General features: G+C 32.1%; 2 protein-coding genes and 1 long non-coding RNA gene across 3 annotated transcripts; 1 reads left to right on the top strand and 2 right to left on the bottom strand.

Moving 5' to 3' along the window:
• The first annotated feature begins 11,924 nt into the window (after nt 1-11,924).
• On the top strand, nt 11,925-17,995 carry LOC132741570 (uncharacterized). The gene is made up of 5 exons (XR_009627293.1): nt 11,925-11,983; nt 14,278-14,352; nt 15,807-16,041; nt 16,681-16,835; nt 17,321-17,995. It is a non-coding gene; the product is annotated as an uncharacterized LOC132741570 (long non-coding RNA).
• A 118-nt stretch (nt 17,996-18,113) lies between these two features.
• On the bottom strand, nt 18,114-19,369 carry LOC132741577 (zinc finger protein 862-like). The gene is made up of 4 exons (XM_060729778.1): nt 19,259-19,369; nt 18,975-19,112; nt 18,571-18,763; nt 18,114-18,401 (listed from the first exon to the last, which is right to left on the bottom strand). Exons 1-4 carry the CDS (start codon nt 19,367-19,369, stop codon nt 18,220-18,222), a joined length of 624 nt encoding a protein of 207 aa, XP_060585761.1. The 3' UTR covers nt 18,114-18,219.
• On the bottom strand, nt 19,263-30,729 carry LOC132741578 (zinc finger protein 862-like). The gene is made up of 4 exons (XM_060729779.1): nt 30,550-30,729; nt 20,060-20,212; nt 19,613-19,866; nt 19,263-19,444 (listed from the first exon to the last, which is right to left on the bottom strand). The coding sequence occupies exons 1-4, from the start codon at nt 30,727-30,729 to the stop codon at nt 19,417-19,419; spliced, it is 615 nt and encodes a 204-aa protein (XP_060585762.1). The 3' UTR covers nt 19,263-19,416.
• Nucleotides 30,730-72,089: the final 41,360 nt, after the last annotated feature.

Raw genomic sequence — 72,089 nt, forward strand, 5'->3', positions numbered from 1 at the left:
TAATCACAACAATCGAAAACATTATGCTTTCGCTGGTGAGTACCGATACAAATATTTTAAACAAGATTGGTGCCGAAAATACAGCAGTATAAGTGAAGGAAACCGCTTTGTATAATATTCGTCTAAAACATAAACTATAGAAATATAAGAAATTCAAGGTTTCTATCGGCGGAGACACAAACAATATCATCCACTCGTCACGAACAGAACCATCATCAAGCAATCACGACCAGCAGTTAGATTACTTTGTAGACAGAACCAGCGTGCGGTCAAATTCGTTTCATCACAAGTCGCCATCACTTTATCTGCCGACTTGGAAATGTCTTAACACATCAGACATTTCGGGACTTATTTGAATCATCAGTGCACACCTACCCCAGCTTACTGACGTGCAGACATTTAGTTACCTGAAGTCTTTGCTGGATGGAGATGCAACAAGAACGATTGACGGGTTCGCGCTAACGAATGCAAACTACAGTTAACCATTGTATTTATTAAAACAGCGCTACGGACAGAAACAAAAAAATCACCTCCGCAAATATGCAGACATTGATGCAGTTACCAACGTCTGCAGACAATATTCGAAGATCACGTCAATTATACGATATGCTTGAGACAAACATCCGGGGTTCAGGATCACTAGGTGAACTACATATGGCAAGCTATTAATCATTATAATCTTTGAGAGACTAACGCCGGAAACCAGACATCATTTGGTTAGGATGCATGGTTCCAGAAGTTGGACGTTTCCAGATTAACGCAAATCACTTAACAGAGAGATTTAAATTATGGATGCAGGAGAATCAAGAACACTAAGCAGGAAAATATTATACCAACAGCATCATTTAATACCGCTGCCCGACAAAGAGAAAACCAGAAGTCATCATAGCAGACTGAATATTCACAGAAAAGTTTTCTGTGATGAAATCCACTTTGGAGACTTTAAGATAGTAGGTGATTAGAAATCTTGCATTCATAAATCAAAAACATGTATGTTTTAATTGTGTAAGTAAAAGTCAACAAGTGTCTAGATGTCCGTCCAAATCTCATTGTCACCAGTGTTATAGTAAACAACTTACTAGTGCATGCAGTCATTCCCAATCGACTATTCCACAGAACTACATAAATCAGCCCGCTACAAGAAGTCATGAAACACAATTCTAATGTAAACGAAAAATATAGAAATTGACAGTAACAATATAATATATATAGAAGAAGACAGTATGAAACCCAACAAACATATATTAATAAACACACACCCCTGATATATAATATATAACTAAATAGAAATATATACATTGCGAGACAAATATAAAATATAGTAATAGACAAAAGAAGCCCAAAGATCTTTTATCACCCAAAAGTAAGCCGATAAATTGAACTGTAGGTAGATGGGAAAGATATTGTACATTTTTCAGGGTCCAACATTTTAATATGTCAATTGTAAATATTGTAACAGACGGCGCAATTTAAATCCCCATCCGAGTATTGATTGTCCCCGTGGTAGCTAAGCCTGTTTAGCCGGTATTATAGGACGATGGCCACTTGCAAAGTACATCAAAACCCATGTGTTGTTTGATCACGTAGATGCATGTGATATAGAGCCAAGACATGCTGGTGTATTGATGCTGTCGGAAAACAAACTCGAGCTACTTGTTGTTAGTCTGTTGTCCTCCCGATAATGTCAAAGCTGATGTCTGTGAATGGTTTCCGACGATACGTAGAGGTGGTTATGAATGAAAAGAATGCACAAAACTTGCCTACCGATAAGCATGAAGGCATTTTTCAGTCGTGAGCGAGGTGTTGGATAAAGATCATGGAAACCAAAAAGAAGTTATGGATCATTTATTATTGATGCTATTAACAATATACAATCATGGAATGATGAGAAAATACCATGTCCAGACAGAAACAGTCACTGCTTGCAGATGCGCCAGTATTGTTAAGGAATGGTTCATGCTGAATATTGATCAAAATAAAGTTCCAAAGAGAAAAATTATCAAAAAAAGAATATATAGCACTCTTGCAATGTCAATTGGAAACGGTTGGAAACTGATTGGATTGCAACTTGGTCTTGATAACATAATTTTAGATCATACTTTGTATGAATGAAAAATGATGCTTGCACGCGCATATATAACATGTTTTTGAAATGGATAACATGGAGGGTGACCAAGCTACACTAGACGTTATTGTACAAGCAATAGAAAAATGCAACCCCGGAACAAGTACATGTTAAATTGGATGTTTTAAAAAATATTATCAACGGCTTCTGAACCTATAAATTCGCAAAATTTATGTGTAAAAACAACCAAACAAACCACTAAAATTCAAAATGATATGTTTGTATCAATAACAAAATTTTATTGAATTTTCATAAGTGATTTCATACTACGTCATAATTTTTATATAACTATTTGTATGAAAATATCGGTGAAAATGATTACATTCACGTTACTTTTAAACATGCATTCAATTCACGTTTTAATATGTTGATTAATTTTTTTTCTTGTTTTTTTTTTTTTTTGCTGTGTTCAGTAAAATTTTGCAAAAAGCAAAAATTTTCCTAAAAACTCAAATATATTTGTTTTCAATGTTTTGACGTTATACCGGTGTAAGAATTGTGTTTAACAATGTAAATATAATTTTGTCTGAGAAAAAGACTTACTATATTTTTGAGTTGCAATTCTATATTTTGACTTGAATATTTTTAACATTTGTCGTTTTGTTTGGCATTACATCAGCGGCCGGTCCATCTTATTGGCTCCCTTTTAAACTCAACGGTTATTACTAACGCATCGGTAATAATCGATAACTTACCCTCATTACTTAATCAGCCACGAATGTGAGATTTGAAATCATGCATTATTCGAGAAATTGGTAATTGCAGGTTGGATATTCAGGAAGATCTGTCGACAACCAACTTACAATTACTTAAAAGCTATGTTCCTTATATCTTGGATATGATATATAGCTGGACAAGCAATCCACCATCTAGATAAGTGGTTTTATATCGGCTCCTATTTGGGTCAATGGAATTGACCACCAAATGATTGAAAGGGGTAACGTTTCAATCCTTTATTGATACAGTTATTATACATATGTATAAGTAAGATTTGATAACATCACCTTGAAACAATTTTACATAAATGTAGTGGAGAACTTTTAAAAGAAAAAAATATCGCAGATAGACAAGAACAGTTTCTGAATAAACTAAATATTCACAATGTTCATAAAGTAAGCCAGACAGTCGGGACACTTTTCTGTCCTGTCCGGCTGTCCATGCTAGCCGGAATCCGGTTCCGGCCTATATAGATAAACCTGTGCAAAATAGTTGGTTAATTCAAAAATGTAGTTTCAAATTATTTATCATCTCGACGTCGACATCCGGCTAGGCAGAATACGGCTAATATATACGACTTATCAGGAGTGTAAGTGGTGTATGGACTTTAAATGGCCATAGCAAATCGTACCCCACATTTCAAGCTGGTCATTGTAAAGGTCCGGGCTTTATTCTGCAAAACATAATAAGTGGTGGTGGCTAGTGGGTTTGGCCTTGTGTGCTTGTATGGGCCGGTTCGTCGGGAATATTCTGGTATTTTGCCGTCACTGAGTTGAAAATCGAGCCGTTTATGGTCATTTCAGTTCACTTCTTGCCAATTACTGCTGGTCCCCGTAAAACAGCGCTCAAAAATACAATGTATATGTTCGTGAAATTAAATAGACAGCAGGTGCAGCCTGAAAACATTATTGGCTGTCCTTGCTTCTCAAGCTGAACCTGCTTTTCAGGGGTAATACAGAAAAACTTGTACAAAAGACCATTGGTTTGTCCATAATCTACTTCAAAATTACTTATCACCTCGATATCCGGATATTCTGGCTAGGCAGAATAAACGAAATCACGACCACTTAATATTAAAAAAAATCCGACGACAAATTCAAGAATTTGTGTGCCGTGCATTGTGTCACCGTGAGACCGCTGGTGTAGCCCGTCGAGAATACTGGTATTTTGCCAACGTGAACCGAAAATCGTAAATAATACTGATCTTGGCCTTTAAAGATACATCTGAAGGTCTGATGGTCATTAAGACTGTACGGACATCATTTTAACCAGGCATAATTTTATTTATTTTCAAAATATGTCTTGATCTGTTCACTGTCTTGATCAAACCACGTCGTCTTATTTTTATTCGCATACTTTTTTATGTAATAAAATGATTTTATTCTCAGACAAATAGCATTCTGTAATTAACAAAATAAATCATTTTACATTTGATTCTTTATCATCTATCAGCTGTATCAAAGCACCCATGTTATCCATTTCAAGTTATACACTGTAGATATTCATTACAATTGGTTTTAATGAAAATTAAAAAAAAATGAATATAATTACTTCCTTCTTCAACCTATCTGTAGCTAACTATAGGGTTAAATCAATTGTGTTCACTTATTCTGGTTGACAAACTCATCACTCAAAAATCACCGATTGACTGTTAGCGCTGTATGAACCACAAGTAAATGGAAATGCAAATAACCCCACGCACACGCCCCAAGGACATCTCGACACTTAAATAATCTTAATTTATTTCACTTTTGAAAAGTCCCTATAATCGCTCTGACACATTCTTTATATTGTTCACCTACTCGTTTGGCAAATGATATTGTATCAGAAATAAGATGATCCTAATCACTTTAACCAGAAAGTATATACGTAGTTGGTAATTCTAACTATGCATGTTTTCCCCTAAAAAGTACTTTTCCGAAATAAACATAACGCATATATGTGCTAAAAATTCAAGGACGTTTGCTGTCAATTTTTTTAAAGGTTCATAAAACAAACTTGGTTGATATGAATCGAACGGGTGTCTTTATTTTTAAAAGAAGGTTCTTCTTAAATCGTACATATTTATTTCCTTTACGAAATATGTGCGCTTTAATAACCATGGTGATGCAACATCGGATTATGTCGAAATGTTCATACAACATTCAAATATTAACAACTGTTGAATTAAATTGAACGGTTATTTAAGGATGAACAAGAATTTGTAACAGGGTTACCAACGTCCCCCGCCTCCGGGAAGTTTTATATGAAGCATAAAATTGTGCTCTTTCAGGATTTTCAGTCCAAAATTATTATCAATGCTAGATCTGAAAATGCAATAATAATTTCTTTAAAGAACAAAAATGAAACACGGAAGTTAAAAATCTATCATGTTAAGCTTTGACCTCTAAATGTGACCTTGACCTTGGAGGTAGGATTGCAGGTGTTGTGCATGCCATATTAACTTATTATTGTTACTATGTGTGCCAAGTATTTTCAAAATCCCTTGAACCATGAAAAAGTTATAGATCGGACACAAAATATACCTATTATAGACTATATTAATCTTGGACCTCTAAGTGTGACCTTAGAGGTAGGGCAGGTTTTGCGCCTGACATATCGTCTTATTATTGTGATTATTTCTGCAAAAAAATTTAAAATCCCTTGATCTATGAAAAAAGTATGGGCTGGACACAAAATATACCCTATAACAGACTATGTAAATATTTGACATCTAATGTGACCTTGACCTTGGAGGAAGGGACACATGTGTTACGCATGACATATCATCTTATCCTTGTGACTATTTGTGCCAAGTGTATTCAAAATTATTCCTTTAACTATGAAGAAGTTACATACGGGACACAAAATATACCATATAACAGTATCTGTTAACCTTTTACCTCTAAGTGTGACCTTGACCTTGGAGGTAGGTGTGCAGGTGTTGTATTTGACATATCTTCTTTTATTGTGACAATTTGAGCCAAGTTATTTCAAAACCTGAAGAAGTTCTTGATCGGACACAAAGTATACCCTAAAACAGACTATGTTATTTTTTTACCTCTAAGAGTGACCTTGAACTTGGAGGTAGGGATGCAGGTGATACGTATGGCACATTCTCTTATTATAGTGACTATTTGTGCCAAGTTTTTACAAAATCCTTTGATCTGTGAAAAAAATTATGGACCGGACACAAAATATACAGATTATGTTGATCTTTGAACTCCAAGTGTGACCTTGACCTTGGAGATAGGTGACTGGTAGTTGCGCATGACACATTGTCTCATTATTGTGAATAATTGTGGCAAGTATTTACCAAATCCCTTCAATGATAAGAAAGTTATGGACCGGACACGACATATACCCTCAAATAGACAATGTTTAGCTTGAATGAGCAAGGGCGACCTTGACCCTGGAGGTACGGGTCTGGTTGATTTGCATGACACATCGTTTTATTATAACAAACATGTATGCCAAGTTATTACAGATTCCTTTGATAAATGACAAAGTTATGGACCGGACACGAAAGTGTGACGGACAGACGGACGAAACCTATTTCTATATCCCCCTTTTTTCTTCGAAGAAGCGGGGGACAAAAAGCGGGTAAACATCTATAGATATTTGAATGACATAAATTGAAATTTGCCGTCATTTGGTCGTTAAATAATTAAACAAATAAGTTTTAGCAATTAAATTGCGAAATATGAAGCCCGTTAAAAAGCCCGTTTAAAACATAGAAATTCCATCTTTCGACAAAGCTGGAACATTTCTTTATCTACTTGTGAGGTGGTTCAATTAACGGAGGGCAATGAATCTATGAGCAAGTCTCCTGGTTTCAGGTGGCGCAAGCAATTCAAAGACGGCGAATACATGATCACAGACAGAAAAGAGCTAGGGAGAATGCGGCAAATTGCCAAGACGTTTTAAACGTCAATTGCACAAGAACTACAGAAAGATTGACAGCATGAAAGGTTTGCGAACTGTTCGACATGTATAATTTCTGCAGCGGGTCTTCCCATTCCGTTTTGACGAAACAATTGAATTAAAATAATATTTTATTTTACCCATCAGGATATGTGACTATATACAATAAATAAATGTAGTTAATGTTTGTATTACATATTCCAAACATATTGTAATTTGATACTATAAATAACAAATTTCATTAACTATATAAGACTGTCCGTTAACTATCGAGATAAATCAAAAATCCCGATAAAGTGCGGAAAGTGGCCGGCTATCGGACATGTTTGGGGAGAATTGAGCGGAAAGGTGAGCGTTTTTAATGTTTTAAGAAACGAATCGTGAATTTTCACTGCCATGATAACGGATAGCAGATTTCAGAAATATCAATCGGAACACATCATAATGATCTCGGACTAAATACAGATTGAAGTATTTTGTAGCGTGGCTAAAGATGTAAACAAGAACAGATGATAAAATACTTGTAAAATGTATGACGTATATATATTTGAACTTCTAAGGATAGAAAGAATGTCTGACAATCATAAAAAACATAATGAAATAAACGCTCGCTCATACAATCATGTACAATTAAAACCGAACTCGACACAGGGATACTTTTTGTACGGAAGGGCCTAGAAGATTGAACAAATATTTCAATTTTACGACAGTTAACGGAACAATGACTACTTTGTGGTAACTATTAGTTACCAGATAATAACCCGAAGTTTCCACGCCAATCGTCATTTCATATAAAGTCTAATAACGTAAATATGCATCAAAAGTAGAAGTAGCTGCAAAATTGTGGTACACTGTTCACTCGCTCATATAACAACGGTGTTCCGTTACGGCCAGCGCGGTTTCGCTAAGGGCGAAATCGCGAAAACACGATGCATTGACGCGAAAACACGATGTTATAAGCGAAAACACGATAAGAGATCGCGAAAACACAATGCGAAAAATATCGCGTTATCGTGCAATTAATATCGTGTTTGCGTTTTATCGCCCTCGATCTCCCATCGTTTTTTTGGACACAAACACTATCTTATTTATAAATTCAAGTGTTTAATGTAGTTGTAAAGTTTAAAGGTCGTTGATAAAAAGAAGTAAAAAGAAGGCATGCACGTCTACTGGTGTGACGGACACGCGTTCGGCAAATTAACGACAATTAAGTGTCAACAACTGGTGTCAACTACCTGATTAAGCCTGTCGGTTCTTTGCCCTATAACATGATATGCATTTTGCGGACAATATAAATATATAGAGAAAACGCGGACGATATAGGTATAGAGGAAAAAAGCGGGCGTTATAGATTTAGAGTGTGTAGAATGATATGTGAAGTAACTGACATTGATAAAATTATAAAAGAATACATAATGATAGTGTAGTGTAATAATTTTTTCGAGCAATAAAAACGAAGATAAAGAATGAACTTCATTGCAATTTTATTCAAGAAATATAACACATTCGGTACATGAATTTATTTTACACATAAAATAATAATAATTATCAAAGTAACAACTTTATATATGTATATATCTATAAAGAATATAACATTCATATATTTAACCGAATCCCTTAAGGTACTTAAGACAACCATATTAAGTGAGAAAATGTAATACACGTTTTAAGAAAAACGATGACAATATATACAAAGCGGAAAAAGCTGGCCAAAATAGATAACATTTAATTCATAATAAGTATATTTTTAAATATAATAACTATAATGAGATTGATATATTTTAAATTAAAATGATAAAATCAAAAATTATATTTTCAGACTGCAAATAAAATTGGTCATAATTGAAGTATTGTAAAATATATTAACAAATAGTTCGTTTTCCCTCTAACAACATAAACCACAATCAAAATCATTATCAATGGATGACACATCAATGGGAGTATTAATATAGGGTTAACGCACGTTTTTTCGTGTTATAACGTTTGCAGAGTCCCGAGGAACGGTTGGTGCCCGAGCCCGGTAGGGCGAGGGCTCCAACAGTTCCGAGGGACTCTGCAGACTTTATAACACGAAATAAACGTGCGTTGACGCTATTATAGCATAAAATTTTAAAACAGATTCATGATGTATATTATATATAAAACACAAACATTAAATCCTTGTGCTTGAACGGTATTTATCCAACTCTACATGTTTTACGTATGCGTTTTATTTTTTCCGGGGCCAACAACTTGAGAACCGAACGAAATTTCAAATTTTAATTGATTTAACAAAGTTTAACTTTGGAGATATAATAACTTAAGAAAAACATAACATTACTCTACCCAAGACAAAACAGGTGCCTCAGAAATTCCTAGAATGATTACAGATTGGCGGTAGGAAAAAGATCAGTGACATCAGATTCAATTTCAGAATCGGTTTTTTTTAAGCACGCAAGTTTAAAAAAAATCAGGCATAAAACATTATTCTCTCAAAGAAACATACAGAACATTTATCAATATAAACGTCAATAAAACAACGTTTTCTTATATTCATTTTGTGCTTTCCATTTTTGTAAGTTAATCGGGGGATTTTAAACTGAATGACAGATTCTATTTGTTTACACTGACAACTGTCCGTTTTAAGAAAGGGCGCGGCGATGTCTATACGCCGTATTGCCGGCATAATTACTTGAATGCTGCTCGCCGTTACCTTATGCGACTGAGGCCCTCGAATTAATAATTCCAATATAACAAGAGCGCATGACTCTGGCAAACAGGCCAAATCGTCATTTTTTGTTTGTTTACTGGGCCCTCTATGTATTGTGCATAGGTAAAACCGGGCTATAACAAGAGCGCGTGACTATGTTAACGCATGGTTTTGGCCCCGTTATAACATGGGCAAAATAGGGAAAAATAGCCGATTTTATGCTATAATAGATCTACAATTTTTATGGATCCATCTACAACATTGTGTGTTATACCAGAATAGGGATTATATAATTTGCTTTCCTAAAGTATCCATTGTCCGGAATATTGTATTATTGTGTCATAAATATTGTCATGAAAGTAATTAAGAAATGCTTCACTCCAAGATTGTTTAAGTTCGTGGTATTTCGTATCAAATATTTGGCGCGATTGTGAGTGTAATAAATCTCAAACATGCATGTCATATACTTTTTTATTATCGCTGGTTCCGCCGTGTTTGTTAACCCAAAATTTGATATCACTAAATATGTGGTTCCAGCAAACAAGAATTTTGCTTTTTGGCAGACATTTTTCAAATGCATTGAGAATACGCTGTTCTCTGTCCATAATTATGTTCACTGGCTTTTCTTTTAGTTTTAGATTTTTGTCCTTAAGTATTTCAATAAAACTTTCATGACATTTTTGGAATTTCCTCTCCTGCAACATAAATGCTATTAGTACAGTTGGTCTTTCCTTGAACATAGGGTGCTGACACACTAGCGTAGAAACGTAGAAATCGCCTAAATTGAATGTAGTGTCATAGTTAAGCTCCACGTTTTGATCGTTCAACTGTAACAATCTATTTAATTCATCTAACATTTCACTACTAATAATATAACCTCAAGATCCGAGGTAGTCTTTATGCTTAATAAATAATTTTCCAGTTGTTCAACTAAAATGTAGACTGTACAATGAATCATGACTTTAAATTATTCTCAGTTCTAATTTTTGCTTGAATATTTCTTATCTGTTTATCGTCCGCTTTCTCACTATATGTCTATATATTGTCCGCGTTTTCTGTAGCCACTTTATTGGGTCGCTGCGCTTGCGCAAAGCGAGTCAAAGTTATAAGCTACATCTGACCTACATCTGAAGCTTATGGAGAACCGAATTTCGGCTGAAATATACATGCAGTAAATAGTTCCGTATGGTCTGTAACAAGTTAGAAAATCCGTACCTTCATTCATTACAGGAGGGTTATCATACATTATGAAATGTATCATGATATCGAAAATTACAGTAAATTTGTGCTGTGTACAGAAAAAATATCAATGCGCGATTGAATCACGTGACAGGTCATTGAGGTCAGCCATGTTGATGCCGGCTCGCCACGGCGAGCCGGTATTACGGTAGGATTTTACTGAGAAACAACCTAAAACTCCGAAGCTATCCAAAAATTTAATCGAAGCTTGGCTTCCAGCTTTCTACAAATATTTATCTATCAGGGCTAGGATCCAAAATTATTTAGCCAATCAAATTTAATCTTACATAGCGTCAAAAAACCTTCAATTTTCACGCCATATTTAAAAATCAGCAAGTATTGTTTTGAGCGCAAAGATATAATGATGATTAAAATGTTTGTCTTTATGAATTCTTTTCAATAAATCATATTTACACTGACTTCTGATTTAGCGATTTCACCTGTTTTCTCTGTAGTAAGTTTTCGTTTGGTTAATTAACATAAGTGTACATCTGGTTCTGTGCATTTTTTATTTTTCCTTTTTTCCGGTCATTTTATCCTTTCCGATATTTAGTGTATGTATTTACTGGCCGGGATCCGGGATCCGGGATCGTATAAGATATGGAGGAAAAACCTAATGAACTATATTTGTGTTGATTGTTGTCGTAATGAAAGGCCATTAAACGTTAATTTTTTTATTGTGTATAATGAACGTTAAATTAATTTAACTTAGAATATAGATATATTTAGAGCTATTAATTAACAAACTTAAAATGCGGAAATCACAATACTAATAATAATATGCCTAATTAATTGGAAAAATCAAAGACTATTTTCTTGAATTGGTCAATTGGATCCCTATATGTTTTAAAACGATCCCAGCTTTTCTGAAAACTATATACTTGAACTGGCCAATCCGTGAGATCTATTTACATTTTAATACGATCCCGGCTTTTCTGAAAACTATATTCTTGAACTGGTCAATTCACGGGATCCCTTTATGTTTTAATAGGATCCCGGCTTATCTGAAAAACATCTTCTTAGACTGGTCAATTTTCGGGATCCCTATATTTTTTAATAGGATCCCGGCTTTTCTGGCCTGAACTTATATACACTGGCCATCGGGCACCGGGCCAGTGTTGACTTCACTTTTATTTTGATGTTCGCTGAAGTCTCTTCAGCTAACAGAACTGTCATTTTTACATTTAAACACACCTCTTGAAAAAAATTACGAAGCGAGTCGCTACTAGCTTTTTTTAAAAGCTAACCTTGTTTTCGACTTACGTCAGTTCGTTAATTGATACAGACATCTAGGATATTTTGAAGAAATTGTAAGTTCTTTAGTAATTTTTCAGTTTCCTCGATTAAATAGAAAATACTTTATGAAACTGAGCCACCCGTGTGATCAATTTTTGAAGATTTGTTCATAAAATTTGTTGGTAACAGGGTAACGATTCGTCACCGTGACGATTCGTCCCAATTTAGTGACGATTCGCCCCACCTAAAATTAACATTTTTAGAATTCATTTGGACTGAAAAATATTTATGTTTTAGGTTTTTTTGCATTTGTTTGGTATATCCTTTATATTTAATAGATAACAGGTAAAAATATAGATAACAGGTAAAGGTTTTACAGAACTAACTGTAAAGTTATAAATTATTTAATTAATCTGGATTCTTATTTGTATATTATAACAGTGTATAATATTTAATAATAATAAATAAACTAGATAATAGATTGATGTTATAGATAAATATGATAATATTGTTTTTATTCACTCAATCATAGATATTCGTTTCTAAGCAGATTGTCATACATTTTTTCATACTGTCACCCATCCAATATTATGTCAGCGTCTCTCTGACAAATTAAATTAGTTTAATAGACTAATAATTCTATGAATACTATTGACCATGGTATTTGTAGCATGACATTATATAATGGCAGATTGGTGTACCAAAAATTATTGTTTGTTTACAATGCATATCATAGAGGAAAAATAGAATCCCTTAAGAACACCCAAAATGACACAATTGAAAATGTTGCAGGCTCGGTTTGTTTGAGGATAAACAGTCCTGGAAAATGCAAGTTACTGTCCTCGCCCCTAGCACATAGTATTACTGGCTTAAAGGCCCATAGTATGCCCCAGAAATGATTTTAATTTATTTTTCAAAAGCCTGTTATTTTTGGTGGCCTGTTATAACTTCTTAAAATATACTCAATGGGCAATTATCTGAACCAACTTTTGACTCAGCTGTTGCTTTTGAGCAAACAGTATAGTTAAAGTGATTTAGTATTTTGTACGGAAGTCAAAAAACTACTTTGTTTACATGCAAACAGTAAGGCCTTACATGTTGTAATTCTGTCCTAGAGGAGGTGTCTGATTATTCTTTAATGCTTCGTTTGGGTCCTCCTGGGCTCCTTGCCGCTGACTTTTGTTGCTGGGTCGGGTGGGGGCTGTGTTCATTGAACGCCGCCTTTCCTTGATGATCTTGTTTATCATATATTATATTCGGTTCTCACACTGACACTAACTGAGTTCAAATACTTTGCCAAATTCAGTTTTTATAGTCTTATTATTGAAACAATCTAAACCAAAGTTTTTGAAAAACAAAGAAAAAAATACACAGAATCTTGATGAACAGTATCCTGTTTGTTCAGTTCCCCAATTCTTTTTTTCATTAAGGGAACACACATTGTATTCCTTGGGAATCAAACGCCACTTTTCATGGAATGGCACTAACATGTCACATTGGAGGTTCCATGATCACTGCCATAAAAATACACCTGCTAATGTTTCTAATTTCAAAATTTTACCATTACATGTTTAAATGTTGAATACTGCTTAACCTGGTGCTATTGGGTGTGAACAGCAGCATGCACTTTCCAGTACATGTACTTTCCATGAACTGGCTCAATCAAACTGAGTCTGCAGCATTTTCCATATTGCTATTTGGACTTTCTTTTTAGAATTACTGTTTCTCTTTATGTACATTATTACCTAGTATTAAGCTTTAAATGAGCGAATTAAGAGACCACTAAGGACAAACACATATGCAAACAGCTGGATTTTATTTATTTTGCTCAAGTATTGTCACTCAGTCATATTTGCCTGTATATAAAGAAAGATTCTACAACTAGATTTTTTTAGAAGGTAAGTCCTGATCCAGAAGTGTTCTCCCACAAACAAGTGCATGGTTCCCCATTCTGCTCTATGCTAGTGCATACAAAATAGGACGATAGTACGTAGACTGTGTATCATATAAAACCTTATTTACATGATGATTAGGGGATTTTCTAATAATATGAAAAAATTGTTGATATAAGAAAAATATATATTAAATTGATAACATGGGATTAGACTGATTAATTTCACAAATAATCATTGTATTTTTTATTAGCATGAATGATATTTTCTGAATGGTTATGGTCAACATTGTACTTGCTTTTGATTTGTTCCAATAGTTTGATGCAGTGACCTGTTTTGAGTTGGTATATATACATGTACATGATGTAGCTGATTTGACTATTAAGCCAAATGATTTAGATACCTATAAGTTGGGAATGCTTTATTGTTGATATGAAAATCATATTAATGTTAAATAAGAAATGCATTTATTTCAGGTGTGTGATATAACACTGTTGTGTGAGGGTTTTAAAGTGACATGGTCAAGACATACTATGATAGTATTGTTCAGTGTAAGTTCTCTTTAAATGTTTGTTTATAATAAAAACCCACATTTATTTTATTGAGCTCTGGAAAATTTTGATACACATATTTGACTTAGTAGTCAAAATTGAAAACAACATTACCCTCATGGAAGTATTTCCTGTACAAAAGCAGTATACCAGCTTTTTTGCAATAAATGCTGTTGTTTTTTTCCTTGTGTCCAGAATGATATGCACATACTGATAAGAAATATATTTAGAAATACATTGAAAATTGTATATTTGTGCTATTCTTATTCTATTCTTCCCGATACATGTATGAATCAAAAGCTCGGCAACACTGTTCATTTTTTGGACATATTTTACACTGTTCAAGTAATCATTTTGGGAAAACAGAGCGAGTGCATGATCTGAAATTTTTGCATATAGGTTTTTTTGCTGAGATCTACATCAAAAAGAATATCATATAATCAATCTTATAAAATTATTTCCAATCCGGTCATGTCAAAAGCCTCAGTCGTGTCCCTTTAAGTAATTCATATATGACATTGACCTTGAGATGACTGACCATCAAGGTCAAATACTGAATTTAACTTATTGTCATACCGTTAAATTTATTTGTTTTGTGTTCGCATATATATTTATAAGAAGAATTCCTTGAAAAATATTTACCTCATTTTGACTGTAAAAGTACATAAATTATAACAACCTAAGAATTCAGCCATCAGAGGCCATTAATGCTAAAGGTAGTAATAAGAGTATGATTCTGAAGTTTACAATATTTATGATTTCTCTTTGGTTACAGAGAGAAATAGTTTTCCTTTTTGTATTTTATTATATATTGAAAAATGTATAATTTGCTGTCAAGTTGTGTGTAACTAAATGTGTAACTCTAAGTACATTTTACATTATTTTCTGTTTCTGTTAGAATAAGAGTATAGGTAAAAGAATCTCTGGTAAAATTTATTGAAAATCTTAAAAGCACATATAATGTGTCAGAGGTAAATAATTTTGTAATTCTTTAGAAAGGTCAAACATGTGTTCAATAATGTTTTAATGATGTATTTAGAGCATTGTAAATGTTTAACAACTGAAAAGAGTAACACTGAACAAACAGTCATATATTGTAAAGGTAGCAAAATGTGAGGACTGAGGAGTATTATTTTGACTTCCATTAAAAATACTAAATTAATGTAATTATACCAATTGCCAGATAATTTCTCTACATGTACATGGTCAATGAGTAAACGTAACTATTTGAGAAGTGCAACAAGATATGTAAAAGGAAAGTTTCAAAAATAATTTTTTTATCTTTTCTAAGGCTAAATGGACCTTTAAAGTTATTATTTAATATATATTTAACACAGATATCATATGTGCAGAAAAAATTGTGGTTAAATGATATAACTTGCTCGTTTAATACTGATTGCTTGTGCATGATCTTTAATATAAGACATTAAATTTTGTTTTGCTTTTTTTTTTAGATGACTTCTGACATGTTACTGTTTGATAACAGTGAAGTTACAGTTGGTTCAGACAAGTTGTATACATGTATACAGGACAAGACAGCTCAAACCGGCAGTTTGTTATAGCAAAAAGTGATGAAGTTTCAGCCTAGAAGTCTTCATGATGATGATGCTGATGATCCTAGTTATAGATTCTTTGAAATTATCTGTAAGAAAGGGGTTTCTGCTGCAGAGAAGAAAAAAATTCATACAGGTTTGTCATTTTTTCAATAATAAATTTAGGTCTGTTGTTGATTGCATGTCAATAAAGGTCTTTCCTAATATCATAAAGTTCTAACGTATGTCATCTTGTGGTAATAACTGATCCCTTAGCAATTACTTAGAGTCATCAAACTTTTGAAACATGTTAACTGTAATCACTTGTTGCATGGTGCATATGCCTGAAGTCCAGGATTTTGTCACAAATATCATCATGTTTTACTATTAGATTATGTGGAAAAATGATTAATGAATGAATTACAGTTTAAGGGTTTTTCCAAATTTTCAACTTGCACCAATGTTGTTGTACATAGGATTTTACTTCTAATGTTTGACTGATATCATTGCAGACCTTTACTAATTCAAAATCATGACTAAGTATTTAAATTTCCAGAATTACATTAATTCATTGTAGGACTAGTAATCATACAAAAATATATATTATTGTAAACATGTTACACTAGAAAATAAAAAATTGAAATGTATGCTCATAGTGAAATGATCAATTCTAAAGTTAAATTTTTCAATTATTTTTCTGAAAAACAATAACAGATAATGCCTTGCTTCTAGTTTCTCGTATTTGAACAACTTATGCTGTTTAATTGTTTTACTAAACCTTGCTTCCACTTTGCAGTAAGAAGCTGCCCACTCTGTTCAAATAAAGCTGTCTGAAGTACCCAGTAGACAATGTATTATTTCTGGAACAACTTAATTGAAGTGAAGCTTACTATGTGAAGGAGTTATTTCTGTATTCAAAAGGAAACTTCAGCATACAGAATACCAATTGAGGTAAAGTTGTCCACTTTAAATTTATACTTTTATCCTTCTAAAGAAAGCATGAGATACAAAAATAAGCTATAATAATTATTTTCCTGACACCAGAATACACTATGGTTCTGCTTTCAGTTAGAAGTGGTGTTCTATTCTTGTACAGCAGCATTAATTGAAACCAATATTTGTCCTGTCATTTAATTGAAAGTAATTGACAATATTCTTGTTTGTTTTTCAGCAGCATTTGTAAAATTAATTTAGTTTGAATATCACACCATCCATTGCTTTTGATTTTCTTGTGACCAGAAACTAGCATTTTACATAGTGGTGTAAGCTAACTATGATAATTTATGCAAAGATATGATAAAAATAATTATACAAGAAATATGTCTTCGATTTACTGGTAAATTGTTAAGTATGGAGCACATTGTCTTTATGATGTAGATTAAATTCAGTGCCAGATAAACAATTAATTGCAACATCACGATATATTTTATTTTCAGATATTAATAGCTTCAGTTATGGGAGAACATAAGATTAATTAAACTGGAATCCCTTTAGACGTTGACATAGATAAATTCCACAGTTTCAACTATAAATGGACTTGAATTATTATACATTGGTTTTATTTTATATATGTATTTGTCAATATTTTTATTTTCCAATATTTCCCAATATTGTTAATTTTGGATAATATAATGCCACAGAAAACTTGTCGGTCTTGGAGTATGGCTGTTTAAAAAAAACACTGCAGATTGTTCCTCAGAACAATGAAATTACAGTTTTGCTTGTTAATGAACTAATTTACATAAATATATAATTTTTGTAAGCATGAAAAATTTGGAACATATCATATAATGGATATTTTTTTCTTTTGCATCTAAGATCCAAATGTATTTCATAGAGTGAACAGCAGATTAAATATTTTCACGAATGGCATTGAAAAACATATATTATGTATTATGTTGGTAAATGGAGGCTGCTATTTAACTGTGACTGAAAGTAGTTCAGATATGACGCCTTATTATGTCCGAGATTTATAGCCCATCATACAAGCCAAAGAGAGCAGATTTTTTTCTGTGTAGAATCATTAATTTTCAATGTTCATCTTTGAAAGTGATTCTGTCATATTGCCTGAATTTGTTTAAATTCCTTCCTGATTTGCAAATATTAATTATCTACTCCGGGGCCTTCCCCAGAAATTTCTGTAAGCGCAACTTGGAGGGGGTGGAAACCTTACAATGGAATGGTGTATTTTGGTGCATATTTAATGAGAGTTTAGACAAACAAAAGGTGTTCAGTATTTACATATTTTATTGTCTTTTCAAATAACTTTAACAGAAAAATATATATCACACAAAAATATAAAACAATAATGTTTTATCAGTTAATTCATGACTGTCTAGAGCTGGCTACGCCTTGGTTTCTCCTTGTGCCAGATTTTCACCATGGCGTTGATATCAACCTTTTCTATTGCTGGTCCTAACATCCCAACAGTAAGGATGGCATTTAGAACAGGTGGGCTCAAAGATGCCCTGTGTGTTGTTTTAACCCTCTTGAGGGTGGAAAATCCACGCTCACAGTCTGTAAAAAAAAATTCTTTCATGAATCAAAATAAAACAAAAAAAAGAGTAGTTGTTTACGTTGCAAAAAGTTAGTTATTGTTTTATTTTTGTTTTCTTTAATATTTGAAATTTTGTGACTGAATAGTTTGTATGATTTGATTTATATTTGTAGTTTTTATTTTTCTCACCTGATGTTGATGTAGGGATCAACAGCCCCACAGCAGCAAGTTTGAAGAGGTTGGTGTGGCTGACTTTCAAATTTATGGTAACCCACTCCATGGCCTTGTCTGCAGCAAGCCCACTGTCAGCAATGGATTCCCTAACTTGGCGCCACTCATGAAGGGTCTTGTCAACCACAAGTCCAAAGTGCTCAGCCAGCATCTTTAATACAATTTTATCTTATAAATGAAGTTACAAACTACTTTCTTTGACATTATACTGCAACAGTTAGAATTTGTTTAATATCAAAATATTTAAAACACTCTAGTTCTATTATTTTAACAACAATCATGCTTTTTTATTAACTTGTCCAGTTAGCTAAATAAAAGAACAACAAGCATCTGTTCATTAGAAAATTTTTATTTCATTATACCTTGATGTCCTCTTCCCCATGACTGGTGCTGTTGTCATCAGGAAACTTCCTTGTGTTAAAAACCTCAAACTTCTGTATAACAGGCAGAAACCGGCCCTCCAAATTATTTACAATGTTCTCCATAAATAGATTGAACACCTAAAATAATACAATGTCATGTTTCAATATAATGTTTAAATTACACCTTGTTCATTTCAGCTTAGGAAACTTTATAAACAACATATAGGGAAACTTCAGTATTCTCTATGTAAATAATTTTTTAGATTAAGCACAATTTAATTTACCTTCTCTCTAAAGTTTACAGTCTCTTGCTCAGAAGGAGGCTTGATGTTGAACCCCTGAGCCTGAAGGTCCTTTACCCTCTGCACTGCACTCTGGTAGGCCTCCCCTGGCATGGTCTGCAGACCCCGCAGAATGGACAGTGTCCCAGTCACAAGTGGTTTTACAGTAGTGTAAATAGCATCCCGGGCCTGAAGATATCAAACAAACGTACAATGTATACCTGTTTTCAGCATTTTAATTTTTTACCTGTTGAAAAAGACAAGTTTAAATAAACTAAAATAATAGTTTAATTTTTAAACATAACTTTAAATGATACTATTTCACTTGGGAGTATCTTGCATTTAATCTACACATACCTGCATGGCAGTTGATAGTTCTGTGAGATGAGGTAGAGTGTCGCACATCTATGAAGAGACATAACAAAGCGATGGTCCTGGGTGAACTTTGCAAGTCCTGCTGCCCTGACATCATTCCTTTCCTCAGCCTCCCGTTCCAGACTTGTAAACACTGAAGGAATGCACTTCATCAGCGTGCTTGTTGCCTTGTCATGGCTCAGCCACCGTACATCTTTAGCTTCTACCAGCTTGAGAACTGGCTCATTCAGCAATTTCTAAAATAGAGATCAATAAATATCTGCACATGATATCATATACAAAACAAAGTGAAGATTATACACTGTTAATTCTCTGCTCTATTTCAGGCATTCATTTTTTATATTAATTTCCACTTAGGAGTCAATTATTTTAATTCTAAGTAGAGTACAAAGTGGAATCACACAAAAAACTGGTTACATGAGTAATTACCTGTATGTCCTTCAGGCCTGATGTGCGTACTGGACTGTGATCATAAAACCTATGGAGGTCCCCAAGGATATCCTTAAACCTTGGGAGGTAAGGAACCCCTTTCACAGCCTGTGCTACAGCCAGTGCCAATCGATGGGCCACATAAGTAGTACTCTTTATTTATCATATTTTTTTGAGAAATAAATGTATTTTCCACAAATTTCTGTTTGTTTATAGGCTTTTCATCCTCATTCAAATAAAGTCTGGCTACTTTTGAAATTATAATTTATTGTGAAATAATCTAAAAGTTATGTCATTTTTTTCTGAAAAGCATGTTATAAGTTATGGTGTTCAATTGATTTCTGCAGGACAACTTATGAAGGAAATGAAGTGTGTTGATACTTGCCATGTTATTATCAAAAGACAGATTTAGTTCAATTTTGGCCACAATAAATTATTTTTGATGCAGTTATGCCCCTTTTTAGCTAAACTTTTTCTTTTTAAAAAATAGAGGTATCGTAACAGTCATGTTGGCATTGCCGAGGTTATCCACAAACTTGTATTTTGATCATTACTTTTTAGCTCACCTGAGCACAACGTGCTCATGGTGAACTATTGTGATCCCCAACCATCAGTTGTTGTGGGTCGTCAAAAATTTCTTTGAACAAATCTCCTCAGAAACCAAAGACACCCTACATAAGTGCCCTTTGGTACTTTTTGTCCAGTGCATCACTTGAACACTAGTTGTTGGAATACAATACAACTTCATACAATGGTCAAGCGAATGAGAGAAAGTGCAGTGTACAATAACCATTTCTCCATCTGCAGTATTTATAGAGTTATTCAATAAAACTTCATCAATGGTCAACCACATTGAAAGGAAATGCAACATACAAGAACCACAACTTACTTTCTTTAAATGCCCATGAACATAACTCTATTTCAATTCTTTTACAAGGTATTCTGTTACATCCTAATGTCCAAAGCAGTTTTGTGGGACTGGGAGTATCAATCACATTTAGTGTTGTCCTAGTTTTAACTGACCATAATTGACTTATTTTTTCTGAAAATTTCATGAATCTCTCTGGATGAAATTGTGACATTGATAAGTCATGTATTTAGTTGTGCATATTGTCAGCATTTTCCGGTTCAATGATTTTGTCAGAGTTATGGCCCTTTAATAATTTTTATTTTAAAAGTTTGTCCGGACTACTTTTCTTATACCACTAATGCAATTTCAATGATTTTTTACAGGATTGATCTGTAGCTCAAGTCCTTGCGCATATTACACGGGTTTTCAAATTGAATGATTTTTGGCCGAATTATGGCCCTTTGATAAAAAGGTGTTTTTTTCTGTGTGTTGCCAGAAACACAAAAGCTTGTCCGGACTTGTCATAAACTAGTGGTGCAATTTCATCCAAACTTTACAGGAATGATCAGTACCAAGTCTAGTTGTGCACTGTCTGTTACAAAACTTGTCCCAACATGAAATTGGCCATAATGAGGCGACACATGTGATCACCGATCGCTCTTGTTAGTACTTTTGATAAACCGTGTTGTAATTGTTGGATGTCAATGATAAATCTTTTTGAATTAAATCATATGGCAAAATATTGCTCTTTCCTTTGTACTCAATCATTTCCACTTGAATATGACATGAACTTTTTCAAAAAAGTTGCAAAAGGACATGATTTGGCCTTTCAAGTGATAACCAGCAATATAATGTCATATAAATTTGTCAGCGCAAGCGACCCTCCAGTGCTTTCAGTGCTTTGATTAAATATACAAGGGTGAGGTGTATGATTACTTGAAATATACAAGTGTCGGTGCGTGATTAAGTCAAATACACAAGTGACACGTGGATACTTGAATCAGTTGATTAGTATTTATAGAAGAAAGTTTTTTTTAGTTACTTAATGGATAAAATATCAATAAAACTACAAAAAAGCTAACATTTTGATTGATATAACTTGATTATATACATGGTAGAAGCCAGATTTTATTTTATTTATACCAGTTTTCTATTCTCCCGTTTTATAAAATTAATTCGTCAAAGTTTTCCCTCTACATCAATATCGTCCGCTTTTCACTATATGTCTATATTGCCGCGTTTTCTATATCGACTTGATAAAATATATGTATAAAGTATCATGTGTATGATTATCTTTAACATAAAAGTGCCACGTGCAGGATTAAATCAAATATACAAGTTACACGTGGACACTTTATCGGTATCAGGGTTGGCAAAAAAACCGGGTTTTATGAGTATTGCCCAACCCAGTTGGTAAAACTGGGAATACCCGGGGTTTTCTGGGTAATACTGGGCTTTTTTGTGTAATAAAAAATTCAATAAAGGAAATACTATTTGTGTTATGTTTTAATATTATAATGTATTTAGAGATGCATTTTCTTTACAAAGAAAGGTGTTAACAAGTTGAAGTGATAAGGCAAAATATATATTACTTAAAGCTCAAACTACCTATAATGATTCTTTATAATAGTACCAGCAAAAACCTTACATATTAAAGAAAATTTGAGCTAATCTGTGAAAAGTTTTTACAAGTAAAGCAAGTAAAGGTTAACTTTAGTCAAACAAACAAAAAAACGTGACTTTCTGAAAACTTGAAATTTTCATTCTCTTTCAAGCATGTAACCTAAGGACCCCATTTGGAATTTTTTCGATATAACTTAGGAAGGTTCAAAGAAGACTGCAAAATGCAAGGGGTGAAAAATGATATCTTTCGATTTTGATACTAGGACAGATACACAACGTGAACCAATCTTTTCCAAAATGTTCAGATACTGTGATAGTGGTCAAGTTATCCAGTACTGTAGCCTGAAAAAGACATAGTTGTTGATGTTCAGAACTAATTCTGTTTGAAATGCACTTGTATCGTGTTTTTTGCCTTCGCGGTCAGTAGGGCGAAAACACGATACAAGATCGCGAATACACAATGTGAAAAATATCGTGTTTTCGCCCTACTGACCGCGAAGGCGAAAACAAGAAAACACGTTGGGATATCGAGGGCGCGATATTAATAGCGCGAAAACGCGATATTTTTCGCATCGTGTTTTCGCGTCAATGCATCGTCATTTCGCGATTTCGCCCTTAGGGCGACAGCGCAAAACCACGATGGCCCTAACGGAATTCGGTATGTATCTGATATATCGCTTTATACACTTTAAGATAGAACTGCCCAATTATTGTCCAACAATATTGACTTGACAATCTTTCGTTTGATCTCATAGTCGGTAATTTCCGTAAACGTAAGTTCGATATACTTGTTAATCGATATTCGTGTATATAACAAGTTGTTAAATGGTAAAGATTCAGAATCCCTCTCAGCGAAGTAGTTGAAGTTCTATCACTTCAGAAGCTCAAACCTAAACTCGGAGGTTTGAATCCTGAATCAGCCACTTTTATTTATTTTCTTATTGTAAAATTGCCATTCGCTTAACGCCCGTGCTGTTTTGTGTTGTATTTTTGTGTATTTTTGAATTTCTGGTATAATTCTAGTATATTTGTATGTTTCTTTCACTTGTATCATTTAAAAACCTTCATTAGTGTTGTCAGTTAGTATATATACTATGCGATAATTACCTGGAGGTTATTTATGTAATATTTACAAATATCAAGACAAACAATAGGATTAGATGTGCTTTTGTAAAAGAAAAAGGAAATATTGCTTCTTAAGTATAAAAACATTCTAGTCTCGTCCAAACATAACAATTCTGAATTGATAGTTTTCTTAAAATTATCATCATATCAGACATGTATTAAGGAAAATATAAAATCAAATCCAGGTCAAATATTTGTCATATTAGCTAAGATAACGATTTTTTACCTCTGATTTTTTTTCGAGATTGTTTTGACTCATATTTACGAATATATCCGATGTAAGTCCCACTACCGTGTATATGAAACAAAAACATGCATTAAACTTACATGTTATGTTTTATAAGTATAAAATGACCTTTTAACTTTCTTCCAATTTTGGATACATCAAATAAGCAAATCAAACATGTTTCAATAGTTAAAATATCTTCAAGCAATCTACAATATAGAGTTATTTAACAAAGTCTATGAATAACTCTTCAAATGTAGAATTCGCACACTCATTCTTTAAACACACAGTTTAACTTCCTTGCAAATTCAAAAATTCTATAAGATTTTATTTCTGTTCGTCAGTGATGGTTAAATTACATATATATACGATTGTTTAATTATAATTGTTGCACTATTTTTTTCGTTAAGGGTATTATAAGCAGACGAAAATTAATTTGAAAAGTGAAAATGCTATACGTTAATTATTTCAATAAGGTTTTAATTCTTTAATTTGACATAATAATAACGCTAATCAGTTAAGATATTGTATGACGAGTGGGTGTATAATTCATAAGATTTCTAAACTTTAAAAGTTATAAGAAGTTTAAGTTGCTCTCCCAGGACTGAGGTTGTACATTATTCTCATAAGTACCCAGGTAGAATGAAAATAAACACTGAATAAATAAGATGTAACAGACGATAAATACTTTAAGCAGACGATATTTCTTCAACGAAATATTGATTTGTTCTATAGCAGTTTCCATGGATCACGAGATAAAAGCAAGTTGACATGTATTGCTTGTCAATATTGACCTGAAACATTTGAATATTCAACGACTTTTTGTCGGTAAAAATCGGCCTACGAAGTAAATCATACGAATTTTAAATAAAGCATAATGGTACGCATGGATTATGTATAACTCAAAGTTAACGACACAAAACTTGCCTAACTACCCGCGCGGATAAGGAGTGAACACTTTCAGTTTCAAACTGAAGGGTGGAGGTTCAAATCTTAATGAAACATTATTTTTTTAATGTTTTTTATTTTATTTTATATTTTGCGAAACTTGACTACAAAGTTTTTGTGCATGTCAATCACATATCGTATTATTATATAAACTGAAATTATGAAAATATGCATATTCATCTTTATATCAAAGTAATGAAAATGCATAAGAATTCAAAGAAATGATTCATCAACTAATGGTGCATATAATTAAAAAAAATGATTAAAGAAATCTGAAACCATGATTGTTGAGGATTCAAACTTACAACTCCAGGATTGCAAATATGCCATACTTACATGCAATGTTATACTTACCACTAGGCCATCGAGACGTTTGTATAAAATTTAGTATCGAGCACTTTCATATCATTAAATAATCAGTAAGTAAATCGTAATAAATTACGGAAACTAACGAAAAGGCTTCCGAAAATTATTGAGTCTCAGGTCAATACTGCCAAACAATAATGCACATGCAATGGTTATATTGAACCTATAAATTACTTTGCCATTATTACATTTTTTATTATTATTCTTAAGCATTTGAATGTCATTTGATTCTCGTAATAATTTAAAGTAAAACGATCGTTATGTTTTGTGCGTTATTATAGGTAATTATAAATAACACCATAAAGTATTTGGATACTCTTTGGCATTAGTAATAATGTGTAGATCACTAAGCTGAGTGAAATGTATTGAACAGAAATATTTAATATAAAACTGCCCAATTATTGTGTAACAATATTGACCACGAAATTCCGTAAACGTAAGTTCGATCTACTTGTTAATCGATATATATGTATATAACCAGTTGTTAAATGGTCTAGATTCAGAATCCCTCTCAGCGCAGTAGGTGAAGCTCATTTCAGGTCAGGCTTGAATCCTGAATCAGCCACTTTTATTTCTGTTTTCCGGCCAAAGGCCGATCTGTTTTCAGTTTGACTTCCCGTAAAAAATACAGGGAAGAACTGATTATAAAAAGAGTTTTCATTGGTCAGAACAGGACAGTTCTTTAACTTTCTTATTAAATTGCTCAAATTTAAGTTCTGATGAATAAAAATTCTTGCATTCAGATCATTACATTTTCTACATAAGAAGTATCTGAGATCTTTACACAAGATGTGAGTTTAAATTTGTCCAAAGTAATGAGAACAATTTATCAGAACATATCAGCTAGGTACCATTTGTTAATGATGTTGAATAATATAATATTTGTTTGCATGTTGTAAGGCGTGTAAAGCTTATTATTGTTTCTATTTTTAGAATCATTATTTATTTATTTAATAATCACTTATTTTCATTTTTAGCATTTAAGTAATGTATACACAATATTCCTATTCAAGTAAGGACAGTAAAGTATTTATAATGTTGTCAGCATTCTAGTAATTCACTATGTATAAATATGCCTAAAATTGAATGTTACCTTTCTTCGATTTTCATGTAAGATTGTTGACATTTTAGGAAGCAGGATTGAATATTTCTTAATTCCTGGAAACATGTCTGTTACTCCACATTTTTGTAGTATCCATTATGTTTAGATGTTATAATAAGTAATTGTTTGTGAAACATGCTCTAATCAATTTATTTTTTGTCAAAATAATAATTCCTAAAACTTTCCTAAATTGTTCATGGAGGCTGCCATCTTTGTTTTAGGTACATGCGGAGCGGTATCTGTAGGTTGTATTGAAATGAAGCATATTTCACTTTATTGTGTAACATGTATTTTGTATTATGTGATTATAATGTTTGCTTCTCAGATTGTCCAAGACATTTACTGTTATAGTTTATTTTTGTAAAACAAGACCGCATTATTTGTTCGGTCATTCGTGTAGTTAGGTTAGGTTGTGAAATCACCCTAATTCTCTTTAAATTGTAGAAGTCCTGCAAAAATACGATAAATATTTAATTAAAATGCATTTGATAGCATAAGTATTATTTCTTAACAAAATTATTTCTTATAACTTTATATGTTTACTCTGTATTTTGTTATTATGATCTGTTGAGCTGTTTACTCATTTTAGGACGATTCTGATTGGCTTAGATAAATCCTAAGTGCAATCTGATTGGTCGGGAATCCTGTCCTAAAATCCTAAACAGCTCAAAGGTTATAAATAGAGTGACAGTCCTCACTTTGAAACAACAACGCCCACGTAAATTGCGAAGGCGCGATAATTTGAAATTGAACAGAAAACATTAAAACTGAATTTTAGTAAGTTTATATTTAGGAAAGACTCATGAATAACATCCGAATATGTATTAAACTTTTAATAAGCAATTTTCTCTAAGAGAGCTGACGTAATTCATTTATAACTCTTAATCCTATAATAAAGGAATATTAGACCAAAGTATCTAAACTTGATTAAATCGTTGTAAACTTATATTTAAGGAAATCCTTAAACCACTTAACATAGCGCCTTATAAAATGATGCTGAAACTAATGGCTGTATATCGATGATGTGATATCAAATGTTAGTATATATAATATATATGCAGCTTATGTATATTGAAACCAGGTGCTGTATATTGATGCTAAGTTGGTTTTATCTATTTTGGCACATATGCTTATACAGTAAAACTTGTGGCGTATTTTTGAAACAGCTATTCTGACACTGCGGCAAAAGTACGTTACAACATTGACTTCGGTCGAGTATCTTTTTTTTTAAGATACTTCTTTTTTTATTTTAAGAATTCCACTTTTAACACTCGTGCTGTTTTTTGTGTTGATGTATTTGTGTGTGTACTATCTCTATAGTGTATTTATTACTTGCATGTATTACCTGTATATAGCGTGTATGCTCTTAAGCATATGCATAATTGCATAATGTCATAACTGGTCATAGCAGAAGCGACGGGTCCATCGCAGAGGCGGTGGAGTATTCGTCGCAGAATAAAAAGGCGTTTGCTATTGTCAGTAAGTTTATGACTGAATTTTACTTTATATTTGAATGTTTACTAATTTCTACTGTGTCACATTGAATGTTCCATGATAACCGCTGTATGAACATATCTGCGGATGTTTTTAAATTCAAAACTTCACAATTTTCGTGTTAAATGTTGAATTCTGCTTAAGCCGGTGCTAGGGGGCGTGGACGGTAACTTACACTTTCCAGTACAGTCTATGATAAGGTTCAATCAAACCGAGCCTGCAACATTTCAATTTTGTCGTGTTGGGCTTTCTTTGGGGATTCTGTTTTTCTCTATTTTACTGAAAACACCTAGTGAGATAGGAGCCCATATGTGTGAGAAGCAGTGTATATCACATTACAACTACTTTTCCGTCCTTGAAATATTAACAACTCCTGCACAATAATATTGATTATAGCATAAAATCGGCTATTTTTTCCTCTTTTGCCCATGTTATAACGGGACCAAAACCATGTGTTAACATAGTCACGCGCTCTTGTTATAGCCCGGTTTCACCTATGCGCAATACATACAGGGCCCAGTAAACAAACAAACAAAAAATGACGATTTGGCCTGTTTGCCGAAGAGTCATGCACTCTTGTTATATTGAAATTTATTGATTCGAGGGCCTCAGTCGCATATTCAAGTAACTATGCCGGAAAAACGGCGTATAGACATCGGTGCTAATCTTGGTTGTCGCCCTTTCTAAGAAACGGACAGTTGTCAATGTAAACAAATACAGTAGAATCTACCTGTCATTCAGTTTAACACTCCGATTAACTTACAAAACTAGATAACACAAAATTAATATGAGAAAATGTTTTTTATTTATGTTAATGTTGATAAATGCTCTTTATATTTCTTTGAGAGAATAATGCTTAGAGCCTGATTTTTTTATAAACTTGTTTGCTTGAAAAAAAAACCGATTCTGATGTCACTGATCTTTTTTCTACCGTCAATCTGAAATCATTCTAAGAATTTCTGAGGGTCATGTTTTGTCTTGGGTAGAGGGTAGAGTAATGTAACGTTTTTTTTTCTTGAGATGATAAATCTCCAAAGGCCAAGCTTTGTTAAATCAATTAAAATTCAAAATTTCGTTCGGTTCCGAGAATTTTCCAAGTTGTTGGCCCCGGAAAAATGAAACGCATACGTAAAACATAGAATTGGATAAATACCGTCCAAGCACAAGACTTTAATGTAATTGTGTTTTGTATAAACTATACATCACGAATCTGTTTGAAACTTTTATGCTATAATAGCGTCAACGCACGTTTATTTCGTGTTATAAAGTCTGCATAGTCCCTCGGAACTGTTGGAGCCCTCGCCCTACCGGGCTCGGGCACCAACCGTTCCTCGGGACTCTGCAGACGTTAATACACGGAAAAATCAATGACGCTATTTTAATGTCGCAAACGAGTTAAGTTTACGTTTATTTCACTTTGAATAATTTTTGTTTCGCTTGAAAAATTATAGAGTGAAATAAAATAAACAAAGTTTTATCAACGTTTTCAAAATGCGTTATTCTCAAAATGTTTATACACACGGAAGATTTAACGACAGTTTTTTTCAAACCACTGTAACAGCCTTTAAAAAAACGTTTCTATTGTTAACTCTGAGGCGAACCAAACATAAAGTCCAAGTTTATAAAAATAATTATATTTTTTCTTGACGTGTTAGAATGGAAATAGATATTATTCTTTGTGCATTATTGTATAATAATGCACGTTTTTCGTTCAAATGCTTTGTAATTAATCACTCAGGCCTACCGGCCTTCGTGATTATATTACTACGCATTTGAACTCAAACCGTGCATTATTCTACAACAATGCACTCAGAATTGATATCTATTTCCTAACTATACTACTCACCTTTTGCTAAGCACCATATGTTAGAGTATGAATATTTTTATGGATAATTTTATTTAGGTATTAAATGTTGATTAACTGTTTTATCAATTCATATGAAGGACGCATTTAACACTAGAAATGAGTTTTACATTGATTTTCTGCTGCTAGAGAAGAAGATGACCCCCTCTTTGAAGATTTTAGAACATGCAGCGTGTTTTCCAAATATATCATTTTTACGATTTTAGACTTAATACCGTGTGTGTGACCCGTGACTATCAATGACAGCTTGGCAGCATCTTCTCATACTCACTATTATGTTTTGATCATTGTAACGGGTATGGATGTCCATTCTTGGGCTAACATGGCTCCCAGCTCCTGGATGATTCTGAGTTGCAGCTGACGAGGTTAAACTCTAAACTGGAGCTCATTCCACATGTGTTTTATTGGATTTTAGTCAGGTGAAGGAGTTGGCCAGTCCATGCGCTCAATAGACTCCATCTCTAGGTAGTTCTGGACCATCCTGGCCCTACGGGGGGGGGGATTATTTTTGTCCATATTAACGAACCTATATCCGACTAGTCAAGCATACAACCTAACCTGGTTGTCTAAGATGTCGTCTTTGTATCGCTGACCGGTCAATGTACCTCTTTTTAGCACAACCAGGTCGGTTCGTTCGTTCTGTGAAGTCTAGGCAGAACCTGGACTCATCAGTGAACAGAACGTGTCTCCAGTGTTGCATGGTCCATCCAAACGGACCTGGTGATGTCGACGCGTCATGGGGATACGTATGCAAGGTCCTTCTCGCCAGAAAATTACTTTCATGCAGCCTTCTACGTACCGTCTGCGTGGAAACATTGACCCCTGCAGCATAAGCAAGGTCATTTCGAAGACAAGTTGCTGTCGACAACTTTGTACGACATACCTAAACTACCAAACACCGATCCTGAGCTGGTGTTGTGATCTTTTGCCGACCTCCAGCATGCCTCCTGGCGGGTATACCATGTAGCCGGTATCCATCTAAGGCTCTGGTGATGACGATGGGGTGTACATTAAGCGCACACAAACCTGGTGGAAGATGACTCCCTGCTGCTACATCCCTACAGCCCTCCATAACTCACCTATTGTTAGTTTTCGCCAAATCGAAGTGACAGATGTAAGAAAAATAAGCCACTGAATGACAATAAGCCGGTAATGTCGCCGAATAACAAAAGACATGTAATTGTACACCCCATAATAATTGAAAAGAAGTCTGTTTTATACTTGTGATAATATAAAAATTAACTTATGATGCTTAGCAAAAGTTGAGTAGTATATTCATAAAAAAAACCAGAAATATGATATATGTATTGACGTGTTAGTTATACGTAATTTATATCAATAGAAAAGTCCTGACGTGTTTGAATATCATTGGTTTTTAACGCCAGATCTCCTGGGAGAGACTTTGAAAATATATTATTTAAATTAGTTGTTTGTACCGAAGAAGCAATAGATAGCATTCGTCTTAATGATTATAGTCATTTGTGGATCAATTTGGTAATTATTTCAGTGTTTTATTAATATAGTGACTTCAAAACAATATTTTAAAATTGACACTTACAATTTGGAACATGGCAACTAGAATCGGAGACTAATATTACCTTTAAAAAAACTATGTGCTGAATACGATATAAAAAAGTGAACATTGATCGGATAAGTGTCCTGATGACGGTATTTTTTCATATATCTATATATAGATCATAAGTAATGAGTTGTTTTTTTTTGTATTTTTACAGACATGCATGCTATCCCGACCAAATATTTTGCTGCCACCAGAACTTTACATATAACTAAATGCAATAATTTTATATGAATATAAACTTCTCACAAAGGTTTGGGATCATTTCTAAGTTCCAAAGGTATTCAGAGTGTTTTTATTTAAGTATGTGCCAACGTTAGATGATACTCCATTTATTACATTCATTATTGTTAAATGTAGCTTAATACAAATCATGGTGTTTGTTTTATATTTTTGTAAATATTTAATAAAATATTTAAAATCGTTTTTAAAAAGAGGAAATACCACTGTGCTCTTTAATATCAAAGCACAACGTTTTTCATAGATTTATGAAGACAAAACGTATCACAATAACATGTTTTGAAACGGAAATATGAAATGTTGATGTTTTTAATGTGCTTTTGCATACACTTGTCAAATTCCAATTGTTTTAAATGTTGAATAACCATTTTGTCTACATACACTTTGCTTAGATGTTTGTCTTTCAGAAATATTATCATATGATTTTATTGCAATATTATTCAAGTTATATTCAGGGGGTCAATTTTTTTCAGGTCCCACATGGGGTAGCCCCATTTATTCACTTTGTCACATAATCATTTGTGGGTCAAAGCACATCCCACAGTGGTTTTACAATTATTTTTACATGCAAAGGAACGGGTATACCAGATGTTCTACAACTTAAGAAAGCGCGAGAATGTTTCTCTACGAAAAACAAATCAAAATTATTTTACAATCTTTAGCATTCAGAGATACACATTATTTGACCGGAAATATCAGCTAAATACACACATTAAACGCAATCAAAGCTTCAATTAAATATTTAAAGTAACCTAGCATATACATGTATTTTGCTGTTTTAATATTTGCAAAGGACGATTTTGAATGATAATATATGTAAAATGTCTTTTTTTAATTAAGGGAGGAGAACTGTGTTCAAATAGATGTTTTTTATTTATTGAATTACATATGCGTAACTGCTTAAAGCATTTATTTCAGAAATCATAATTGTATAATTATTGTTTTTTGGATTTGCTGCGTTTTCCGAAAAAAGTAATGCTTCGATTTGAGTATCTATTTGCGTATTTTCCTAAACAAAACAAAAAAACTGTGATAGAGTTGCTCAGAGAGGACGAGCATACTAAGCAAGACGACAACTTAGCTATTTGTCTTACATTTCAGGACGACATAAATTAATATCTAGAAAGGATTTAACACTTTTAACCGTTAATGTTTCTTGGACATGTTTAAATTTAATCATGTTAATGTATTGAAAATTCTGAAAATTTTAGCTTTGTTAAAGAAATTCATGTTAACATTCATAGAGTGTACTATAAGCCTTACATATTGATGATGCTTTCTTATTGTTATATACTACATGTATATCTCAAATAGTATACTGCGTTTATACCGTGAGAACAAGAAAGTCGCACACATTTGTTTTTCTTTACTTGCTTTGTAGACTTGTAAACAGAAATGTCACGTATCTAATTGCGTTTTATTTCCTATTTCTCGATTCAATTACCATTAATTCATTATAGGTCTTTTGAGCCCGAAAAATGCTAAAAATCATATTTTTCAAAAGCCTTTCAGTCTTGATGTTTTAATTAAGTTTCTGAAATAAAGCTTATTGGCCAAATATTAGTCGTCATTTGCTTCTACGGCATATAAGTAATAAGTATAGTTACATCAGTTATCTAACATTTTGAAAGGTAGTCAAAATACCACTTTGGTTAAATGATAAGCGCGTATCACGCTTCAGTTACATTCTTAAAACATTACAAAACAATTTGTGCCCTTTTAAGAGAAAATTGTACGTATTTATTTCTGAAGAATAATGTGCCTTTCAAATAGCTAAAGCTTTAAGCGCACAAGAATATCATATTCTTAAATTGCTTTTGTTATCCGTTTAAGCGCGCCTTGCATCGAGCTTGAACGGAAGAAGCGTCATATTATACTCTTGATATTCTATTATTTTGAGAAAATCAAGAAGACTTTGTTTCTAAATTATTTAAATCAGCTATACATATTGCTGACGGAATAAACGAGAAAATATAGCTTGACTGACTAATATAATCTTAGACTAGAGTCTTGGTCTAGTATATTACTCACATCCGTTCTATATTCTCCCGTACATCAGATCAGCAATTTAATAAGCTAATATTATTATACAATATATGTATGTGGGACAGAATCTGTTTTGTGACACTGTCTTACTGGCTGGGTGCCCCGTGATGACATTCTGTAGTCTGGAATGTTCGCCTATTTTCGTTTGACCTTCTTGTCTCAGATTTAGGAATGACAAATGTATCAGACATAAAAAATATAGGAAATAATAATCTACCACTTATTTCATCAAACATAAATTCACCTGCCGTCGAAGCAACATCTCAGGCAAATACTTTACATGTTCTTTGCTTACACTCTTTGCATATACGGCACTTTATAAGTCCGATCTGTCTCAATCATGTATGTAAGGTAGTCCTCGGGGTGTTCCTAAGCTCAGTGACGTATTTCTGCTTGAAATTACGCTTTTGAATGACACTGTAATGAGGGCGACTCCATGGCCAGGCTTCTAAAATATGAAATGTTTTCGTTGATTTATGTCATGAAAACTGTATTCGTTGAGCAATAAACACGTACTCTGTGATAAAAGTACTATTTTTATGGGCGAAAAAACAACACCTGTTTTACTATAGAAATTAAATAAAACGTGGTTCTTCGATAGTATTTTAACATATTTTAAAAATCACCGAACATTAATAATGAAATGCATCGTGGAATATGCTAATTACACTAAAATTAAAGTATCAAAAAGCATGTCATGTGTTTATTTGGCATACTATGACTGTTAAACGTTCAATGAATAAGATAGACGAAGTAATTTTAAAAGATATTTACCTTTAAACACTTTTAATGCACTAGTTGTTCTAAGAACAATCCATAAACTTTGAAAGCAGTCCATCTATGAAATCAGGAAACTGAACATTGATTTATATTAAATTCTTCATAAATATGTATTTTTTAAATTACAGAACCTATAAATTATTTATGGGGAATCTGCGTTCCTTCTTACGTGTCAAATAAAGCTGATCCTGTCTTTAAAACAAAATTTTGTTTAATGATACTTTAATATTATTATATAAATGGTGTGTCCACCTATAGTGTATAGGATCTAAAACAAGCAATATCTAATTTGTGTGAAGTCAAAACATTTTTTTATTTATTGTTATTTTTAAAGACTGTGTAGCAATTATTAATTTCTTCAGAAATCAAATTTAAGCCTTTATTAATATATGGATCTAAAAATATTCAATCTTAAGTTTAAATCAGTTAACCGGTTATTACATACGGCAGAATCTAGAGTCAAACATTTTTGGGGCTTTTTTTACAAGTATCAATACAGATATAGTTCATTACTTCTCCCTATATATCTAAATATGTTTCTAAATCCCAGGCGTAGGAGATCCCGTGATTTTTCTTCAACATTTACCTCCTTTTACTAGACGAGTATTCTTTTGGTATTCATTGTTATTCAGCAAGGCTATAGTTATCGTTATTAAATTAAAAAATAGACACAACAAGTAAACATGAGGTGTTTAATTCTATTTTATGTAAAACGCAACGAATAGATAATAATTAATAAATAAAGAATTATTATTAGTAGGAAAAAATAGCCATTTTAACATATGCACATGTCTCTATTATGTGAAAAGGACAGGAAACGTTTTCTAAACTAAAAATTTTGCTATTACAAGGGCTCTTTTTAGAAATCAGGAATATCATCATTGTGAAAAATGTTTTCCCATTGATTATTGTAAAAAAAACAAATAAAACACATACTCAGGTAACAAATCACACTAGCAAAATGATTGTTTTTACACAAAATGTTTTTAATATGAATGGAAATGTTTTCCTACCCCACCCACTTTAAACCCATATTTGACTGTTTCCCTTTATAAAAAGCGTTATTTAAAATATCCCCAAAATTTACTACAATTAAGCGCTGTTTGCCAATTGTCTTAAAAAAGTATTTAAGTTGATCTTGCATAATATGAACTACTTTTACCGTGTAGTTTTTATTCTAATAGATTTTGAAAATAACTGGTACCATAATTGCTATTATATTTTGCATAATTTAGCCTAAAAGGAATTATATAATTGAAGTCAAACACTTTTTTCTTTCCAGTAGGGATTTGATAGATTCATAAATAATGTTGAAAAGGAAAAAAAAGAAAAAATAATAATTTTATTGGATTGCATCTAAGTTACATTACTATACGAAGGGTAATATGAAAATGGAAGATAGTTAATGAACTACTGTATTGAAGGTATTCTTGCCTGTACATATAAATGTCTTGTCTTCGTTTCACAAAGGTACATGTATAATTTTATTGATATGCAATTAGGCAAAGCCTATGAATGAGGAAGTCAGTTTAAAAAAATCTTCTTTTTTTGCGTTTAAAACGTGTCATTCGGTGTTTCATGCATTCTTCCGTTTTCAATCGGAACACTCGATGATTATTTATTAATCCGAAAAGTTGCGATTGTCTGTTATCGGAATACCTCGCCTGTTCCTTTATAATGGTGGTGCCCAACTAGAACTGAAACTGATAGATAGTAGTAATGTAAACAATTTTGGTATCCGTTTGATTGACTTATGCAAGTCCATAAATTTATTGATAGCTAATGGTAGATGTGGTAGTGACCTTCATGTTGGTCGAACTACTTGTAAAAATACCAGTTTAGTTGATTATGTTTTACTTTCCCCATATGTATTTCCAAATATTGTTGATTTTGAAATTTGCGATTTTGACCCCATTTTATCGGATATTCATAATAGCATTTCTTTTTGTATTAAGTTTGATTCTATTTTATGTTTAACACAAAATAGTTCATGTGTTACTGATATTCATGACAGTTGTGCTACTGTTAAGAAACCCATATGGGATAAAGCTGTGAATGATGTGTTTAAAAATAGTTTTGATTTAGACAGTGTTTCTGTATTACAAGTAGAACTCTCAGAATTGTTGACAAGTAAAACTTATTGTGATAATACTAATATGAAATTAGGCAAAGCCTATGAACGGGGAAGTCGTTAAAAAAATTTCATTCTTTCCGTTTTAAAGGTGTCATTCAGTATTTATTGCATCGCTTCCGTTTTCACTCAGAACACTAAGCGATTATTATTAATCCGAAAAGTTGAGATTTGTTCCGTTATCGGAATACTCCGCCTATTATCATTGAGTTGCATTGTAAATGGCTGTCACTTGATTATTGATGTGAAAAATACTGTACAAAAAAGTACTAAAAGACGTAAGAAATCACGTCAGAAAGAGTGGTTTGATGATGATTGTAAAGTAGCAAGAAGAACATACTTGTCAGATAAGAATTATTATAGAAGAAATAAGACTGATACTAACTTCCAATCAATGTTGTCTATTGGAAAATCTTATAAAAAGATGATAAACAAGAAAATTATATCTCATCAAGATAATATTAATAAACGGATACTTGGGTTAAAGTCGTCAGACCCAAAAGCTTTTTGGAATTTGTTAAATAGATACTGCACAGATAGCAGGGATACTGTTAATAATATTTCAAAAGAAGTCTTTTTTGAACATTTTGTTAAATTAAATGAATCTGATCTACATATTGACAATTTAGATGATTTAGATCTTGAGAATATAAGTTGTAATAATAGCTTCTTAAATGCAGAAATAACTATTGAGGAAATTAAAAAAGTTGTAAAAAAATTAAAAAATAATAAAAGTCCTTCTGTGTTTGATAATATTTTAAATGAATATCTAAAAAATGTAAATAATATATTAAATGAATATCTAAAAAATGTAAATAATGAATCTGTTTTAAATGTTATTTGTTTATTGTTTAATGTTATTTTGGATTCAGGTATTTTTCCTGATATTTGGAGTCAGGGTATTATTAATCCTATATATAAAAATAAGGGTGACAAATCTGATCCCAACAATTATAGAGGGATTACCATTTTAAGTTGTTTTGGCAAATTATTTACCAATATACTAAATAAGAGACTGAATGAGTATTTGGAATGCCACAATTTGCTTCACGAAGAACAAGCTGGGTTCAGATCACAATATGGTAACACTGATCATATTTTTTACTTAAAGATGTTAATTGATTATTATTTAAGTTGTAATAAAAAGCTTTACTGTGCATTTGTTGACTATAGTAAGGCATTTGATTCTGTTAATCGACTTCATTTATGGCACAAACGTTTGTCACATAATATTGATGGTAAGTGTCTTGGTATAATCCACAATATGTACAGTAAGGCTAAATCTTGTGTTAAAGTAAACTGTGAGTTGACTAGTTTCTTTAGTAGTTTTACCGGTGTACGTCAATGTGAAAATCTTTCACCAATTTTGTTTTCTATCTTTTTGAACGATTTGTCAGAATTTGTATCTAATAAATATACAGGACTTGTAAATATCTCTAACGCAACTCGGGAATGTCCTAGTGACGATGTCATTGATGTTTATATTAAATTGTTTCTTTTGTTATATGCTGATGATACAGTGCTTTTAGCAGAAAGCAAAACTGATTTGCAAGATGCCTTAAATGCTATGAGTGAGTACTGTAATATGTGGAATCTTGTTGTAAATGAAGCTAAGACTAAAGTAGTGGTTTTTAGTAAGTCAAAACCTAAGGATGACTTTGATTTCATGTACAATGGTAAAAAGCTTGATTTGGTAGATAACTTTACTTACCTTGGAGTACTTTTTAATTATAATGGTAAATTTTTGAAATCAAAGAAAATTCTTGTTGATAATGCTAGAAGAGCAATGTTTCCTGTGATCCAAAAGTCACGTAAATTATGTTTACCAGTTTCTTTGCAACAACATTTATTTAACTCTATGGTTGTACCTATCCTTCTTTATGGAGGTGAAGTTTGGGGATTCGAACAAGTTCAAATTCTAGAGAAATTTCAGTTGTATTTTTGTAAATTTATTTTGAATTTAAAAGCTTTTACACCTAATTGTATGGTTTATGGTGAGTTAGGCATATTCCCATTAGCCTTACAAGTGAAAGCAAGAGTTTTGTGTTACTGGAGTAAAATTATAAATGCTAAGGAAAATAAGATATGTAAACTTCTTTATAAAACAATGTTTTCTTTGTCCTCTAGGAATATTGTTAATTCTAAATGGATAAATTTTGTGAAAGAAACACTTAGTAATCTTGGCATGTCAGAATATTTTCATATACAGAAGGTAGATAATATTAATCACTTTAAAAATATTGTGAAGCTTAGACTACAAGATCAATTTTTACAAGATTGGCATAGTACTATTGATACATCCTCTAAGTGTTTAGTGTATCGTACATATAAAAATACTCATTGTTTTGAAAAAAATATCTAGATGTACTTTCTTTTGACATAGGCAAATATTTATGTAAATTTAGAACAATGAATCACCTATTACCAATCGAAAAAGGTAGACATTTGACAATTGATCATAATAATAGAGTCTGTTCCTTATGTCCGTATCAAGCTATTGGTGATGAATTTCACTACTTATTTGAATGTTCGTACTTTAATGACATAAGACGTAAATCTCTTCTTCCCAGGTTTTACATTCATCCCAATATTTTTAAACTTGACACATTAATGAATAGTTGTGATAAAAATATTCTACTAAAATTATCTTTATTTTGTAAAAACATTATGTTAAAATTTAGATAACTAATATTTCTCATTCTCCGTTCCCATTTGTTACAATATAAATTACATGTTGTATTAAATTCAGTACTTGAAATGAGTAATATGATCTCCTTTTTGTTTATTTAGCTAGTCATAATTGTTTTCTTATATTGTGATATTAGTGATTTTTGACTGTTATTTTTCTGTTTGTTTGTTGTTATAACCAGTTGCATATTATATGCCTTGGTTTAATAAAAACTGAAACTGAAACTGAAAATTTTATTGATAGGTATAGAATTCTTTATATTTTTAATTGTTATTTTTATTTGATTTCCTTTAAATATACACGTATAATCTATAGTCGGGCAAGCCAAAGCCCGGGCCCATTTTGCGGACCCGGACATTGACTTCCCGTATCATGAGCACACGCTAATCAAATTTCATAGTTATTGTTTTTGTTTTGATATTCTATGGTTGGAAATGGGCAATGTTCAACGAATTCCGGTAGTCAAAGGCATATGTCTATGCATAACAACTATTAAGAAACATCATCCAAATATTCACAATTATTGGAATGTGAATTATTTGATATTTTAATCAAACGCTCCACATATCTAAAAGATCGGAAAAGCAGAAAAATAGTATTAACAATGTCCACGGTTTCCCAAGCCTTACTTTTAAAACGTTATAAACTGATTTTTAAATTATTCAAAATATGTGTGTTGTTTATTTATTGGTAGATGTGGCTATGACAAACATGTGAGAAATTAAGACGACTAAAATGGCATCTGGAGATACAGAAAATCGGATAAATCTATTCCGTTTGCAAATTCTAATAATAGATGGAGGCTTGAGTGTTTTGAGAAATATACTTGACCAGACCATAGCCGCCCGAGGCATAACTCTAAGGACATGTCTTGATAACGAAATGTCAACTATTACACGATTGCATGGTCGAGGTATTTTAACACAGGTTCAATATGACCTACTGTTCCCAGTGAGTGGTCAAGACCTAACTTCGGCAGACATGGATATCACGCTTATCATTTGTCTTCTAACCAACCTTAGATAAAATAGGGCATTTACTCGGAATGCAACACCCTTATCAACTGACCTAACAGATATATATCGTTTGAGAATTTTCCGGAATGAAGTAAGTATACTATGACAAAAGTTGTTGATACTAGTATATTATTATGAAATCCTTTGTGTAAACATGCCAGAAGCAGATGGACACTACTTACACAACAAGTATCAAATGCTTAAACTAACAAAAATTAAAACGGATAGCTTATTTTATAATAACATATTTGACAGCATGTACCACGTACAAGTACAAATGTTATTTAGACAAGGAAGTAAAATAATTATCAATTACTTTTTTGTGGATTTTATGCAATGTCTGTCTGAAATCATAAACACTGCTAATACACAAATGTTAAAGACCTAAAACATTATTGATTAATTTTACATAAAGTATAAATATACTTTCCAGCAATATTGTTGTTTTAATTAATTTCATGTATTTTGTATAGTTTGCACAATCCCCTTTGCCAAGATTGGTATCAATACATTTGACTGAACATGCTTCCATCTATCGATACCTGCGGTGCTATTCTCTAGCTATACTGATATTTAAAGTATTCATTTCAGATCTGTCATATGCCAACAACAACTGGAATGGAACAAAATGAGTTTGCAACTTTGTGGAATGAAATCAAGCAGGTAAGCGTATAGGGGTTAAACACGTTGTTTTCTACTCTTTGAAACATTCCAATGTATTCCTTTGATAATTATACAGATTTTTATTTAAATTTACTGTATTGCTTTCTTTAAGAAAAAATGTTGTTACTGATAATGGTATTTACTAGCTTTCAGGGTGTTATTTGTATTGGTACGTTTAAGCCTTTATATCATACGAGTATTTTCTTACACTTTTATAGATTTGTGTAAAATAAATGATGCCATGAATAATTAAGTATACTATTAAAATAAGGTTGAGTCAAGGTTGTATTTATGAATGAGGATTTTCTTCATTTTTCTTTATCCAATTTATTATAACAACAACAAATATCAGATCACATAAATGCTACTGAACAAGAACAATAACTTGAAAATTTAAAACTAGTATAAATTTTGTTTCACAATTTCCAATCAATTTCGGTTTTTAGATACTTATTCGACAAAACACTACAGGTTTTAATATACATCAAACAATTGCCGATTTCAAGTCGTGTCCTGTTGATCCAGACGAAGATAAAAGGATAGATGAACAAATAAAGAAATGCAAGGATTATGAAGCAGATGTTGATCGGCTAAAACAGGAAATGGGAGACGTAAAAGAAAATGTAACTAAAATGCAAAAAAAAAAACTTGCTGACGTAAAAGTGGAAAGTGTCCTTTAAAATTCTTTCATTTATAGTTTGTTTTCCTTGTATAAAGCAAAATGAATTTATAAAAGGAGAAGTTTAGTGGGCAAGAATGAAAATTTATCATTTGTATTTTTTTTTAATTATTGCACTTTGAAATTTGTCATGCTTTAACATGTTGTTATAATTTTCATTTTTTATTGTTGTGCTGTTTCTCTTTTGCATTATTTTCATCCAGAACTTAATTCATCAAAGCTTTAAAGTTAAAGTTACTAATTTGAAACGATTGAATGATTATGCAGTTGACAAGAATGTCAACTCTTTATTTTATTATGTGAATACTTTTTTTTTCTTAACACAATAACCAGAATGTTATTGAAATAATTATAGGGCTTGAATTTTTATGGATGAATATCCCTCATACTAGTAAAATAGAGAAAAACGGAATCCTTAAAGCACGCCCAAAAAAAATCAAAATTGAAAAAGAAATGTAGGCTCGGAGCTTTTAACATTAAATTCTTTCCATGTATTGGAATGTTAATGCACCATTTTTTAAAAATTTTATTCTGAGTGGCAGAGAAATTTTAAGTCTGCTACCACTGCCTTTTGTATATTTTTCTGTAAATTACATGCTTTTAAATGGTTTATAGTCAGTTTTACTGATTTCCGTGTTTTTTTTTTCAGTTTTTCAATCAAATAATGACATCACAATACTATTTGTTTGTTTTTTTATTTTCACATTCAAAAATAAATGGACAACAGTTGCAATGACTATTTAGAAAATTTTTGATGAGCAAAAAACATTTGAAAACATGAAATAATATATATATATATATTCATAAAACATTGTACACATGTAATTCTACATTGTTGATACACCGTTATTATTGGACTTTATTTCACCAAAGCAGATAACTATATCATGACATTGTTGTTTTTAAGATAACTTTGTAAGTACTAAATTAAGCAAATATGATATGTTAAAAAACTATTATGCCATTGTTTAATAATTTATGTTATAAAATATTGTTTTCAATATTTTACGATAATAAAATTATGTACCAGAGTCGAATTTTATCATCCTTAACGCCTGTACGTACTATGGTGGCCTTAGCACTGAACCAAGACATCCTGGATTTGATATTTATAAGGAAAAATAAATATTGTATGACATCTGTACTGGTTAGTCCAGGAAATCCAATCAAGAAAAAAAATTGAGACAGAGTCTGCTTGTAGTGGTGAAGAAATAGGTACTTTTACCTTTTTCAAATGGCCTTGAAGTTAATAAGTCTTCACCTTAGCTAGGGCAATCCTTAAAGATTATTATGTTCAAGTTAGAAGACAATCCATTCAAAAATAGCAAAGTTACAGCCAATTTTAGCCAAAAAATGAAAATTTAAATAATAATTTGACCTTCAAAATGAAGGTCATTTATGAGTGAAGAGCAAGGTCTGTCTAGTCATTTTAAAGGAGTAGCCTTGAAGATTATCATGTTCAAGTTTGAAGACAATCCATTCATAAATAACAAAGTTACAGCCAATAATAACAAGGACAAGAAATATTTGGACGTTTGACCTTGAAGGTTATCTATGGATGAAGGTCTAGGTTAGTGTGGTCTACTGAATAGTTTTGTCCCAAGGGTTGTCTTGACCATATATGAAGACAATACACCAAGAACTAAAAAAGTTATGATCCAGGTACAAGTTTGAAGACGGCAACGGCAACGCCGCCAGGACTATAACAAAACTTCTACTTTAAAAAAAAGTCGAGCTTAAACTGACTCGATTGAAAATATCTAAAGTCTTAACTTTGATATGCTTTTAATCTCTGACTTCATTTAAAATATTACCAAGTCTATTTTGCACCAGTTTCACATGACAGATCAGACCTGTGCACATGCAACAGATAGACATGATAACGGATTTATTTATTTATTTATTTATTTATTTATTTATTTATTTATTTATTTATTTATTTATTTATTATGGAGGGAGGAATGGGGATTGTTTAAACATCTCTATACGTAAATAAAGACCTGCCACAAAAACAATACAGGAGGTGTGTTATATTAGAGAACTTGGATTATTTTATCTTTATCTGCATATAACAACACTTAATAACAATGCCAACACCGCCAATAAAGCGTTCTTTAAAATCCACTTTATTTTAAAAACCAACGATAATGGGCAAAGAAATGAAAAAGTATAACTTTAAACTTATTAATATTTTAAGAACTGGCAAGCGATCGGGACCGAAACACATAAGTTTCTTATCTAGTGTTGTCAACGTGCTATAAACCATAAAAGCAGTTATTAAGATTATCAAAAGATCTCTAGGACATTTGAAAAATCAGGCATAAATTTGTTAACCGGGGCTTTATACTTGCAACTTTCCAATTAGGAAATAATTGTACGGCAACGAAAAAGATCAAAAATGAATAGGTCAATATGCGCTAATTTGCAAATAATTTGGAATCTTTACTCAACAATACCACATTTTAAACAAGAGGCGATGGCATTTAAACCATTTTTTGACATATTATACAATATGTAAGGCAAATGAAAATTACTCTTTTTGACGAGTGTTTCTTTAGTATATACAAAGGTTTTCCGACAAGCTGCGTAAAGGTTATCATAAGAACTCCATGCGTCGAGTAACATTTCCTCCCCGTGTGTATGCTTATGTAAATAATTCTCGCACTTTTTTGCCATTTTATAATGATTATTCCGTTTCTCGAATGGTAAGAACGGGCACCTGAGTGGTAACACCGTCTGAATAGCTTTCTCATATGACAGAATCCAAAGTCTCTGGCTCGATTTGAACCTACATTGTTGTGGAGCAAGTGGTTCGAAGTCAATGTCCTTGTTCACTCTATTGATTGAAAATTTGTTGTTGTTCCTTCTGGTTTCTACAGCACAGAACACAAATTTAATTGCTTGGTTAAAGTATAACGATCTCGTGAATATAACATAATTATACAAATACCACATTTGACGCATGGCAGGAACATATATTTCTGAAAAATAATAGGTTTTTTGAAATGGGAGAATGTTAAATGATACAGAAAAGTAACTTTACAAACATTTGATTATATATAAATAATGCTTAAGAATTTTCAAGATGTTTTAACTAATTATATAAATGTAAACGACTATTCATTTGGTTATATATTGGGAGAATTTCAGAAAGGCTCAACAATTTCAAACTAGCGATAATATGACATAAGAAGGGAAATAACTAATATAACGTATTGCACAATATATATTGTACATTTACCACCCTTTATTAATTTTTGACAATAATGTACACATAAAAACCAATGTATTTGAAAAAGAAAGTAAAAACATAATAAATGAAGACGAAATATCAATATTGTAAAAAGATACAATCTATGTATTAACATTGTTTTACATTTTAAAAAAAAACAGAGAGAAGCACACACCTGTGTATTTGTTTGTTGATAAAAATAGCATTTATCATAAAAACAAATTTAAAAAAAAAACCTGATAAAACAGGCTAACGGTTAGAGCAATTTCATTTAATCTATTCGTCTATACCACAATGAAAATATATTAAAGTATAAGAAAGCTTTTATGGAATTTTTATATACTTAAATGTAATTTATCGGTCCTACATTTCGGGAAAAGGTTTAAAGGCTCATAAAGACTAAAAACCGCCTCTTGGCGCCCTTCACAATTTCATAAAAAAATCACCCAATGGCCATATTTCTGAGCCGTCTTTTGCATTTTAGCTAGTTTTTCACTAGTAGTTAACTTGTGTTTGTATGGAAATGCCTTTTGTTGTAAAGCGATTATACGAAAACTGATCAAAACACGAGTCCAATTTTTTTTCAGAATGTGACACTAGTCATGTGTTTTGAGTGTTTGTGCGTGTGATTCACGAGAAATGTTTGATGTTTGTGTTACAAAGAACCAAATGTATAATATCTACTTAAACATCCTCAATATCTAAATCTTAATAATATAATTTATATTTATTTATTTATATACACATGAGCATATAGAAATTGCCGAATTTTTGGGCACGCACAATTTAGCCTTATGTCAATTTTTGGCAGAATTTATAAAGAAAAATTTTGAAGTGATCTTTGACTACTAATATATAATATTTTTTATTCCGTTTAAGCCCATATTTGATTCTGAATAAACCATTTCCGTTCAATAACTATTTCAATAATAATAATAAACGAAATAATAAGGCTTGTTCATGCTTAGTCATAATGTTGCTTTTCTATAATGACAGAACAATGCAAATCACTTTTAAAAAGAGTTGAAATTGATAACGTTTATTTTTCCCACATTAAAGACATATCATGCTAACAGTTTACAGTCAGGTTGTTTGATGCACAAAATGTACAAATGAAAACAGTCATCCATATGAATTATTTGTATCAGTTACATGCACCGATACTGTACATTAAGGATAACATGAACATTTTATAATGTAGCATTTGATTCCATTGGAATACGCATGAACAACATATATATATATTATGTATTTAAACTCTCATTTTACAACTAAGGGCTATCTGACTTCGCTACTGACTCTGAGAGTATATCGTACATATAGGGCTACCTTAACAACAATAGTTTATTTCATTTAAATAAATTTCAACAGCAAAATGTTAATTTTTTCCTAGATTATTAATAAACATTTGTGTTTTAAACTATAATAATAAAATAGGATTTTTCGCAATATCAACGCAATATTTTTCTTACCATTTATACAGTCATTATAAGATATATTATAAATTTATTTAAGAATGATGTTGTCTGTTTGCAATAATTAAAGCCAAAACTTATCTATCCATAAATATTTTGTTACAAATAAAGGATAACGAGCCAACCCACCATAAAAAGCTTCATTGCATGTTTTAAGTATAACATTTAGTATTCTTTTACAAAAACTTAGGATGGACTCTTCCTTAAAAAATGTTTATGTATACGTATTATTCGTTTTTACTTAATATATTTGTATGCACAAAGTCTCTTTAAAATTAAGAATTGTGCACATCGTTTTATTATATGCACTTGTATGTTATATACTTCATGCTTCTTTAAATCATTCCGACTGTTAATTTCGCTTTCATTCTTTTTATACTTGGTATTATCTGAAACCGATATATTGATTTTTAAATCTGTGATAATTTAACTATAAATGTTTTACATCAATTAAAAATAAAAAGGGGAAAAATCAACAGTTTATTGGCGTCCGCGCCGAAGCGCGGCGCCCTTATGGAATGAAATCAGATTTTGTGAAAGGGCGACAGCAACTTCTCGAGCCTTTTAGACGGTCATAATAAAAGCCGATCATTCCGATCGGTATGAGGGTGCTTGATTATTAATTATAAATGAAATGTCGCGATATGTACAATGAAAAGCGAACTGCAGAATCTCGCAATGCAAACATTTTCAAATGAAATAACCTTTTCCGTCAATAAATCGCTTTTTATTTTATTTTTAGTATTTTTATTTATCATTTTGTAGTGGGTTATTATAGTATGTTATTGTTGTACATGTAGTTGATGACCTAAATATTCCGAAAATCTATTTATAGATGGATGTACTCCTATCGGTAATTCCCGGTCTCTCCTGGTCTAGTTTGACCGGGATTTACTAGTGACCGGCGAATAGTACCACACGTTTATTGTCCGGTCTCTCCCGGTTTTGGAGTAGATGTTTGATATCGTTACAGAACAGAACAAATATTTTACAGATAAATAAGTTTTTTTTTCAAAATGAATGTTTGTCACTTAGTTTGGTTACAGTGATTTATAAAAACAGATCAACTCTCAAATTTATTATTATTATTATTATTATTATTATTATTATTATTATTATTATTATTATACATAAACATACAATTCGAAAAAAAAAAAAACAACCAACAACAACAATAGCGCATGTTTTATTTTATCTATATGAGATAAAATCATTAAACAATAATTGAGAAAAAAGGTACATTTTATGGTATCAATATGACACTATCAACTTTGAAACATTTTATTTAATTTGTTATTCGTGTTTAGTAAAGATGCAGAGGAATTATTCAAAGTTACAAATTAGATTTTATGAATTTTGCAATTGACTGATAATTTAAAAAATGATAAAGAAAAAAACAAATGTACATGTATATGGTTTAAGAATAAACAATATTATATATTGAAAGATTAACCATAATTTACTGACTTTTCCAGTTAAGTTTTGACTTATAATCGTCGGCCAATATGACAATTGAATTCTTAAAATAGTAGTTACGTAAAAACTCAGTATTAAAATAACACAAAAAAGAAAAGAAAACAATATTCATAAAATCTGTAAATTTTTTTTATTAAATTAGATATTACAATTATTGTATAATAAACAATTATGCAAAACATGATCAACATAGTAATATAACCAGTGTCATATTGTTACTAAGTGTGAACAGATACCTTAAGAGGGGGTCTTCGCTAATAAGGGACAAATGTATTTATTCTTGGTAGAGCTATTAAGTTACGCTGTAATATATAGTAATTGTGTAAAGATTGTGTTGCACGAGATTTTCGTGCATCAACTAAGCGTATCAGATTTCTATATAAAGTATCGAAAGGTATTTTCAAATCACTCGAGGTAATTGCATTGCTTTATTCGCATGTTTATTTTCCCACTTAAATGGATAGTGATAGCGAAAACGCAGGGCAGCCACGTGGTAGCGATAGAGGCGGTTCGGCAGATTCTATGGTCGCTTTTCAGGAGTATCTAGATAAGAAGTTTTCTTCGCTTAAACGAGAATTGAGAGACGATTTATTAGTGTCCAATGACAAGCAGTTCAAAAAATTGAGAGAAAATTCTTGTGCTAGGGACTTTAAGTGGACAAGTAACCGGAAACAGTTTGAATTCAACTCGGGATTAATTGAACAGTTAGAGTCGGTTTCCAGTTTTATTCAGAACGACGAACAGCGTAGATCATTAGATAAAGTTGCTGGAATCGTCAAAAGCCTGACTCACAGGAATAAACTTATCAAATTAGCTGATAAAAAGTCCCGGCGGCTGGGACACAGTTGCTGAATATGAGCCGGATGAAATCGCCAGCGATAGCGACGATGATAAGAAGATCCGTCGTGCTGAAAAAACGAGCTTTGGGCCAAGAAAAAATTTCGGTCGGTTCGAAACCTGCGACTTCTACAGTCAGCTTGCTGGAGTCGTCACGTGATACGGGTTATGCTGATGACACTGCTAGGGGTGTATTCAGTTCTTTTCGTACCTTTCGACGAAACAACAAACAGCTCATCCAGTGTTATGCCTGTGGTGGATTTGGACACTTCCGGTCGAACTGCCCAAGATTACGTCGGATATTATCCCGTTAACGGAAGCGCCTTCCCTTTACAAGGTCAACCAGTCAAGGTCAATTAGCAGCAATCGGGGAAACCGCAACAAACCGCAACTGAACCAAGAACCGGCTTATTATAAAGATGAGTATTTTTCAAATGATTGTATTTCGCAGAACAAAAACTGTGTTTTAGAGGACATTATTTTAGCACAAACTAAGTATTTTTAATACAAAATGAATTTTTCACATAGCAAAAATCAGTCTGTTAAGGGTAGGTTACGGTCTCATGTTGAATTTTGGAGAAATATTTTAAAAGCTTCTGACTATGTTATTGATGTAGTTCAAAACGGCTATATTATTCCATTTTATGAAACTCCTGTTAGTTATTTTCTCAAAAACAACAAGTCTGCTTTTGAGCATAGTGATTTTGTTTCGGATGCTATCACTGATTTAGTTCATTCTGGTTGTGTTTTAGAAGTTCCTTTTATTCCTTATTTAGTTAATCCGTTGTCAGTGTCGCTCAATAGTTCTGGGAAAAAACGTCTTATTCTTGACTTAAGCGTGATGAATAGGTATGTTTGGAAAGAACATATTAAGTTCGAGGAATGGTCAGTCGCTTTTGAATATTTGTATCCTGGGGGCTTCATGTACAAATTTGATGTAACCTCAGCATATCACCATATAGATAGAGCTCCATCTCAGCAAACTTTTTTAGGATTTTCGTGGATTGAAAACGGTTTAAAATATTATGTTTTCACTGTTTTACCTTTTGGACTGACATCGGCTCCATTTATCTGGACAAAGTGTTTACGGCCAATTGTTAAGCATATCAGGGAAAATGGTATATTTTTGTACTATTTTTAGATGATGGCTGGTGTGTAAATAAAACACTTCAATTGGCTAAGAATGACGTAATGTTTGTGAAGTCAGTTTTGATTAGGTCAGGTTTTTTGATTAATTTGAACAAATGCGTATTAGAACCAATACAAATTCTTGAATGGCTGGGGCTTTTATGGAATTTAAAAAATAACTTGCTTGAAATTCCGGACAGGCGGATATGTAATGTGTCCGATTATATTGACGTATGTTGTGCGAAAATTCCTCTTTTAAGTGCACGAGAAATAGCAAAGTTCACGGGGAAAATTATTTCATTAATGCCTGTTATAGGTAATATTTGAAAATTAATGACAAAACATTTGCATCATGCTATGAGGGCTGGGACTCTGTTTTAGATATTAGCCAGTTTGAGGGAGCTATTTGAGAAATCAAATTCTGGAAAAAGAAAATAATTAGTAAACCAACCAGACGTTTGTTCAGTACTGGTATTGAGTCAGTAACTGTCTATTCTAATGCAAACCAAATAGCCTGCGCTGCTTATATTGAAGGTAATAGCGATAAAATTTGTCATAGGAATTGGTCTCAGTCCGAAATGGACACCAGTTCTACATGGCGCGAGTTAACTGCTATTTTATTTGCCTTAAAAAGTTCTTTACCTTTTATAGCGGGGTTAACTGTGAGGTGGTGCACCGATAATCAGCATTGTGTTCATATTGTTGATGGGGGGAGTACGAAATTAGATTTACACAGGATAGCTTTAGATATATTTGAATTGTGCATTAAACATCAGATTTCTTTACATATGACATGGATTCCCAGAGAATCTAATGCTTTGACTGATTATTATAAACTATGTGATGTTGATGACTGGGGCGTTTCAGAAGAGTTTTTGATTTCATTGATTTAATGTGGGGACCTCATACAGTAGATCGTTTTGCGAACCATTATAATCGAAAAAAATTTCGTTTTAACAGTTTAGTTTGGGTTCCGGGCACTGAGAAAGTTGACGCGTTTTCTGTAAATTGGGCTAATGAAAATAACTGGTTAGTACCTCCTGTAGCTTTAGTTCCCAGAGTTATGAATTTTCTGTTGGCTTGTAAAGCATCGGGGACTTTGATAGCACCTTATTGGCCTTTAGCACCCTTTTGGCCTATGTTAACGGGAGATAACAGTCAAGTTAAACCGTATGTCGCGGACATGCTTCTTTTTTCGAAAGATCAGAACATATTTATACAATATCTTAATAAGAATACTTTTTTCGGTTCAGACAAATTTAACAGTAAAATTTTAGCTGTCAGATTTGAGTTTTAACTTTTTTGGATAGTATTGTATTTATAACGGGATAATTTGAAAGTTTTACATGTTTTCTTCAATTGCAGTGATTTTTCGTGACTGTTTATATCGGTAAATCATTGCACGAATGCATTATCAAAAGTTAATTTTTGAAAAGATTGTTTTCTTTCTTTTATGTATTTTGCCATAGACAGGTTGGCAGTTGTAATATTTTGTGTTTATAGATTGATTTATGCCATAGACAGGTTGGCATAATTGTTGAAAAAGGAAAAGTCATAGACAGGTTGATTGAACATTTTTGCACAGCTAATATCGTTGTTTAAATTTTGTGTATACAGTGTACTTTGAGTTAAAATTTTTGTTAACAAAGTTATTATTTGCACGCACTTTTTTATTGTCTTTCTTTTTATACATTTTACAGTTCTGATCGCACGAAATCTCAACACAGTTGATTTTCAAGATCCGGAGTTGTCTTCCTTGGCTGCTGAATTACCAAATTTCATATTGAAATCTAAAGCTTCTAACACTGTGAAAAAGTATCAAAGAGTTTTCGGAAAATGGTGTTTTTGGGCACGGGAACACGGTGTCGAATCTTTACCAGCTAGTGATTTGAATTTGGCTTTATATCTCATATCAGTTATTCAGAGATCAAATTCTCCAACTTCTGTTGATGAAGTTTATTATTCAGTAAAATGGGCTCATGATTTGGCTGGTTTTAGTTCTAATCCTTGTGATTCTACTTGGGTTAAATCAGTCAGGGAAGCAGCACACCGGATTTTGGGACATTCTGTGTCGAAAAAAGAACCTGTAACTCCTTTAATGTTAAACGAACTTATAGACAAGTTTGGAGGTGAAGATTCAAATTTAATGTATTTGAGAAATTTATGTATGTGTTTTGTAGCTTATGCAGGGTTTTTTCGATTTTCTGAGTTAAGTGACCTAAGACGATCAGATCTTCAGTTGTTTCAGGATCATGTTTGTATCTATATAAGGTCAAGCAAAACGGACATATATCATGAAGGTAAAAACTGTATTATAGCTAGGACTGGTAAAAAGACATGCCCGGTGTCTTTGTTAGAGAGATATATAGATATGAGTAATATTACAGATGATTCGAACGATTTTATAAGAGACATGGCCGTTGGCGGTCCGAAAAGGCTAAAGATGGTTATATTAAAGATGAATTTAGTAAACTTCTTTCAGTGTCAAAAAATTTAGGTATATAAATGAATATTTGATTTGCAATGGTTTGATTTGTAAATTATTTCAGTGACATTGTTAAAAGCTGTCATAGAACAATTTATAGATAATTTTTTCAATATTAAATTTAATTAACTATGTTCCCGTTCTTTGTTTTTGTTCGATATAATAAAAGCAATGCAATTGGCCAATCCTAATTATGTCTTGTTGTGTAGTATGCTTAATAGCTTTTAAAGAGAATAAATAATTTATTTTCGTTTGAGCAAGCGAATTAGAAAATAAATGTATTTATTCTTGGTAGAGCTATTAAGTTACGCTGTAATATATAGTAATTGTGTAAAGATTGTGTTGCACGAGATTTTCGTGCATCAACTAAGCGTATCAGATTTCTATATAAAGTATCGAAAGGTATTTTCAAATCACTCGAGGTAATTGCATTGCTTTATTCGCATGTTTATTTTCCCATCCCATCCCTCCCACCCCTACAATTTGATTGAGTACACTGGTTTCATATCAGGTTATCGTTTAAAAGAAAAATAAGGTTATTTCGATGATTATTCATGTTCTGTTATATTTAACAGGTGATGCTTTCATTCAAGTATGGAGTGTGAAGAGGCAAACTTCAATTAATGATTTATATTTGAATTTATTTCTGTATTTCTGATATAATAAAAGCAATGCAATTGGCCAATCCTAATTATGTCTTGTTGTGTATTATGCTTAATAGCTTTTAAAGAGAATAAATAATTTATTTTCGTTTGAGCAAGCGAATTAGAAATAATTACACAAATGTGGTGTTGATCATGCATTACACACATGGATTATAAATGATTGTATACATGTATATCCGTTGCTATTAATAACCACGATCATAAAGAAATAACAAGTAATATTATAATTTCTAGCATGCCAATCAAAGTTAATAATGAACAATGTATTTCGTCCTTTCATTCATAAGTGATATACAATTCTGGTAAAAACCAATTAACCATTGAAAAGTTTATAAGAATATCTTGTCATCATATATCTACTAGTTCATCTTCACCTGCTGCATTTCTTGCTTGGACGCCCTTTGATGCTTTGCATCAATGCTTTTCTTGTTACCAAGTGGCACGGCAAAGACATGATGCAGCGAATGATTATGTGGTGAATCGTTAAATTACATTTTATAAGCCTACCGATCTCTCAGTTACATGATATGAACGTAATATCAGTGACGCCGGGAACCATTCTGATTACAAAACGTAAAGGAGATCTAGAGGAAACTTTCGTTATCTTGAATCCGATAGTAGTAAATGAAAGGAGTAAATGATTAAAATCAGGTCCATGGACAAAACTAATGTCAAACACAAATGGCTCTGCGCATAAGAGCACGGAGCGATAAGTATTACTATACTATACATATCCACACTAATTCCCTTTTCTGAAGTGCACTGGTCCATGATATATTATAAACGGTTTTGTGCTGTTTCAGGTATGCTCACTTTATTATTTGAAATAAAATAATGAACTGGGCATGCGCGAGAAAGTGTACCCATACCTCATTTAAAGCACCTCAAACCATACTGATACCTCAATTAAAGCACGCCAAAGCGTACTGATACCTCATTTAGAGCACCACAGACTTTTTAGAGGATGCCCATCTTCCTAGAAAAATTGTGGCAATCATGCGATGATATTTTAAAAAAATCTATTTTTGTGTACATATCTTTAACATATATTTCATATATTGTTCGGTGAAAAAAATGATGACCTTTGCATACAACTTATCATGTACACACTCAATCAAACCGAGTTTTTATGTAATTTTGTCGTGAGTTATGCTTCCTAAATTTCACACTTTTTCCAGATTTTTATGACTGAAATGCAAGATAACAATGAATTTTCGCCTCCAAAGTGAAACATCAGCAACATTGTCGTTAATGAAAGATTCTGGTCCTTTGATAGTGCTGATTTACGACAATCGTGACAATGTATCCAACAAGAAAACTATTACATACATAAGTATGTAATAAACAAGGAAACTATTACATACATAAGTTTGTAATATACAATGTAGGTAGAATTGCACAATAACTTCTGTGAAGACTTTTTATGCTTGTTGCATGAAATGTGTAATATAAAATTTAAACATTTTCATAGAAGTAATAAATGTATCATATTATTTAAGTTGCATGCCTTTAGATGAGGAAAATGATTTCAAGCAAATGAAAATATAAAAAAAAACAATGCATGACAAATTTACTGCTTTAAAATATAATCACAAAATCTGAGAACAGACGATAGGAAAATCGCGCTAACCCATAGATATAAAAATATAAACAAACCCGCGTAAATTTCTCCGTTCTCTGAACTCGTAAATCAGGTTACCACTTAATGAAAAACATTACTTCAGTTTTTATTACTGAATAAATGTAAAGGTCACCTTTTGGTTGATAGTAACATTTAAGGACATAAATGGTGACATGTCCGGGGTCTGTACTTTCAGTGCCTTAAGGGGCAGATGGACCCTCATTAAGCCTAGAATACATGCAAACATACATTTCCTTTACATTAAAATTATGCCTTAATTCGGATATATAAATTGATAAACAATCTTAGAAGCATTCAAAATGTATATAGATTTTAAATTTGTGTATGACACCTCACCCTGAACTAAAGCAAGCGTCCGCTTCTTAATTTTATTAAATGTAGTTGCAAAACCATGATTTGCAAATCAAATTTAAGACCTAAACCTTTTATAAAAATACTGTGAGTACAGCAGTATGGAGGCATATTTCTGCAACCAGAAAACCATATAACTAACTAGTTAATTTAGAATCTCTTAATAATCTAGTTAGTTATGTGGTTAACTAGTTACGAACCTAGTTAATTTTTTCAATTAATAAAAGATCATAACGTGAAATAAATGCATGTTAGTGCCTACAACTGCCATCCTTTTATTATTTTACCAGTTTAATATTAAGAGGTTAACTAGTTACGTAACTAACTAATTAACATCTTAACATATTAGTTAATTAAAAGGTTTACTAGTTACGTAACTTGTTAACCTCTTCACTAACTAGTTAATTAAGAGGTTAACTAGTTACGTAACCTCTTAATTAACTAGTTAGTTATATGGTTATCTGGTGACCGAAATATGCCACCATACAGCAGATTTTGTATTGAAAAATTTTCTTCGCTAGATCACTTAAGATCAGCTACATACGTGACTGTTGCGACACATGTAAATAGTCGGCAGCACTTTACACATACACTATATAATTTGATATTTAATTAGATAAAATTGCACGTTTTAAACATTATTAAGTTGAACACATTATCTCCATTATATAGGAAGAACAATCAGTGAACTTGAAACAAGTGACCCTTGACATTTAACGATAACACATATGATTTACTTTTTAAAGACAAGTGGTTACACAACATTACAGACACACAAAAATTATAACGTATGTATGATTGAACCTGTGCCACTAAGATATATCATATATCATTATTATCATTATATCACGATTGTATCGAATGGAAGGCATAATTGATCTTTGCCATGATTATAACTTGGAAACTGTTGTCGACAGTTCTAAATGCTAACTCTAACATGATTACTTGTTAAAACATAGAAGGATCTTTATATGGATAGTGGCAAATATAAGAATAAATTTTAAAAAGTGCTGATTATCAGTTCATTTTATGTTCAACATATTAAATATGCGTAATAATCCGCACTCTCGATTAGATACTAAATTCATATTGTATATATATTATCAAAAGTCGCACTGTTCATAACTTTACAAGTACAAATATTATCAAAGTGGTCGTAAATTTTGTCAAAGTGCTGTTACCATTCACTTTGCTTGTTTTTTGTAAGATACATGTACATGTCAACTCTTTCCCGATTTTCTGTTTCAGCTACTTACATATCTCTACAAGTACAACTTTAATCAAAGTGCTAATTTTCTAAAAGTGCTGTTAACATAATTTTACTCCTAGTGTCTAACATTTGAGTACTAATAAATATAAATTTTTACTCGTATAAATCACTGGAGTACTAATAAAACTTATCTTGGGTCTAATAAAACACTTGAGAACAAATAAAATATATCTCTCTGATGTTGCTTCGTTGAAGTATGAGAAAAACACCGGCATAAATTATAACTTTCTTAAGACTCAAGTACACTTATCTTGTTGATATGAATTGGGAACTGCCAGCCCATACCCCCCTTTGGTCTATTTTAAACATTGTCATTAAATATTGAAAGTGGTATTTATCATTTTGAAATTAATCTTGTTGTATTCCTTAGTAGAGCCTTAACAAACTGTATGTAACAGAAGTGCAAGAGATAGACACCAATTGAAACTTACATGTCTTACATGTACAAGCAAATATTAATGTGTATTAATATTATGCTATTCGTAAAACTAAATTTTGTGGTACAAACCTCCCCACGATTACAAGTGATGACATATTTCCAAATTATAACCTAATTATATGTGTTGTAAATGAAATACCAGATCAATTTTGGCTACAATGTAAACATAGCAAAGTTATGTCGTAAGAAAGATGTTTGAAAAACTCATAGAGAGCTCGAGCTCTGGCTGTTCGGATCCCAAACATTTCAAAATAATAAGAATTTCCTTATTGGGATCATTTCTGATGCAGACATGAAATCGCCATCGTAAGACTAGAACAAAGATCAAACTTACGATACTCAGTTTTTTTTTTCTAGAAGTTAATAATTATTTCTAAATGTTTCATACTTGCTATCTCTTATTGATAAAAACGTTTGTCTACCTCTTAAATTATCTCCTTTTTTGGTTTATACTAACAATTAAAACTTTAAGAATGATTTGGGCCCTGCATCTGACACCACCACCACCAGCAAAACCAAACACTAAGTTCACACGTATTCCAGTAATACTTATGTCTTAATCCTGCTAGGGATTCTTTTGAAGGGAATTAATTAAGAAAGGAAACATGATGAACCATAAACATAGAATAACAGTCTGGGTACAAGTGTTGTATTGCTGTGAAAATTGTAAATATCATCTACAATTGATGGTGTATATCGGAACCCTACGGCCTGCTGAGGTCTGAACTTAATACTTAATTTACTTTTATACTGGCTTGTTGTTGCAATGGAACTTGTGCAGATAATTTCCTTTCCTACTTCATTGAATCTTGATTTGTTAAATAAAATCAATCAATCAATCAAACAAACAAACAAACAAACAGAGCAACAGTTTTACTATTTCAAAAAAAGACTCACAAGAGCTTTATGTAAACTTGAACAATTTGGAATAATCCAAACAGAAATCAATTCTGCTTATATTATACAGTATTTGTTAACAATAAATGGTTATTTAGGTTGGTAAAATCTTCGTATTTTTCTTGATTCCTTAAGTAAATGCTATCAATGCATACACTACCATATATAATGAATATATTTTACATTAAAACATAACATATGTGCAAGAAACCCCGTATACTTCAATCACTTATTGTAGAAATATACTTTTATCATTACTTTTACTATTTTAACGCATTCAAACTTGTGCAATGGTGTTAATTTTGACGTTTAACTATCGACTCATGTGAATTATACCTATCATGAAAAGAAAATGCAAAATATGTAACAAAATATTTATAATATGTTATGTATAATATAAATGTGATACAATCGTTCACGGTATAGACGATGATACAAATGAATTTATGTATTTCGTTTATTTCTCAATTCGTTTGTTATTTGAATTTTAATTGAATAACTTCAATGAAACTTTGTTAACGTATTATCAGAAACTTTCACCGTCCTAAAATGAACGAATTCAATCTTTGTGGGTATGTACTTTATAGTACTGATTCTGCGTAATCGCGACAATTTATTAGAAAAAAAAATGTTCGCCAATAATCTGCTCTTAAATATGTGCAAAAAGAAGTTAAGTTTGTGAACAACTATGTTCACGTATGCCATCTAAGCCGGTGATATGGGACGTGATGATTTGCATGATACACTAACTCTCAAGGGCAAACTCAATATAACGGGGTCTGCAATGTTAACTACTTTTGCTTTATTTTTATTACTGAAGGTCCGACTCTCGTATTGATTTTCCGCAGACCTACATTATAAGAAATGGTCCCTAATCCTACCTTAAAATTGAGTTTTCGTGCTTAAGAGGTGATTATTCTAGGAGAATGACATGCTTGACACATAAAAAAAATCTTGTTATATAAGGGTTGCCAACCATTTTGTTTTTTGCTAAATTAACCCCAAAGAGGATTATCCCCCTTTTCATTGCTGATCACAAATTCAAATATCCAAGTCACAAATTATCATATAGATACTAATGAAATTTTTCATTTTCTTTAAAAAACAATACATGAGTAGTAGTAGTTCCGAATTAGTTTTCATACTTAAATACATCACATTTTCATCAAATCACCTCATGTCCCACTGAATCTTACGGTTTTTCAGCCAATCACTTACCATGTTACAATATTAAAGTTTGACCTGTGGTGGAATCTACCCTTTTACAGCTTACTATAGACAGATAGTATAAAACTTTATGTATGTGTGAAATAGCATTCAGTTTGAAACTCCCTACAATGACAATATATATGTTAAGAAAATATGCACATATATTTTATCTAATTTGTTTGACAGGCTTTGATATTATTGAATGATTGATGGATTAATTTTATTAAGGTTTAAATGCACAATGATAAAAGTTTTGAATAACGTCAAAAAGATAAAGTATTAATTGTTTTTTCAATTTCACTTGTGATCAAAGTTCCTAAAATTTAGCAATATGATATAATTTGCATTCAACTCGATCACTGATGATTTTATGGACTTGCTGTTCTTATAATGTAATACTGAACATGATTCAACTTGTCATTAAGAATTATTAACGCTTGGAGGAATAGAATACTTTACATTAAAATCTAGCTACTCAAATTTTCTCGTGCTTAAGATTATGTAGATAATGTTACGCAACCAAATGTATAACACTATCGGACTTTCAACAAGTTCAACAAATAGAAAATCATGCACGATGTAGGTATAAAAACGTCGGTTCATAAATCATACTTGAAAAATTTCAAAAATTCTTTACCATATAAAACTGCGCGTAAATTGTAGATCAGGACTTGAAAAATAAAAACAAAGTACCCTTATCTCGTCTCTGCGTTATACTTAAGTTATATATTGAGAAACTTGAATGTCGGCCAATAATCATCATCATCATAATCATCGTCATTATTAAAATTCATAACAACCACTATTATTGATATCAAAATTACCTTTTTCACCTCTATCTGCAACACCATCAAAAACTATCCCATTATCTTAATTATTGAAATCATCAAAACGATAATCATCTCCGCTATCATCACAAAAAAGCATCAACACCTCAATCGTCTTCGTTATTATCATCAAAGTTGTAACCACCATCATCATCATCATCATCATCATCCCCTCCATAATCGCCATTATTCAAATCATCACCCCTCCCATCAAAATCATCATTAATATGCGTCAAATTTCGTATCATTTCTATTTCTCAAATACTGTTTATTTTTGGTATCTTGTTATGGTTTTCAAAAACTACATTTGCTAAAATAAATGAACTATCTGTTGCATCTTTAGTTCTGTTAACAATTTGTATAATTGTAGTGAATTAGATTTTTGTATGAGAGTCAAAATACTACTTTGTTTACATTTTGTTAGTTTTACGACGCATAACTGCATGTTCAACGCTACTTTTTTCAGTTATAAAATACTAACATGCACTAAAGCCATTATTTAAACATTATTAGACACATGTTTGGTAATTCTGAAGTAATAAAAATGTATGAATTTCTTAGGCATAATTTGCCGAATGAAAATGAATATGATATTTCATTTACAATATCAATAAAAATAAATATGTTTAACTTGACATCCCAGGAATTAGAAATAATACTTTTTTCTGAATTATAAAATGAAGACGATGATGATGATGTATTCATGATGATGTTATAATGATGATAATGTACTGATAATGATAATGACGAAGCAGAACTTGTGAATATGGTGATGAATGATAAAATGATAAAATGAACTGATTATTATTGTACTGATGATGAGGCTAAATTTGATGATGCATTGATAATGATAATTACGATAATTAAATAATGATGATTTGTATTATGGATAATGGAAGATATTCAGATGATTAAGACGTAGAGCTATATTCGTTCAGGGAACAGTGCGGCGTATTACGTAACCATTAAAGCTCAATTGTTCAGCTTTGAAAATCAATAAATGGACATGTGTCTGAAAGATAGATTGAATATTTGTCACTCCTGTTTTAAGAGAATATTAAGTAAAGAAACGTCAAAACAGGATTATTTAAAGAAAATTTGCAAATATATACATTTCTCAAGTAATTGTGGATGAGCAGACACATGCAATATTCGTAAAAAGCTATATTTGGTAATACAAATCGCAAACGCAATTTGAGCAAGTTATTTATCAAAATGATTTTCAACCACTTCAAATACTTCAACACTGATAATAAATATCTTTAATATCACCTCCAAAATCCTTATATTTTGTAACATTTTCAAAAGTATAGGGCCAAGGTATACACAAAACCGTATTGTTCCAAGGAAGACGACAATATTCGCATAAACCTTTTTTTATTTCTACATTGAAGTTACCTTTCTTGAATACGAAAGATAAAAAGAAAAGATTAAAATTTTTGCGATCAAAGTACAATGACGTACAACATATCGATTACGTGTCATTAAGTGATTTCTGTCCTGAGTTGTATTGATATAAACCAATGGCTTTTAGTAATCACATGTGTCGCCTAATGATAAAAAATAGACACAAAAATCATTAACAGGGCAAATCGCATTATTTTGTCAAGAGTCATAACTCAGCAAAAAATCATTGAACCAAAACATGCTCGTAATTGACGATCAAAATTTAATAAAAGAAATACCGTTAAAGCATTAGCAAAGAGAAAACTATCAGGTGTTTATACTTTAAAAGGTAATTATTAACAATATAATATTTATGTTCATGATGGTAATACGTGAACAAACATATCGTTATTGCGGCCGTTATGGACGCGTAACAACAGGAACAAATAAAGCGCTGACATTCGTCACTGCGAAAAATATACTGATATACGGGAATATACGGTCCCGTATTTTTGACAAATACGGGCGGGTACGGGATGTATTTGTCGAAAATACGGACCAAGTATACGAGTCCGTATAGGGAACACCGGGTATACGGGAAGTCCGTATATGCATCAGGCATATACGGAATTCCGTATTTGCCCCATATACATGTACGTATATTTGTTCGTACTTATCAAGTATACGGAGAATAAAATCCCGTATACGGAATTTATCAAGGTTGTTATCCCTAGTATACAAGAAATATACCAGGGATATACGGGACCGTATTTTCTACATATACAGAGGATATACAGACTCGTATTTTCTACGTATACAGAGGATATACGGAACCGTATATTCTACATATACAGAGCATATACGGAATCGTATTTTCCACATTTACAGATGATATACGGAATCGTATTTTCTGCATATACAGAAGATATACGGAATCGTATTTTCTACATATACAGGGAATATACGGAATCGTATTTTCTACATATACAGAAGATATACGGAATCGTATTTTCAATATATACAGGGAATATACGGAATCGTATTTTCAATATATACAGGGGATATACGGAATTGCATTTTTTAGTTTTACACATGTTATACAGAACTGTATTTTCAAGATAAAAGAAGGTAAATATAATATCAAAAGCATACATTTACATATAAGTGACACCTATATATGACCGAAATTCAGGCTTGTACAATAGAACATGTTTGATTACAAATTGTGAATGGGAACTGTAAAGTCATATGCTTAAGAACTTTATCTTCACAATTGAAGTATTTCAAATAATAAAGTAAAAACCAAATCGAGTCACTCTTAAATATTTATTATTTCATAAACATATATTCAATATGTATAGATATATTTAACAAAATAAACATGCCTTCGCTTCAACAGTCATATATTGTTGTAAGCCTTATTCTAGAGGGACACATTAATGTAGAGTTGCAACGGAATGGCGATATACCGGTATGTTGCGATGCAGAGTCATGTAATACGTATCACAGTGCAGAACATCCTCACCGCGATATTTTCTTCAAAGATCGAATTATACATGTACATGTTTCGATATTTTCAAGCCGTAACCTTTATGAATTGCATGTTTTTTTAAATCTAGAAAAAACTATACCAACTTGAAGTTCCTTTCTATTTATCTTAACAATGAGTTTTATGAGCCACTTATATTTTTCGTGTTAACATTCACATATTATTTTAGGAAAATGAGTCCATAGCACAAATTGATTATAACAGATAGTTTTAATAATAACCATTAAAACTAAAAATCCGTATTCACAAAAATTCGACATTCAAATACTGTTCTTAAAAGCACTTAAATATATCAATCATCTATAATAGGAATGTTACGTAGACCAGTGTAACGGTGTCTATTTCTTGACGTAGGAAATGTTTTCTCCAGATATTACAATCTTCTTCGGCATGTGTGTATCTGAAAATAGAAAGTTTAAAATCCTGTTTAAATGGTGTCATGAAATAGTTATCACAACTTTCAAAAAGACTATACACAAGCATTCTATTTAAGCGTATACATATATACATTTTTTTTCATACGCAAATTTCAAAATTATTTTATATTATTAGGATAAAGATGTCATTTAAAAGCAACAATTTACACAGGATTTAAATGAAATGATTAATCTATGACGGATGATAAGTTATAAAACCTTTTCGAATATATATATTTCACACATGTAATATAATGGTATCTTTGTTCTATGTAGAGAGTATTTTATTGATTAAAAATATATTAGTACAAAATAACATTGCATTGGGAAAAAGTGCTGACATAATCTTTTTGATCGTTTTATAATGTATATTAGCATCGTTAGGAGGAATCAATTCGTTCTGAAAAAAAAGGTTTAAAATGTACAGATATGCGAAAGTACAACTTCATTTGCTACTCAGCTGTAGATCCGTGTTTGCACAATGATATCAAGTTAAGGTGACAACAGACACAAGTACTCACATAAATGTCATTTAAACCAACTTATTTTAGTAATAATTGTTATTTATTCATTCTTTGTGCATTAAATGTCGCTGATCATCATAAAAAATAATATGTTTGAAAAAATGCCTTTGTAAATGATTAATTTTTAATAAAAATCCTAAAATTGTAAATCGTCATATCAAAGTCATTTTTTATTTTTTTGTTATCAAACTTTTGGAAAATAAACATACTTATAATATCTGGGGAACTGTGTCTCAAATTTTTTCTATCTTTTCTCAAAAAAATATTACGAAACGTCAAACAATTTATGCGACTTTTTCACCAAACATATTACGTAATTAAAAATTAATTAGGTCGCTGATTGAGCAAACAAAAATCTCTGACATTGTTCCCTCCGTAAATGAATTCCCTTTCATGTGCTTTAAACCGCATGTTAATTGCTTGATTATTAAAAAAGTAATGCCGATTCAAAGTTAGTCCGACCTGCATCAAACGAAGTGTCATAAATCGGCTGTTCTCTCTCGGACCCCTACGTTTCATGCTAAATAATTGCATAATACACAATTATCGCACCAGAGAGGGTCACAGGTTGCGGAAACATACTCTAACAACATTTTATGTCCCAGTGACATCTGACTAATTAAAAAGTTGCTGATTAATATCAGTTTATAACAGAAATTTCTTCAAATCTTAACGTGATTTACTGTCCGTCTGGTATCGGTCGCCAAGTCACGTGACTTTCGGTAAAATTTGAGGCACTCGATGGGGGGAATGGAACGTATTTGCGCACCACTAGCGGGGTATTTTATTGTTTCACTTTTGAATTTCATTATCATTATCATCAGCATTATTATTATATTATACCAGTGTCACTCTGTCTGTGTATTCGTGTATGAAATTCCGTTAAAATATAAATTAAAATAACAAAACACTGAGCTTCTGATGGTATATAAGAACGGGATATTATATATTTTTTCCTCCAAATTGATATAAATGCTTCACATATTTTAATAGAAATAAAAGGTATCACTCGATCATTATGATTATTATGATATGACCTTCTTGACTTCTATTATCATGAAAAACACCTATGCACGGCATAGATATCCAGTTTCTCCTGGGATATACAATAAATTCCATATATATATACTTTGTCCCAGGTTTATTAGAACTGTGTTCGATTTACTGGTGAACAATTTATTCAAAGCATTCACTGATAATATATATTAATATCTTTTTTTATTGATTCATAGAGAAATAATCATGGTTTAGAAATTTGTCAGGGACACCTTATAGACGTTCACATAAAAAATGTTGTCTGTTTTTGTTGTTGTTTTACTTGACATTGTTAGAAAACGAGGTTAAATGTAAAGTAAGCCGTTGAATCCGTACAAAAGTCCATAAACTCAATGTAATATCTATCAGATTAACGAGACAGACAAATTATTTTCACACATTATGGATATTTTAGCAACTATATTTTAATCAACCCCGTGGTCGTGCGATTTGCCGCTATGCTTAATTATTTATGTGTCATACATTATGTTACGTACATTGGCCTACAATTTCTTTTTTTATAAAAAAATGCCAAATAAAAGGTAGACGATATTCATAAAAGATGTACGGTATTTGTACGATACATGCATGAATTACGAGTACTATGGACCAGTATGGACCGGTAATTCACGGATATATGGAACTACTGATTTCCCTCATTGATACCTCAACAGGGTGCGGAGCGTTATCGATAATTGACAGGTTACGTGAATAGCAGATAAAAATGGTAACCGTAAAATGGACATAAACTTAGAACAGTCAAAACAAATGGAATAAAACACCAGCATTTACACAAATTTTGATTGGTTGACATTACTTGAGAATTGCAAAAAAATAATCTTCTATTGGAAACAAATAGTTTTATATATTAAAAACAAAGCACCATATTTTCGCCAAAGATTTTGAAATTGTAAGACCTTTACAATCCTCTGAAATATTGGTTGAAATCCTTTAAGAAATGTAGGATATACAAAAAAGTACTTGTATAATACATATGATTTTCTCTTTATATAACATTTGCGAACAAATGGAAAGAGTAAATAAATATGTCATATGTTTCACTTCGAATATGAATGGCTGTGTCGAAAGTACCTGCTAATTGGGCATTAACGAGGGTTATTATTTCATTTATTTGTTAAGATTAAAACATATCGAGTATAACTAACTATTCTATGTTACTACCTTCTCACATATTTGATAACCATAGAGAAAAAAGGGATATAATATATAGGATAGATAGCGATAAGATTCAGTAATGCAGTACCTATATTCTTTTATATTTTACACATGTGTATTGTCTTTCTTTGTAGGTTTGTTTGTTTGTTTGATTGGGTTTTACGTCACACCGACACAGTATAGGTCGTATGGCGAAGTTCCAGCTTTACTGGCGGAGGAAGACCTCAGGTGCCCTTCCGTACATTATTTCAGGCACGAACGGCCCCCTTCGTAGAACCACCGACGTTCTGTAAGTTAGCTGGATAGCTTCCTCACATGAAAGAATCTAAAGTCCTTGTCAGGATTCGAACCCAGCGGTGAGGGGCAAGTGGTTTGAAGTCAACGACATTAACCACTCGGCTATGGAGTATAAGCTTCTCAAATATAATGATACTATGACTAAACTTTTATATTTATGAACAATTGTGAAGGCAATAAATCACAATGTAAATATCTTATCAACAAGTTTAAACATTGAACCTAACTGAGGACACTTTAAAGCGGTAATTTATGACAATTTTGGATGACTTATCCGAAAAGACGCTGTTCGTAACGGCAACATATTTCATTTTATAATATTGTATGTTTAAGTAGTAATATAAGCTCTATATAATACGCTTAACAAACACTCAACTATCTCTAAGTCTGATAAATTATGTTCTTTAAAACTGCGAATGTTTAAAAGAAATAGTTTTATTTTTCTTACACTATTTTGTTTGATTTTGTGTGATTCAATGGCACGTTGGAAGTAGAAAATAACACTCACAATTTAATTCTCATAATTCCTCATTTACAAAACATATAGTTGCAAGGCAAGAGTTGCAGAAATTATAAAATAATAATCGTTGTTGATCTACGAAAGGGGATTCATCTTACACTAGTTTTGTTGCTTTAGATGTAAACAACTATTATATGTAACAATGTTCAGACATGTCACGTTATTCAATGTGCTGAGAACAAAATCATCATAAAATTTTCACCAACTGTATTGTAATATGTTAGTTACTTTGCACGTCAATCAACGTTCGCTAATTTAAAATATCTAATTACTTTCGAACTTTTACAAGATCTTTTAACGTTTATTTTTATGTTTGGTTGCCATGGCAACCAGAATTTAGCATAAAATAGAATTCTGTGGACAATTTTTAAAGAACTTCATAAAGAAATAGCAATAGAAATAGAGCAACATTGCTCTATATGCATACTGCATAACTAATCAAGGGCCATAACACTGTGCTGAAGGTCTGAACGTAACAAAACAATGATATGCGCATCTTCCTTGGTACTGATTGTTTCAATAAAGGTTCATTAAATTTTAGCGTGTACTTGCAGAGAAAAAGCGAAAACACAATTAATGCTCTAAATGCATACTGCGTAACTAATCAAGAGCCATAACTCTGTCTAGAAGGGTTCTTCAGAACAAGTCCGCGATATGTGTTAGTATTGATATTTGCCCTTAAGTTTCATTAAATTCTTGTCAGTAGTTGCAGAGTAATAACACATAAACGATAATTACTCTATATGCATATTGCATAACTTATCAAGGACCATGACTCTGTATTGAAGAGTCTGACCGAAACAAGGGGACGATGTGCGCATCTTCTCTTGGTATTGATGTTTTCCATAAAGTTAAAGTTAGCACATAAACAATTATTGCCTTATATGCATACTGCATAATTTATAAAGGGCCAAAACTCTTAGTTTAAGGGTATGCCCGGAACAAGCCATGGTATGCGCATCTTCTCTTGATATTAATGATTCCTATAAAGTTTCATTGAATTCCAAACAACAGTTGCAGAGTTGTAGCGCGAAAAGGAATATTGCTCTATGTGCATACTGCTTAACTAATCGACGGCCATAACTTTGAGTTGAAGAGTCTGACCAGAACAAGGTGATGGTACGCTTTCCTCCTCTTGGTATTGAAGATTCCTCAAATCCACTCAGTAGTTGCAGAAAAGTAGCTCGGAATCAATTATTGCTCTATATGCATTCCGCATAACTAATTAAAGGCCATAATTTGAGTTAAAAGGTCTGACCGGAACAAGGCAACAATATATGCATCTCCTCTTGGTATTGAAAGTTCTCATGAAGTTTCATTGAATTCCTGTCAGTTGTTGTTGAGAAGTTTCGCTGAACAAAATTTGGCTGAAATGAAATTTGGACGGACAGAAGGAAAGACGGACAGAAAACACCAACACAATACCCCTTCAGTTTACATCGGCGGGGTACAATAACTGATTGCATAAATTTTACAAGATTATATAAAGGTCTAATTCAAATTTTGCTATTTTTTTACATATTTATCTCATTTTTTTCAGACTCTCTTTACAAAGGAAACAAATTATTATACTTCTAGCATGGTAATTAATTGTAGTTATTGATGGTTCGCTGATGAAACATCATTAAGTGTAGGTCGAGTTCAACTTTTGCTTTTCCTAGCATATTTTTTTAAAGTTGCGGTTGGAGATAGGAATCAGTTTATGCGGGGATAGGAATCACTTTCTGCGATAGCACTGATTGAATTTTAATTACATAGTCGTGATAATAAAGTATTAAGTCAAAATTATTTTCAAAGTTATCTTTTTTTTATTCAGAGAAAGAATCAAGAGGGCCATGATGGCCCTAGATCGCTCACCTGACCCATCAACCACAACCAAGCAATGTCTGTATCCTGACCAAGTTTTATGACAATTGACGCAAAAATGTGAACACTGTTCCAAGGTTTTTTCTCCATATTTGGGCAGTGTGACTTAGCTTTTGTCCCCAGGTGACCCATATTCAATCTTGACTTAGAAATAATCAAAGCAATCTTCCTAGCAATTTTCCAGAATATTTAAATTAAAACTGCAGCCACTAGACTGTTAACAAGGTTTTCCTTTTTTTAGATCCTGAGACCTAGTTTTTTACCGGCAATAACCCATCTAGAAATCATCAAAATAACCTTCCTGACAAATTTCCAGAATATTTGGATCAAAACTGCAGCCACTAGAGTGTTAACAAGCTTTTACTATTTTTAGCCCCTGTGACCTAGTTTTTGACCGGAGATGACCAATGTTTAAATTTGACCTAGAAATCATCCTGACCAATTTCCTGAATATTTGGATCAATACTGCAGCCACTAGAGTGTTTGCAAGATTTTATCTTTTTTTAGCTCCTGTGACTAAGTAACTGATCGGAGATAACCCAAATTCAAGCTTAATCCATAAATCATCAAAACAATTTTCCTGGCAAATTTACAGAGTATTTGGATCAAAACTGCAGCCACTAAGGTGTAATAAGATTTTTCTATTGTTTGCTCCTGTGACCTAGTTTTTGATCCGAGATAACCCATATTTAAACTTTACCTAGAGATCATCAAAACAACTTTTTGACTGATTGCCAAGGAAATTAAATCAAAACTGCAGTCACTAGAGTTTTAACAAGCTTTTTCTATTTTAATCTCCTGTGACCCGAGATAACCCATCTTCAAACTTGATCTGTATTTCAGTGAGACAATCATTCTGACAAAGTTTGATGATGATCCAATCAACCTGTGACCGCTAGATTGTTAACAACCCAATTGTTGACGACGAACGACGCACGACGACGGACGCCGGCCATGGCCCCATCACTTTACCTCACCTTGACAACTTTGTGGTCATATGAGCTAAAATTGACAGTAATATCTACAAAAAAAGCATATATACAAACAAAAAGATAATAAAATTATTTACAAAATGATTGATAAAATAACAGAATTCAATATTTCAGTTAACAACATTATCACATGCAAAAGTATGTGATATAAAATACGACAGTTAATGTATATTTATTGAATTCCTAATTAATAAATACACGTAGTCAAAAATGATAACGTGGTAGTAAAAAGTTAGGTCTTCTTTACAATTTACTAACTGAACCATTGCAATTAATGAGCAAGACTGACAATATTAAAATTTTTGTTGACTGGTAGTAAAAGAATTGTTAAGTAATTGACTTCCTCTAAACTGCCTGTTACCTTTAAATACGTCGTGTAACAATGGCAATACAACTTCTTACACAATTTAGTCATCATGTATGATTTGTGAAATTGATAAGATATCAATTGACATTTTTGCGTATAACTTAACATCAAAATCAAAGACAAACAAGATTGCATTTTTGAAAAATGCTATGCCACCGCATTAATACAAAATTAAAAAGAAGTGTAGGTGAAACAGATTTATTTTTGTTTCTATACAATTGAAGATTGTCATAATGCATAGATCCCTGACCTATCTAATTCTTAGATTAGTGGTTAAATCTATTGTTATTCAAATAGAAGATCAGAGAAGGAATATATCAATGCAGTTGAGTCTAATGAATTTGATGGTGAATGTCATATTTCACACTGCCTAAATTTCATGACTTCTTCAAAGGACAACACAGTAAGACACTTTGTGAAAATCTAGGTCAGCTGATATCAAAGTGCACTTTACATCTTAAAGGGCAACATTCGCTGCCGAGGCAGCGAGTATTTGTGGATGTGACTAATCAGTGATGTAAAACTGTCTGTTATAAACCCTGAACTATAAGTAACATGCAGTGTTAACCTGAGAGAATGTAAACAAAACAGCTGATTTTACACAGGATAGGTTTAATGGATGTTTTATATAACTCACAGATTAATTAAAGACATTATTATTTTTGAAGTCAGTTGTTTTTCTTTCTTTTTTCACTGGAATGCTGTATGTGTCCTTCATCAAGTCAGACAATTATATCCAAATCCAAAAGATGTGCCTTACATAGGAACAACCTGCTTAAAATGTTCTTGACAGGAATTTAAAATATTTTTTAAGCTGTTTATGTATAAAATTGTTATGCATATGCAACATTTAGTTTCATTAACATTGGTGAAATGTAGTTTTTGACTACAAGATATTTACAACAAAATATAGTTTAAATGAAATATACCGTTAAGTCACTTTGGCTTTTTCCATATGGGGCGTCCGTGGCCGAGTGGTTAAGGTCGTTGACTTCAAACCACTTGCCCCTCACCGCTGTGAGTTCGAATCCCGACAGGGACTTTGGATTCTTTCATGTGAGGAAGCTATCCAGCTATCTTACGGAACGTCGGTGGTTCTACTCAGGTGCCCGTTCGTACCTGAAATAATGCACGGACGGGCACCTGAGGTCTTCCTCCACCAGTAAAGCTGGAACGTCGCGATATGACCTATAATGTGTCGATGAGACGTAAAACACAAAAAAACAAACAAACAAATTGGCTGTTTCCATGAAGGTTAAACCATTCAAAAACAAGTTAAATATGTACTTTGAAATTTTAAAAAAATCATAGATTAATGGATTATTGTAAATTTGTTGGATTTGATAAAGCAAGTCAGTGAAAGTTATTCTTTTTTTTCTTATCATGTATTCAGCATTCCAATGTGTCGTCTGCTGAAAATCTCCCTTCCTGAAATATACATCGTCTGCTACAAAGCTCTCTCCCTGCAATAAACACTGCCACGTGCTTCTGTTTACTACTGAAGGTTCATGACCTGTAATGATCACATGGCTCCTCCCTAGGAAATTCAAATTTCAAATTTGACAGCCAGTATTATTTTCCAGAAATTCTCGAATTCGAAAACCTAGCTAAACGCCTTTTTCCGGTACTTTCTGTACATAGCTCTTGGGAATTCACCCAATGGAGTGTAATAGCGAACTCGATGTTTTCGGCCTTTTTTAAAATCAAATTGAAATAAAGTAATTATTTCTTTATGAGAAAATAATTAGATATCATTGTATGAATAATTCCATACAAAAAATAAAGTAAATACACAAGTTAACGCAGAAAATAACCTTATTTATTATGGAAGATTCCACTACGTCTGTTTGAATTTTATTGATTTTCATTATAAACAATTTATTTTTTTGAATAATTTGGAATAGATATTAAAGGAATATTGATAATTTTCAAAAACATCAATCTTTTCACCTTAAACGGTTAAATACTGATAGAAAAATCGAAATATCACGTAACTGTGTTATGTACTTCATTTGATGTAATTCCCCAGAGCTAAAACGGTAACGTACCGGAAAACAGTGTTTAGCTAGGTTTTCGAAAAGGTCAATACACTTTACAAAGTTATATTTTGAATAATTTTGGTCATCTTTATCAAAAATATCTATGCCTACAAACATGCCAAGTGTTGTTTTAATGCATTTGGTAATTAATCTTAAATCTTTGAAAAAGGGTCCCTGAAGCATGCAAAAAATTAATAAGAAACCTGCCCTAGCGCCATCTGCTGGCTTTTATAGTCCAGTTGGGCCTTTAATCTGTGCACATGGTTCAAATTTCATAGCTGTACATCAAAGGACAAGAAAGTAGGTCACATCATCAAAATCTAGGTTACTTGATATCAAAGTTCAATTTTACAACTATACCTTGAAAAAGATTCATTTCGCAAAGTATCATGCCAAATATTTACCTCTAGCCTTTGTCAATTCAGAGAAAAAGATTTTTTTTTAGTATTTACTTGATACATATAAGGAAAATATTGCCTCTGGGGCAGAGCATTTTTAACACTAGGGGCATA

The sequence above is a fragment of the Ruditapes philippinarum genome, unplaced genomic scaffold (genome assembly GCF_026571515.1).
Source record: "Ruditapes philippinarum isolate M1 unplaced genomic scaffold, ASM2657151v2 ctg1149_1_1_1_1, whole genome shotgun sequence".
Classification (NCBI taxonomy): domain Eukaryota; kingdom Metazoa; phylum Mollusca; class Bivalvia; order Venerida; family Veneridae; genus Ruditapes; species Ruditapes philippinarum.

What these genes read in the sequence shown, in the direction of transcription:
- LOC132741577 (XM_060729778.1), bottom strand. Translation starts at nt 19,369, where the DNA reads ATGCCAGGGGAGGCCTACCAGAGTGCAGTGCAGAGGGTAAAGGACCTT. An exon ending in CTGTAAACTTTAGAGAGAAG is followed by an intron (nt 19,113 to 19,258) that starts GTAAATTAAATT and finishes GTATTATTTTAG; the next exon opens with GTGTTCAATCTATTTATGGA. An exon ending in ATGGGGAAGAGGACATCAAG is followed by an intron (nt 18,764 to 18,974) that starts GTATAATGAAAT and finishes ATTGTATTAAAG; the next exon opens with ATGCTGGCTGAGCACTTTGG.
- LOC132741578 (XM_060729779.1), bottom strand. Translation starts at nt 30,729, where the DNA reads ATGGAGGGCTGTAGGGATGTAGCAGCAGGGAGTCATCTTCCACCAGGT. An exon ending in CAGGCCTGAAGGACATACAG is followed by an intron (nt 19,867 to 20,059) that starts GTAATTACTCAT and finishes TCTCTATTTTAG; the next exon opens with AAATTGCTGAATGAGCCAGT. An exon ending in AACTATCAACTGCCATGCAG is followed by an intron (nt 19,445 to 19,612) that starts GTATGTGTAGAT and finishes TGATATCTTCAG; the next exon opens with GCCCGGGATGCTATTTACAC.